General features: G+C 42.3%; 2 protein-coding genes across 3 annotated transcripts; one reads left to right on the forward strand and one right to left on the reverse strand.

The window, feature by feature from the left end:
• Positions 1-38735: 38735 nt before the first annotated feature.
• LOC143281749 (nuclear nucleic acid-binding protein C1D-like) lies at positions 38736-47171 on the reverse strand. The gene is made up of 5 exons (XM_076587027.1): positions 46914-47171; positions 45158-45224; positions 43472-43527; positions 42031-42211; positions 38736-38986 (listed from the first exon to the last, which is right to left on the reverse strand). Exons 1-5 carry the CDS (start codon positions 47058-47060, stop codon positions 38934-38936), a joined length of 504 nt encoding a protein of 167 aa, XP_076443142.1. The 5' UTR covers positions 47061-47171; the 3' UTR covers positions 38736-38933.
• Positions 47172-49103: 1932 nt separating this feature from the next.
• On the forward strand, positions 49104-60327 carry LOC143281750 (tRNA (guanine(37)-N(1))-methyltransferase-like). 2 transcript variants are annotated; one of them, XM_076587029.1, is made up of 5 exons: positions 49104-49281; positions 50830-51395; positions 52111-52299; positions 56492-57430; positions 58983-60327. In XM_076587029.1, exons 1-5 carry the CDS (start codon positions 49124-49126, stop codon positions 59027-59029), a joined length of 1899 nt encoding a protein of 632 aa, XP_076443144.1. In that variant the 5' UTR covers positions 49104-49123; the 3' UTR covers positions 59030-60327. The 2 variants fall into 2 exon arrangements, with proteins under 2 accessions (XP_076443144.1, XP_076443145.1); XM_076587030.1 differs by having other exon boundaries at positions 49254-49363.
• Positions 60328-62589: the final 2262 nt, after the last annotated feature.

Raw genomic sequence — 62589 nt, forward strand, 5'->3', positions numbered from 1 at the left:
CAACACTTGCAGAGAACAGTGAATAGTCATACCTTCTAGCCACATTCTTATCTGGTCTGGCTTCACGAAATAATCCTGCACTGTCACACATATCTTTCACATCAGAAAATGACTTTTCTTGTAAAAAGATACCCAGATCACGGGGCACGGAGTGTAATAACTGCTCACGTAACAGTGAGTCTCTCAGTCCGCCATAGTCTTTGGTGATACCAGACAAAGAAATCCATATGTCCAGGTAATGTTGTAATCTGGACAAGTAAGCATAAATAGACTCATCAGAATCAAGCTTAGCAGAACGAAACTTGTCCTTGAATCCAGTCGCACTACGCTGATACTTTTTCAGGAAATGCTGATTTAACTCATCATAGGGGACATGGCCCGAGACACAAAGAGAGTGCTAGAAAGTGAAGGCAGGGTCTTGGAGAGCTGAGGCAAAATGGATGGACCATTGCTCTCTGGGCCAGCGACAAAGTTCTGCATGGGCTTGAAAACGAAAAATAAATGCGTCAATTTCATCAGTCGCCTCTCTGAAAATGGGAAATCGGGGAGTGGTTTTGATACGTACACTGTCAGGAACAGTCGTATTAACAGTCCGCGTGGTTGTCGTGCTGGTCTGTAATTCCAACTTCCGCAGTTCAAACGCATGTGCTGCTTTCTGTTTTCTAAGCTCAAGGTATTGTGACTCTCTTTCCTTTTCCTGTTCTATCCTGAGTTTTTCATTTTCCTGAAGTTTTCTTTTTCCAGTTCTTTGTTAGCTGCCAGTTTTGCTGCTTTATCCTTCATTATCTGTTCACGTTCAATACAAGATTCAGTGTAATTCTGTAATTTTTCCGGATCTTCAAACCGTAGTTTCCTGGCTTGACTGGTCCACTGGTCAAACTTTTCTTCGCTTACATCCATGGTGAGGTAAGTTACTTTATGTACACACAAAGAAAAATAATTTAAGACTTTTAGACGAAGTGAAAATTAAACATAATCACTAAATATTACTATTAGTAAGCAAAAGTGATTAATCACAGAAAACCATAAATTATTAAGGAAGTTGTGGATTTGGTAGACAGTTTCAACAAAGGGAAACAAAATGGAATCTTCCTCAGCTAACTCAACATGAAGGTGTGAACTATATTTTTAGATGTAACTGAAAAAAATTATGACCAGCAAATTTAATCGAATATCATTGATGGTGATATCATACAAATCTAGGCCAGATGCCAAAATAACTGTCTTAATAGACAAACACAACTCGCATATTTGATATTTGCCGAGAAAACTGTACAAAAAAGATCTGACTAAAAAACACACATACGTGAGACAATGTTCAATCAAGACAGAGAGAAGGTCAAACAAACAATACAGTGCTGCTCTTTTTTTTTCTTTTTTTTTTTTAAAGAGTAGAGAATACTCGAAAGGGGAGACAGACGTAAATGAGAGAAAGTGAAGCCGAGGGTAAAGACAACAATTAAACAGAGGAGAAGATATTTGACTCTCGGCGACTGAGGAAAGATAGGTAAAAGAAAGCTATATACAACTAGTCATCTCCACGCACCCGGAGATGGGAATACACACCAAAAGAAAACACAAAGCGAGCATACAACCCAAGGAAACAAAAAGGGAAGGGGCCAATGTAATCACAGAAATTGTGAGGGGAGGGGCCCGAAAGGAAATCCAAATTGGAAAAGCTTGGTTTTTTGTTTTTTCGAGGTCGGTTCAAATATAAACGACAAACTTTTTTTTTCTAATCGAACTCTCTCAACAAACTAACACAAAATCTCGTGCAACTCACAAATTGTTCACTGCGTTGACACAGGAAAGAAGCGAAGGCCGCACACCAAAATCAAAACTTTCGAAAACATCGCATTTTGACAGCTGAACCATGTTGTTCTGTGCTGTACTGGACTTCGCTTTGCTGTGTATTGCACCACGTTTGCTCGATGAAAACAGCACTGCATAATAATAACAAGCTTTTGCCATGCTGAACTACTCGTATGCTGCTCATCCTTTTACACAACCCTGCACTCTGTTCCCCCACACGATATCATACTGCATTCGTTCGATCTGTCTTGCTGTATGGTGCAGCGTTGTGTTGTGTTCAGTACTGTGTCATGATGTACTTAACAGTACTGTTATACACAACATTGTGCTATTTTGTCCTGCGCAATATTAGACTGCACCGCTTTGTGTCATATTGCACTGTACTGCCTTTCACTGTACTGCACTGAACGTCACTGTATGGTGTTGTATCATACTTTACAATAGGGCCTACTGCATTGTATTGTGCTGCTCTGGACACTTTTTTAAAATTTTGTATTGTCTTGCGCGGCACTGCATTTCACTGTATTGCTCGACGCTGTAAGGTGATGTCATGTACTGTACTGTACAAAATTGAACTGCACTGCCTTGCACTGCGCAGCACTGTGATGTACTGTATTTTACTCTGTACTTTAGCACATGTATTGTTCTGCACTGTACTGCCCAGTATTGCACTGGTCTGTACCGTACCACTGCATTTGCACTGCATTGTGTTGTTCACTTCCAGAACTGTATTGTGCTGCCTTTTACTGTACTTTATTGTAGTGTACTGTTCTGCACCATATTTCTCCCGCGGTATCCTGTTGTGCAGACCAATCTAACGGTGACAGAGCTGTACATCCCCAACAACAAACTGGGCCCGGAAGGAATGCGCATTATGGCACGCCTCATCCAGGGCAATGAAGTCATCAAAGTGCTGGTGAGCTATGGCCAACTCAGATGCAGCAGTCTTTCTAAACAAGAGTTCACATGTCATCCATTTTCCCCATTCACTTCAAAACATTTACATCATTCATAATTCCCTTTCATTTTCATTTTGCGCCACATTTCTAGGATAGCAGACATAGCTGAATAATGGATGACAATTTTAGAAAAAAAAGAAGCGTGTTTGGAATTTTCAATATAATTTGCGATCGTAAATTTGCACCATTTCTTCTCAAACGCCTCGAGTTTGCCTTTGTGGTGCTGACCTTAAAAATGATGTATTTTGAAGCTTTTCAAACATGGTGAAAGGTGTCTGACCTCCCCCCCCCACCCCTCCACTTCCCCTCCCCCTCCCCCCGCCCCTCCATCGCCCACCAAGGTAGGATGAAGCACAGTCAGAGACCCGACACTTGTTTCTAACACCCTGATTCGGTCTGCTGTTGTCGGGTGTGCGTGCAGGACATCTCGGAGAACGATTTGGGCAGGGAGGGAGCCAAGATCTTGGCCGCGTCCATCAGGGACAACGACTCTCTCACTCAGATCAACGCTGCAGGTCATTAAGGGGGAGGGGGAGGGGTGGGGGATGGGGGGTTAGAGAGGGAAGGAGGGGTAAATAAATGGATAGATGGAGGTGGTTGAATGAATGGACTGTTTGGAAGGGTGAGGGATATGGAGGGCGCGTGCGAGGGGGAATGGGTTGTTCGAACACTGTATGGACAGGTAGATATAGGTATATTGGAGCTGAGCACTTGATCATTAGCTTTCATGATTTGGTGTCTGGTTTGTGAATTGATTGATGGAGGAACTGGCTGGCTGACAGATCGCTGCGTGGATGGTCTAACTGACTGATTTATTGGTTTGATTTATTGACTAATCAGGAATGGATTAATGAGTGGAATAGCTGACTGGTGCACGTGTGATAATGCTACAGAGACAAACTGAGCACGTTGAAACATGTATGAAAATAGAAAGAGAGCAGTCACATCTTACGACCTTGATCCAAATCGACAAAACGGTCCAAGACTGCTTTTTAAAATTTTTATTTATTTTATTATCATTATTTTTTTTTATTTTTTTTTTTACAGCAAACAAGTTTGATGACACAACAGGAGCGTACTTTCAAGAGGCCATCATAGTAAGTGTCATTACCAGCGAAAGCACCTGCTTTTATGCAAATAATCAGTCTTATGGTTTGCGAAAGAACTACGTTCATGGAGTGTACACGGCAACACGCAACACAGCGCATGCACATATGCGCATACACGGGCTTGCGCGCGCGCACACACAGCGCAAGCTTGTACACACACAAAACCACACACACACACACACACACACACACACACATTCGCGCGCGCTCTTACACACACAGAGACACACACGCACTCTCTCCCTCTCTCCCCGTTACTTAATAATTAAGAAAAAAAAATCAAACTTTTCTCTTGAGTACAACACCTTAAACTGGGGTTGCAGTTTGATATCTGCCCCCCGCCCCGCCCCCCTCTTCCCCCCTCCTCTCCCCATGAACGTGGCCATATTGTCTGTAATGATGATTGGTCGGATCTCCTCCTACTCTCCAGGAATGTGACGAAATTGACAGTAACTGTCGTTAGTTCTTTCAGATCCTCCACCCCCAACCCCCCAACCCCACCCCCTCCCTCTCTCCAACCCCCGTCCAGATATCGAAACAAGAACGTAACCAGCATGCACAGCCCCGAAAATGGAGTATGGCTGCCAACATGGCGGGGGTAATAAACAAAGGGTGGTACACGTAGCAAGTTACATATCTGTGTGTGTGTGTGTGTGTGTGTGTGTGTGTGTGCGTGCGTGTGTGTGTGTGCGTGCGTGTGTGTGTGTGTGTGTGTGAGTGTGTGTGTGTGTGTGTGTGTGTGTGTGTGTGTGTGTGTGTGTGTGTGTGTGTGAGTGTGTGTGTGTGTGTGTGTGTGTGTGTGTGTGTGTGTGAGTGTGTGTGTGCGTGTGTGTGTGTGTGTGTGACTGAAACCAGAGTGAAGAACACAGGACGTGAATGAATGATGAGCGCCCAAAGGCAGCTCTCAGTCGGCTGTACCCCAGGTATTTGTATTTGTATTTGTATTTCTTTTTATCACAGCAGATTTCTCTGTGTGAAATTCGGGCTGCTCTCCCCAGGGAGAGTGCGTCGCTATAATACAGCGCCACCCTTTTTTTTTTTTTTTTTTTTCCTGCCTGCAGTTTCATTTGTTTTCCCTATCGAAGTGGATTTTTTCTATACAATTTTGCCAGGAACGACACTCTTGTTGCCGTGGGTTCTTTTACGTGCGCTAAGTGCATGCTGCACACGGGACCTCGGTTTATCGTCTCATCCGAATGACTAGCGTCCAGACCACCACTCAAGGTCTAGTGGAGGGGGAGAAAATATCGGCGGCCGAGCCGTGATTCGAACCAGCGCGCTCAGATTTTCTCGCTTCCTAGGCGGACGCGTTACCTCTTGGCCATCACTCCACACAGGTAGGCAGCCTGTCGTGCAAATTACTCCGGTTTGAAAGCGATTAGAGCTTGGTATCTGACTGAGTATAGGCGTTGTATGAGTATCCATATCATCATTATCATCATCATCATCATCATCATCTGCAGCAGCAGCAACAGCAGCGTGATAGGTTCTTTTAGCTGTCGCTCTCGTTCCGTCAACCCAGTACACAGCGACATTATCCTGACTCCTTGCACACTGTTTGCTTTGCAGATCAACACCAACATCAAACAGATGGATTTGAGAGGCAATTACTTCAGTGAACTTGGAGCCATCTTAATCGCCAAAGGGTTTGGTCAGTGCGTGCGCCCACACTCCTCCATTCTCTGTATCTCTGTGTCTGTCACTGTCACTGTGTGTCTGTCTGTCTGTCTCTTTCTTTCTGTATGCATCTCTGTCTGCCTGTCTGTCTCTCTCTCTCGTCATTTGTCTGTTATTCATTTTCTTTTTTAATTGTTAACTCACTCAGTACGGCCAGTCCTCTCTTCTCCTCTACACAGACCCCTCGGATGTCCAGTGGGTGTCTGAATGACCCAACCTTTAGCTTCCGTCGTCAGAATTGTGGTATTCTTTGTCAACATTCACCTCTTCAGTGTAAGAGCCTTCCGCTTGCAATATTTTGATGATGGTAATTGGGCTGAAACGCGGTTAACGTCGTCTCTTTCGCCGTTCGAATGGAGAGAGTTAAACTGGTTCCTAAAAAGACATGTATATTTCTAGCGATACTCATGCTGTATAGATCAGACAAACGAATGAAATAAAGATTGTTTATAAAAACAGAGAAGAAGAAAAAAACCAGAAGAGAAAATTAAGAAGAAGAAGAAGAGATAGAGACAGCCAATAAAGAAACAAAAGAGAAAACCATTCAGTCTGGGGAGTATTTTAGACTGTGCGCACACATTGGGTGCAAAGGTTATCAAATGTATATCAAAGACAGTTTGTAGTTGTAATGATGAATGTAATCTCTGAACAGAGCTCTAGGCACTTCAGGCCAACAAAAGTCAAATACACACACGTGCGCGCGCGCGCTCGCGCATACGCATACGCATACATGCAAATTGTTGCACGAGTCAGAATTCCGTCGCAGAAAGCCACAGTTCTACACCACCATCACCAGCTCTCACATCTCTCAACACACACACACACACACACACACACACACACACACACACACACACACACACACACACACACACGCATGCACGCACGCACGCACTCACGCACACACAGACGCACACACACACACACACAAAAGCGTACATAACATGAACTACGAACAGAGTGTGGGCGGGGGTGGGGGGAGGGTGGTCGGCATAAGTTTGAAGAAATGTGTTCTTCTGGGGAGACGTGAATGGAGCAGAATACGAAGACTACCAGATGTGCATAGTGAGTTGTTTCCAGACGGCTGGGCTTTGAAAAGAGGAAACACGCTGGCCAAAAACTTTGACAGAAGAGATGCAAAGAAGATTAGTACCGGAAGAAGAACCGAGCTGTCGGGATGGAACGTAGATGTGGATGGTAGCTGTAGATGTGGATGTATCTATGATTGGTTGTGGTAAGGGGAGAGGACGGACACTGTCATTGCCGAGACATCTGAACAGTCTCCTTCAGGCGACGAAACTGAGAGTCATGTCACACATAAAAACACTGGCCAACTCCATTTGAGAGGGCAGAGTGGACCACACCTACTGCCATAATGTGCTTTGCTTGTTTTCGCTGTCCTCATTTCTTTATGCCCTTTAACTCTCTCCATACGAACGGCGAAAGAGACGACGTTAACAGCGCTTCACCCCAGTTACCATCATCAAAATATTGCAAGCGGAAGGCTCTTATACTGAAGAGGTGAATGTTGACAAAGAATACCACAATTCTGACGACGGAAGCCAAAGGTTGGGTCATTCAGACACCCACTGAACATCCGAGGGGTCTGTGTAGAGGAGAAGAGAGGAATGGCTGTACTGAGTGAGTTAACGTGATCATTCATTTTTTCAAAATGACAAAGGGTTTGTATTTGTTGCATTTGAATTTATCTACTACTTTGTCATTAAGTATGAATAACTAGTGATATTACAGTTGTCATAAAGACGCTTCAACAAACGCCACATATTCATTGCAGAGGATAATCACACTGTGACTCACTTGGATCTGAGTTATAACCATATTCGAAGGCTTGGAATCAAAGGCATCGCTAAAATGTTAGCTGTGAGTGTTAATCCTTTTCCTCCCTCTCTCCCTCTCTTGCTCTCTCTGTCTCTCTTTGTGGGTAGCTTCCTTTGCTTGGCAGCCATCGAGACGCTCAGAACTCCAAGGGCAAATTATTACAATGTGTGTGATGATTGTGAAGAAATTTAAGTCAGCATTTAAGGGACTCCTGTCGACATTAGAAAGCATGCTGAACACGATGCTGCAAGACATGACGCTGTCGTCTTTCAAAATAGAAGACAGAGACGATGGAACTGTCGTAGTTCTCAGACTTACAACTACCTGTCAGCCCCCTGTTGTGCAAGTTCAAAATGGCAGTGCTGCTGTGTACAGCAGAAAATGTCCGTCTCGGGTCAACAGAGACAAGAAAAGAGCTGAAAAACACAGACTGAAGCAAGACAGAAAGGCCAGTGAACATATATCGTCTTCTGATTTATTGTTGCCAATCCCTCGCATTCTGTTTTATGCCACTGACCACGCGGAGAACGAATCTGTTCACGCTGATATGTATATGTATGACAAAACACCCCACTCCATCTGCACCACTGTCACTGAGCGACGCATGGCGTGACGAACAGCGCACTGACATGACACCGTGTGATACACTTGCAGTGACAGTCCTTCATGACGAAGCCACGGGTACAGACATACCATGTGGTGCAGAAATGTGTGAGACAGAACAAAGTTGCACGGCCCATGTGCACCAAAACACGAACAAGTCTGATTCAGATGAGGACAGTTCTCAACGTGACAGTGAACTTCGTCAACAGAAACATGAATATGTACAGTGGGGAGATGTCTGCCGACAGATCGTGTAGTGCATTGAGGAGTCGACCGGGGAAGTGGACAATTTATCAAACAAGTTCAAAGGCGCGAACATTTGTGAAAAGGTCACAATTGGTAATCTTGATCTGGGTGTATCTTGACATTGCTGGGTGATCCTTTTTCAAGTTGTGTTTGAAAAAAACCCAAGCATATTTAGACAGACATAATCATCTGTTTACTTCTGTTTGTTTGTCAGTCACATGACATGGGTTCCCTGTCATGATCATTTCTACATTGTATCAGTTCTCTATGCCTTTCCTCGGCACGGTACGGAGACCTATCACTTCGCATTGTTCAAGCACATTTGGGTAGTGGGTTTATAAAGCTTCTCCCTCTGTCTCTTTTGAAATGATGTCTGTGCGCACTTGCGCGCTCTTAAGTATGCACCTGTTTCAGTTTTTGCTACACTGCATACAAGAACGTTATTACTGTATCAAATACTTTCGTTTTACGGAAACATTTGTTGATATGTTTATTTTCCAGATTATAAAGGTTATAAATGAAATCCAAATGAAAGTCATCCATTCGTCGCCCACTCTCTTCTTTCTTTTTTCTTCTCTGCCCCTCTCTCTTTCTTCTCCTTCACCCCTCCTCCCCCAACTCTCTGCCCCTCTCTCTTTCTTCTCCTTCACCCCTCCTCCCCCAACTCTCTGCCCCCCTCTCTCTTTCTTCTCCTTCACCCCTCCTCCCCCAACTCTCTGCCCCTCTCTCTTTCTTCTCCTCTTTCTTCTCCTTCACCCCTCCTCCCCCAACTCTCTGCCGCTCTCTCTCGCTCTTTCTCCCCCTCTCTGACTCCATTCCTCATCGCTCTTTCTTCTCCTCCACCCGGTCTCTCTCTTTCGGCCCTTTATCTCTTTAATCCACGGGACGTGTTGGGAAATATACATTGTGTGTACATGGGCGAGCGAAAATGAGTCGCGTACCCTTCAAAATGGGATTGAAGTCCCTTCCTTGACAAAGTTATAGGTATCACTGTCATACACAGATTGACATACACACACACACACACACTCTCTCTCTCTCTCTTTCTCTCTCTCTGTCTGTCCGTCCGTCTGTCTGTCTGTCTGTCTGTCCGTCTCTCTCTCTCTCTCTCTCTCTCTCTCTCCATTATTCTCTTTCTCATTCTCTCTCTCTCTCTTTCCTTCTGTCTCTCCTAGCACAACGACAGCCTGATGCAGCTGGACCTGTCGTGGAACGGCATTGACACAGATGGAGCCAAACAGCTGGGCGAGGGTTTGAACCAGAACAAAGCGCTGTGTGTCCTCAATATCACCGGCTGCCGCGTCAACGCAGAGTCGCTCCTGAAAATGCTGGGGCAGATGAAGGAAAATAAGAATCTCAAGACTTTTCAAGTGAGGAGCTACGGGTTTGAATCTGGGGGCATGGGGTGAAGAGGGGGGAGTTTGGGGGGGGGGGGGGGGAGAGAAAGAGGGGGGTTGTGAGAGCGAGAGGAGGGGAGGACTTCTACACTGTGAGAGAGAGCGCTTCTTCAGAACACCGAGCCAGGGATCTGGGTCAGTCAGTTCGTGCTTAACTCACTCAGTACGGCCAGTCCTCTCTTCTCCTCTACACAGACCCCTCGGATGTCCAGTGGGTGTCTGAATGACCCAACCTTTGGCTTCCGTCGTCAGAACTGTGGTATTCTTTGTCAACATTCACGTCTTCAGTATAAGAGCCTTCCGCTTGCAATATTTTGATGATGGTAATTGGGGTGAAACGCTGTTAACGTCGTCTCTTTCGCCGTTCGTATGAAAGAGTTAACCCCTTCAAGCCCACTGTTCCTTTTTAGGTGACAGTGAATAGTATTCACCCCTTCCAGTTAAATCTTGGGATAGTTCAGTTTCCCGTTTTTAGATGAACAGTGGAGTTCATTACTTTCATTCACAGCCAGTTGTTTTCAGTGAATGCCCCAGCAGTACATTGTGGAGGCTTGCAAAGTTTGGGGCTTTTCGGCTTGCAAAATGAGTCACCCTCAAAGGTAAGTCGATGACTTTTGTTTTGAAAGTTTTTATACATCATTATGAAGAGAAAGTGTTTATTAAATGACATCCCAGAAACGGTTTTTTTTGTTGTTTGGTTTTGTACCAGAAATTAATTATTGTTGATTTTGTGTGGGTTGAAACAAGCGTCCCTATTTAGGGACAGTGGTATCTAAAGGGGTGGGGGTTTTGTTCATTACTCTCAATGCAGTCTGTAATAGTTTTGTGCAGAAGTTATTTGTTTTTAGCCTATGCATGGTTCATGAAGTAGTTAGCATACTTGAAGATGATGCTGACTTTCAAGAAGCCTGGATTTACATTGATCCACCCGATGAGGGTGGCTTTGAAACTGACAAGGTCAGTGGTGACAAAGATGGAGGAGGCACAATATCTAACTAGAATAGCTGACCGTTGCAGCAAAAGCTGCATTACACAGGAATGTCATGTGAGAAAACCTTGATACAACGGAATTGTGAGTTTGCTAATACTTGAAAGTAGAAAAGTGAGTAATCGAGTCTGTGAAATCAAATACTTTTTTTTTTTTTTTTTTTACACGTGTTTATCTGTTTGTAAGGTGCTATAAATTCAGGTTAGTAGATTCAACTTCAGATTTTCTTTTCTTTATTTATTTTCTTCTTTTTATTTTATTTTATTTTATTTACCTATGGTTGATTTCAATTCGATTTGAAAAAAAAAATATATAACTTATTTCCCCACAGAAAAGCTAATAGTTAATCAAAGTATTGTTCACGTACAAAAATGAATACACCTCAGTGTACTGCAGTATAACTGAAAGATAAGGTAAAAAGACACAGTGTCATTTTCTGGGTGTACCAGATAAGAATGAGTCATTTTTGTGCAGCATCTAAGTGAATATGAGACAGACTGAACATGAACTGACTCTCCAGTACCATCAACCTCAGCATGGTCAGCTCTGCCAAGTCAACAGGCATCCACAAAACGGAGGGAAAGAAAACAGTCTACTGCAGTACCTACTGTCACCAAAAAGAGCCAAAAAGATGGTCCTAGAAGAGACTGGAGAAGAGTGTGTCTGTCAAAAAGGCAGAGAGAACGTTTCCCGTGGAAGGCTAAAGTTGTTGACCTCTCTCATCTACCAACTACACCAATTGAACACTTCGTTGTCAAAACCATGTCAATCAAGGTTGGAGTTGAACCAGTCCAGCCAGTAAAACGCTGGTTTAGAGCTGAAGGACATTGAGTGGACATCACACAACCACTCGTGGTAAAACACCACAATCACACAATGAATGGTGTGGATCGGATGGGCCAAAATGCAGACAAGGACATCTCCATTTGTTCCACGAACTGGTGGTGCCACCGTTTCCCTTCAGTGTTGATGCCAGCGTCTTGTACAGGGCAACACAAGCAGCTGCGAACAAGCCCCTAAATATACTGGACATCAGGCATTCCATAGCCAGGGTGTACCTTGTGCAAGCGTCATGGGCATCTTCTGTTGGTCGCCCAAGAGTACCCACGTTGGCTGTAAGCAAAAGTGTGCCTTCAAAGATACTCTATGACAGGATCGACCACATCATTTTGCTCTGGAAAACTCAAATGAGATGTGGAAAAGTGTATCGCAAATGCAAGAAATGCAAAGTTGGAGTGCTTGTCATGTGCTTTGATTTGTTTCACATGCCCCAGACACTTATGGAGTTGCCCACACTCTGAAGGAGCCGGAAGCTGCTCTTACCCTGTGTGTGTTTTATGGCCTTTTTTGTAGACATGAGTGACTTTTCTTGAATGAGTGGAAAACATTTAGTGTATTGAAACTATTTTCAAACAAAATAATCACATTATCTTTGAGTTCATCTTTTTATAGACTACTATGCAGGGGAAAACGCTGAAACCCTGTTCCGTTTCTTTCTTTCTTTATTATTTTCATTATTTTTTTTAATGTACAATGCATGTTATAACCATATATGATATTTCATATAAGTTTTATTTTAGATCTTGCTGTAAACAAACTGCAAAAAAGTTATTTATGATAGTTGCGGGCTCGTTTGACGAAACGGGTGATGTGCGCGTGTGAAGGGGGGAGGGGGAGGGGACGTGAACTTATCAACAAGTTAACTGAATTGTTGCTCGTAACTGATGTAATTTAAGTTCATTTCACATCAATGAAAGACAATCAGAGAAGGAAAAAAGGCTTGTGTTCTCGCTGTGTGATGACATTGAAAAACCCCATCCCACTGGATCCCACTGTCCCGAAAAATGACGCTTACATTTTATGCTCAAAATCAAATTTTACTAGCCTTTTGTCAAAAATAAATGCTAGATATGTTCAAAAGACATAAAAAAACAATCGTTTAGCACACATTTTGTGTATACATGTAGTAGTAGTAGTAGTAGTAATAGTAGTAGTTAGGGACAAAAACAAGCTTTGAAGCTTATTAACAGTCCCTTCTTTGATCTCATGACACAGTCTGTTACAGACTTTGGTCAAGGTTCAACGCTTCATTTACATTTTATTTATTCATCAAACTCTCTAAAAAATAGTTAAGAATTTTGTAGAATTGTCCAGTTGATTCTTGAATGAGTTAGTTGCTGGTGCTTGTTTTAAATGCAGTGGCAGTTGATTCCATTCATTCGTAACTCGGTCACTGAAGCAAAACTTTTCTTGTGTTAGTATTTGAACGTTGTACAAAAATATTTCCATCAGTATTTCTTGTGGAACTATACTGAGGTGCATAGAAGAACTGGTCCCAAGATACATCAACATAACCATTGAAAAGCTTGTATGTCTCAATGAGATCACCACGTATCCTTCTACCCTTAAGGGAAAATAATTTTCAATAAATTAATCGATCATTATAAGACATGAGCCTACATTCATGTACCAGCTTCATGGCAAAGAAGATGGCACCATTTATTATAAAACTTGGTTAATTATAATACTGATTATGTTTATAAAAAAAAAAAGAAAAAAAAGAAAAGAAAAAAGAGTGGAGCATGCACATCGAGCCTGCAAGGCGAATCGTGACAACGACTCATTGCAATGATCGGAGTTGAAGAACGCGGGCGATCCGCCGATATTTTATCGAAAGAACTGGACTTGTCCACAGCGATTGTCGTGTATATTACGCAAAAAAAACAACAAAAAACGAAACAAAAACAAACAAAAAAAGTCTTCGGCTATTCTATCACATGATCATCAAGCATTTGAAATGCTGATCGATGTGAGCCGGTTTAGATAGAATCATTCCTTTTCCAGCATACCATTGACGGTTCGACAAACATTCGTTTCTGGTGGTGATCAAAAGTATGATTTGGACTGGGATTTGGATCGTTAGATGTAAGTACTGGTAACCCCACCCCCAACAGTATTTTCGGTTTGGTTGTTCAGTAGGAATCCCTCCTGAGCCATGAAGGCTTTGCTTCTTGTTAAACGGTGGTTTAGTGGTGGTGTGTGTCCATCGAGATCGATGATGACCATCGTTGTCATCCAGCTGGGGGATGGGGGGGGGGGGGGGGGGGGGGGGGGGGGATGCTCATGAATCTATCTGTGAGTGCGCAGATGGCTGAATAGTCCAATCTGCGCACGAAATGTTCGCTGACAGTTGGGGCAGACAAAGACAGGCATATCGGTGGTTTAAGACATGGCGCAAAACACAAAGCAGACAAGGAGCAAGAAAAGAACACGTTCTTCATCTCTTGGTGGTTAGTTTCCAGATAACCCTCTGACCAACGCTGACCTGACCCTCTTCCTGAGAGCCTTGTCCTGTGTGCCAGAAATGGGGCTTAGCTTCATTGATGCTGGGGTAATCTTTCGTGTGTGTGTGTGTGTGTGTGTGTGTGTGTGTGTGTGTGTGTGTGTGTGCCTCTTACTCTTTCTGTTTCTTTCTCTTTGTGTCTCTTTCACTCTCTTTGCTCCCTCCCCCCACACCCCCACCCCCGCACCTCCAATCTTTCTTTGTCCCTAATCCAACCTATTTCCTCCTTTCACCCTCTCTCACCCACCCACCCACCCACCCACTTTCCCCCTCTCTAACTCTCGAACGCGCGCACAACCCAGTCACTACTCCCTTTCCCTCAGCGTCCCAACCCCCAATCCCTCACACACACACACACACACACACACACACACAACCCGCCCTCGCATCTTTCCCCGTGCCATCTCTTTCCCGTCCCTGCCCCCCTGACCTTGTCCTCTGGCACTACTCTACCGCACATGCTCACCTGATACCCGTACCCTTCTTGGTCCCCCCGCCCCCACCCACCCCTACACCCCCCTTCCCAGTCCATCACGGTGTCCCAGGAAACCCTGGACCTGCAGGAGAGCATCCGCAAGAACAACCCGGACTTCATGATCAACTACCGGGGCCTGCTGAACATCAAGGACTACTCCCGCAACATGCTGGAAGTCATGGACCTCGTGGGCGGCGACCCGCTGGAGGTCCTCCTCACCTACACCCGCGTCAAGAACCTGCGCCTCGTGGACCTCTTCACCCGCTTCGACACGGACAAGAGCGGCACCATGACCCGGCAAGAGCTCATCGTTGGGGTGGCGGTGAGGGTTTGTGTGTGTGTGTGTGTGTGTGTGTGTGTGTGTGTGTGGCGGAGGCAGGGGTTTTCCAGAGGTTGGAGAGGAGGGCATTGTGGAGAGGGATGTGATATGTGGTTTTCTTGAGGTTAGAGAGGGGGGCATTGGGGAGAGGGATGTGATAATGTGGTTTTCTTGGGGTTAGAGAGGGGGGCATTCGGGAGAGGGGTGTGATAATGTGGTTTTCTTGAGGTTAGAGAGGGGGGCATTGTGGAGAGGGATGTGATAATGTGGTTTTCTTGAGGTTGGAGAGGAGGGTATTGGGGAGAGGGATGTGATAATGTGGTTTTCTTCGGGTTACAGAGGGGGGCATTGTGGAGAGGGATGTGATAATGTGATTTTCTTGAGGTTAGAGAGGGGGGCATTGTGGAGAGGGATGTGATAATGTGATTTTCTTGAGGTTAGAGAGGGGGGCATTGTGGAGAGGGATGTGATAATGTGGTTTTCTTGAGGTTGGAGAGGGGGGCATTGGGGAGAAGGATGTGATAATGTGGTTTTCTTCGGGTTACAGAGGGGGGCATTGGGGAGAGGGATGTGATAATGTGGTTTTCTTCAGGTTGGAGAGGAGGGCATTGGGGAGAGGGATGTGATAATGTGGTTTTCTTCAGGTTAGGGAGGAGGGCATTGGGGAGAGGGATGTGATAATGTGGTTTTCTTGAGGTTGGAGAGGAGGGCATTGTGGAGAGGGATGTGATAATGTGGTTTTCTTCAGGTTGGAGAGGGGGGCATTGTGGAGAGGGATGTGATAATGTGGTTTTCTTCAGGTTGGAGAGGGGGGCATTGTGGAGAGGGATGTGATAATGTGGTTTTTTTTAGGTTAGAGAGGAGGGCATTGGGGAGAGGGATGTGATAATGTGGTTTTCTTGAGGTTAGAGAGGGGGGCATTGTGGAGAGGGATGTGATAATGTGGTTTTCTTGAGGATAGAGAGGGGGGCATTGTGGAGAGGGATGTGATAATGTGGTTTTCTTGGGGTTAGAGAGGAGGGCATTGTGGAGAGGGATGTGATAATGTGGTTTTCTTGAGGTTAGAGAGGGGGGCATTGTGGAGAGGGATGTGATAATGTGGTTTTCTTGAGGTTAGAGAGGGGGCATTGTGGAAAGGGATGTGACAATGTGGTTTTCATGGGGTTAGAGAGGAGGGCATTGTGGAGAGGGATGTGATAATGTGGTTTTCTTGGGGTTAGAGAGGGGGGCATTGTGGAGAGGGATGTGATTATGTGGTTTTCTTCAGGTTGGAGAGGGGGGCATTGGGGAGAGGGATGTGATAATGTGGTTTTCTTGAGGTTAGAGAGGGGGGCATTGTGGAGAGGGATGTGATAATGTGGTTTTCTTGAGGTTAGAGAGGGGGGCATTGGGAGGAGGGATGTGATAATGTGGTTTTCTTGGGGTTACAGAGGGGGGCATTGGGGAGAGGGATGTGATATGTGGTTTTCTTCAGGTTGGAGAGGGGGGCATTGTGGAGAGGGATGTGATATGTGCTTTTCCAGAGGTTGGAGAGGGGTTAGGGATGGATCTGGTGAGTGGTTTTCCATATTATTGAAGAGGAGGGGGTTTGGGAGGAATGGGCAATCGGATGGGGTCATTGATGAACAGGGTATTAGATGATCAGCTTGTGTTGTCCTTGTTTCGACGACGGAATCGGGGCTTATAGTTGTTCTAGTGCATTGAGATTCCACTGTGTGGGGGAGGGGGTGGGGGAGGAGGATAGGGTGTGGGGTAGGGGGGGTGGGGGGTGGAGTGTTGTCTCATCCAAGACGTTTGATTTTCCATTCAAATTTGGGAGAAAGAGCGAGGTCAGGATTCGAACCAAGACCCTCACGGACACTGAGTCGCGGGCGTCTGAACCGTTCTGCAACCTTCCTCTTAATAAAAGAACAGGGCTTGTACATGGTGTGTTTGCTTGCGCGCTCGCTCGCTCGCAGTCCAGCACTTTCTATCTAGCTCGAGCACCCATTCAGTCACTCGCCCACGCACTTTCTGTCAAGCTCGCACGCTCATTCAGTCACCCACCCACGCATTTTTATCTAGCTCGAGCACCCATTCAGTCACTCGCCCACGCACTTTCTGTCAAGCTCGCACGCTCATTCAGTTACCCACCCACGCATTTTTATCTAGCTCGAGCACCCATTCATTCACTCGCCCACGCACTTTCTGTCAAGCTCGCACGCTCATTCAGTTACCCACCCACGCATTTTTATCTAGCTCGAGCACCCATTCAGTCACTCGCCCACGCACTTTCTGTCAAGCTCGCACGCTCATTCAGTTACCCACCCACGCATTTTTATCTAGCTCGCGCACTCATTCAGTCACCCACCCACGCATTTTTATCTAGCTCGAGCACCCATTCAGTCACTCGCCCACGCACTTTCTGTCAAGCTCGCACGCTCATTCAGTCACCCACCCACGCATTTTTATCTAGCTCGCGCACTCATTCAGTCACTTCACCAACAAAACACTTTCGGTCTAGCTCCGCACACTCATTCCGTCAGTCGGTCACGCACTCAGTCGCCAACCCGATCAGTCGCTCAGTCCCTCACTCAGTCCCCCCACTCAGTCAGTCAGTCCCTCACTGACTGGGGGTGGGTGGGGGGGCGGGCCCTCACTGCACCAGCAGAGTTGTGCTGCCTGTATGTGTGCAGGACGCGGGCATTCCTCTCAGCATCAAACAGCTGGACAAACTGGTTGCTAAACTGGACAAAGATGGAGACGGGGAAATTGACTTCGCGTATGGTTTACTTACTTTGTGTCTTCTTTTTTTTTCCCCGCGTCTCTGACAGTCTGCTGTCAATCACACACACACACACACACACACACACACACATATATGTATGTATGCATGTATGTATGTGCGTGTGTGTGTGTGCGTGCGTGCGTGCGTGCGTGCGTGTGTGTGTGTGTGTGTGTCTTTGTCTGTGTGTGTGTGTGTGTCTTTGTCTGTGTGTCTGTGTGTGTGTGTGTGTGTGTGTGTGTCTTTGTCTGTGTCTGTGTGTGTCTGCCTATCCGTCTGACACTCTCTCTTTCTCCCACTTGAATAACAAGAAAACAGAAAAAGGCGGTTTCGACAGATTTTTATAGTTTATAAGAGAACCGGACGTCCAGTTCAAAACGCTTATATGGGACTAAGAAGAAAATACATCCAATTGAAGTATTCTAAAAACGTAATTATAGAAACGACCGTACAGTCTCTTTAATGGATGCCGATTCTCAGACATCGTTAAGTATTGCACTTAGCGAATGGCATCTTTCAGGACGAATTCACTAATTCGCTTTGAACATCATCTGGGTTCGGGTTTGGATGATAATTTGGAGCAGCTTGCACTAGGTGTCTCTTACACGGTGTTTGTTGGTCATTGGGGAGGCACATGGTCATGTTGTTAACGGTTAGAAAACCCTGGGAGCATGGAGAGTCAGTCCTATGTTGTGGCACATGGTTTGCTGTTCAGTTGACCAGAGACAGACTGGACTTGGCAGTTATGATTTCCACGTGATTGTGACAGTGAAAATGCTTCATGATGATAGGGGTTGTTAAGAACTGAAAGTTGTCAGTCATATGTTTGCATGGTATTTTATGTTACCAATTGTTTGTGTTGGATGAGCTGTCTAGCTGGAACTTAAAAAAAAAAAAAAATTTTTTTTCATTTGTTACGTAGATCTCTTTGAGAAAAAATGTATTGCTGGACATGTGATGCCAAGATAAGTGAGGTAATGCTTAGGCTGATGGCATATTGATGTTTGTATGGTGTATCTGCTTTCAGAGTAGTGATGTGCAGCACATGCTGTTCTATAATAAAACACCTCATAAAGCCACTCCATGTGGTTCTGTTTTGGTGTGAATAGAGTGTGAACCTTCCCTACTACCCCTACCACCTTCTGACAACTTCATGATTCCGACATAAACCACATCCAATTACAGCAAGAGATAAGAAAAATCAAAGCTATCAGAAATCTTAAGAATGGCGAAGCCGCTGGACTGTGGTCTCTTAAGTCAGATCTGGCTAGCTTCCGTTGATCCACTTCCCCCGTTTCGTGTTACTTACGCCTACTTCAACAAACTTTTCAATGACGGTATGTTCCCAAAGTAATAGGCGAAATGTATAATGATTATTTTTTTTCCATCATCTTTAAAATATCTTTTGATAATCAATCAGTCAATCAATCAACCAATCAGTCGATTAATTTCCTCAAGTCCTGACGAAGCGCGTTGGGTTATGCTGCTGGTCAGGCATCTGCTTAGCATATATGGTGTAGCGTATATGGGTTAGCCCTAACGCAGTGACGCCTCCTTGAGAAACTGGACTAAACTGACTATAATTATTCCCCATAATTTATTATACAAAAATAGATAACTAAATGAATAAACCATGGAATGCAAATGACACAAAATTATCACTCAAATGTTTTGATTGATTGATTTGTTTGGGTTTTTTTTTAATCGTTTCACATGCGTTTTGCCGGAATAAACAGCTCATTTTCATGGGCAGAAATGAAGGTAGAAACTTGGTTTGGAAAATCCTGTTCTTTTCCACGAAAAAAAAAGAAGAAATGAATAAAAAGAATATTTCTATAAGATGAAGAAGTCATTAAAGAGATATATGAATATATATATATATATATATATATATATATAAATATATATATATATATATATATATATATATAATGAGTTTCAGAAATAAATAAACTTCTTTCTTTCCCCGGACATGCTTGGTGGGCTAAGCCTCTGTGTTGTGTTAGCTGCATGTGTGTATTTGGCTTGGCTTTCTGTGTGTTGTATTTGATCGCTTGGTCCAATCTTTTTCATGTTTTGATGTGCGTCGGACTCAGGTGTGGGCTGAGATACTCTGTGTGTGTGTGTGGGGGGGGGGGGGAGTGACGAGCCTGTTGATGCACAATTAATTTCCTGTTGCATGACTAGAGATGACTTGTTTTCTGTTGTGATGTGTTGTATTGTATTGTGTATTGTATTGTATTGTATTGTTGCAGGGAACTGCTGGAGGGCCGCCGCAAGTTGATGCGGGAATTGCACAAAGCAGGCAAGGTGACTCGCTCCGCCCTGAAAGGAGAGATGGAAATGTTCCCCGGACTGAAGTCTGCGGCGTAAGTTGGGATATTTCAGTTTGGTTTTGCTTCAGTACTTGCGGGTCCAACCTACACGTCTCTGATCAGTGGTAAATCCTCGGAGACAAAGAAGACAAAAGAAGCACCAGTCGCCGTGGCGAAGTGGTTAGCGTCGCGGACTGACGGCTGGGAGGACGTGGGTTTGAATCCGTCCCAGCGGAGGTGCGTTTTTCGACCCTTGGCCGGCTCTTACCCAGAGTTGAGTGTGCTATGGGCTTAAATGGGAAGACTGGGGCCACACAGCCGAGTGTCATCGACTTCACGGATGCGTCTTTGAGTATGTTGCTCTAATTTCATGACCAACACTGCAAGTGTCTGTATCTCTCGAGCCTAGTTGACGCTGGGATATCATTATGACAGGAAGCGTCGAGTACACTGTACAGCCTTGTCACGCAGTCCCAAACCTAAACAGACCTTTACAGCAGCATCGTCATCATCATTATAATATCCATCCTCCTCCATCATAGAAAAGTCCCAAATTATGTGACCTTTCATGCCCTGCTTTCATGATGACCTCAGTGTTGATACTCCACTTCGTGCTTTAGATGAGTCCTGTCAGTGTCTTCATTGTCGGCAGATTCATAGGGGGCTGTTGTTGGAGGGACGTGGTGGTGGTTTCCACTCTGGGAGGGGCGCTCACTCAGTTGGCTCCGCCACTAAGCCATTATTGCCGTTAGGAAGGGGCTTAGTAGGTGGTGTCCTAAGTACGTTAAATCAGAACAAGCACCACTGAACACCACCGAAGTGACTCGGCAGCATTGCAAGGTCTCTTCTTGTGTGTGGTCTCCTGGCGACCAAACATCAATGATTCCCTGCGGACTGCCGACACTGGGATTGTGATTTACAAACCCGGGTGTGGCCATGTATTGGGGGACTCGGAATGGGCGGCGTGGGAGTAATGCCACTGAAACAGTACAAGATATGGGGCAGCAAAAAATAAAATAAAATAAATATAAAATGAAAAGCTCAAAGCAAACGTGCCATCGTCGCTGAAGTTTTCTGTTTTTCATCAGTGTCTCTAATCTTAACTGATGGAGTCTCCCGTCGGTCCGACGGATGAGTAGGCAGGCAGGCTTATCTGTCGGTGTGTGTCCTCATATGGGAGAAGAGGCCGATTCTGAATGCGCAGCACTTCCCACAAGTGTTGCATGGGAAAACGTCTCCAGAAGTTGAGCCCTGCTTCCTTCGCTCACGCTTCTCTTTAATGGCCAGCGTTCTCTTGTTTTCAAACGTCTTTATGCCACTAGAGCACAGCATCCTCCAGCGACAGCGGTCAAGGGCATCAGTTTCCCAGGATGCGATCTCTATGTCACAGGATTTGAGGTTTGTCTTCAAGGTGTCCTTGAAACAATTGCAGGGTCTTCCAAGTTCACGGTGGCCTTCCTTCAGCTGGCCATACAAAAGCATCTTCGGGATCCTGTTGTCTGTCATGCGGACACCGTGTCCTGTCCAGCGTAGCTAGCACTGGGTCAGCAGGCTTTCGATGCTGGGCAGGCCGCTCCTCTCTAGGACCTGGAGGTTGGAGACCCAGTCTTGCCACTTTATGCCGAAGATCTTTCGTAGGCATCTCTGGTGAAACTGCTCAAGTTGTTGAATGTGACAGCGATACGTCGTCCATGTTTCACAGCAGTGCAACAAGGTGGTCAGCACAACAGCTCTGTAGGTTTTCATCTTGGTGCTGAGCCTGATGCCTTTGTTGTTCCACAACCTGTTGTTGAGTCTGCCAAAGGCGGAACTGGCCTTGGCGATGCGCAGCGTCACTTCTGCATCAAGGGCTCCGTTGCTGCATATGGTGCTGCCCAGGTAGCAAAACTTGTCGACTGACTTGATCTCTGTGTCATTGATCTTGATTGCAGGTGGGGGGAGGCACTGGCGTTCTGTGAGCTAGCCGGTTGGTACATGGACTCGGTCTTGCTGAGGCTGATGGTGAGTCCAAAGCGCCTGCAGGAGGTTGAGAACCTGTCCATAATGAACTGCATGTCCTTATGGGTGTGTGCAGCAAGCGCGCAGTCATCGGCGAAGAGGAACTCTCTCATCAGTGCCTCAAACACCCTGGACCTGGCATGGAGTCGCCGCAAGTTGAAAAGTTTGCCATCTGTGCGAAACTGAATGTAGATGCCCCGGTCACAGTCTTGGAAGGCGTCAATCAGCATGGTAGAGAAGATAATGGAGAACAGTGTGGGTGTCAAGACGCAACCTTGCTTCACTGCATTTACCACAGGGAAGGGATCCGACATGTCAGTATTTTCCTGTACTCTTGCTTGCATGCCATCGTGGAAAGACGCAATCAGCTGGATTAGGCTCTCTGGGCAGCCGAACTTTAGGAGGATCTTCCACAGACCATGGCGGTTCACCGTGTCAAAGGCCTTAGTCAGGTCTACAAAGACCATGTGGAGCTCCTTGTTCTGCTCACGGCACTTCTCTTGCATCTCTCAGCAAACACCATGTCACATGTCCCCCTGCCTGAGCGGAAGCCGCACTGAGCCTCAGGAATGACTGTGTTGGAGACATGGTCAACCAGTCTGTTCAGTATGATGCGGGCGAAGATCTTGCCGGCGATGCAGAGGAGAGAGATTCCACGGTGGTTATCGCAGGATGTTTTGTCTCCCTTCCGTTTGTAAATGTGCACAATAGAAGCATATACTTGTAGATGTCAGCCTGGATTCCATCCGCTCCTGGTGCTTTTCATGACGTTGTCAGCTTCATGGCCTTCTGGGTCTCGACCTTGGTGGGAGGGGCAGCTAGCGAGTCATTGACTGGTAGCTGTGGGAGGGCTGCAATTGCCTCGTCAGATACGGACGAGTCCCTGTTGAGGAGGGTGTTGAAGTGCTCTGCCCAGCGGGCAAGGATGTCTTTCTTGTCTGTCAGGAGGGTGGTTTGGTCCGAGGCTCGGACATGAGTTGATCCTGTGACTCTCGGCCAATACACAGCTCGGAGACCATCATGGAAGGTCTTCATGTCGTGAGCATCAGCAGCGGACTGAAGCTCTTCGGACTTTCTATCCCACCAGGTGTTCTTCATCTCACGCAGCCTCTTCTGTACGAGTTGCTTGGTTTGCAAGAACTGGTTCTCCTTCCTCTGGCAGTCTTTATCGGAAATGTGATCCTGATGCCGTATATGCATTGTGTTCAGGAGCTTGGAGATTCCAGAGTCGTTGTCGTCAAACCAGTCTTTGTGGCTCCTCTGTACAAAGCCGAGTGTGTCAGCTGCTGCTGTGTACACAGCATCTCTAACGGTGCTCCATACCTCTTCTACATCAGTCGATGCAGGAATTTCTTGGAGAGCTACTTGGATTTGCTGCTGCAGCACGTCCTTGGTGATAGGGAGGCGGTGGATGTTCAACTTCCTAGGGGGTTTCTGCCTGGCTGGTTGAAGCTTGCATGCAAGTCTGATGTTCATCTTGCTGCGTACCAGGCGATGGTCCGACCAACAGACTGCTCCTCTCATGCAGCGTGTAATGGAAGCATCACCTCTGTCCCTCTGCCGGACAATCACATAGTCCAGCATGTGCCATTGCTTGGAGCGGGGGTGCATCCATGTGTTCTTGTACTTGTCCGCTTGTTGGAAGAGGGTGTTGGTGATGGTCAGTCCATGCTGTGCACAAAGCGAGAGCAAAAGCAGTCCGTTGGAGTTGCACTTGCCAGTGCCGTGCTGTCCTAGGAATTTTGGCCACGATGAGAAGTCCACGCCTACACGGGCATTGAAATCCCCAAGGATGATCAGCCTGTCCTTTCTGTCTACCGCTGAAATGGTGCGGCTGAGCTCCTCGTAGAAAGCTTCTTTGATGTCATCAGGGTTGGTCATCGTTGGGGCATAGCAGCTGATGACTGTGGCGAAGCGATCCTTGGACAGCTTCAGACGCAGGGTCATTAGTCTGTCGTTTATCCCACGTGGAAGGCTATCAAGCTGTCGTGCAAGTTTGGTTCATATGGCAAAGCCCACGCCTGAGGTTCTTGGGGTACCATCTGGCTTCACAATGCGGTAGGTGTAGCCCCCTCCAACTTCCTCCAGCTGGGTTTCACCGACAAATCTAGTTTCGCTCAGGGCTGCTATGTCCACCTGGTAGCGATAAAGCATTCTTGCAATGAGCGCTGTGCGCCTTTCTGGCCTGTCGTCTCTGTCTAAGAGGGTGCGAACATTCCAGGCACCCAGAGTCAGGGATAGACTCCTGGTTCTTTTCTTCTGTTGTTTTCGACCGCTAGTGTTGGATGTCCAAGCAGGTGCGGTTTCCTACTAGGTACTAGGTGAGGCAGGCTTTGTTAAGGGATCCTTTTATCTCCCCTTCCCCATGTGGGGAGAGCAGTGCTGTCCCCGAAAAGGGCTGCTCTGACACTGTGGGAGGATACGGGCGCCGCATCTGCCCCAGTCTACGGCGGACGACCATCACCCCACAGCCGCCTACGTGCAGAGTCGTGACTAGGAACTGCCAGCAGCATCCTCTGCCTGTCCCCGTTACCACTTCTCCATCGCCGCGGGGCTTGGGAAAGCTGGGTGTTGAAGGGCTGGCTCGTTGTTCCGACATTAGCCTGATTGCCTGACCAGCACAGGTGACTTTTTTTTTTAGTGAGGAGGAGTTGTGCAGTCCCTTCCCGGCTCTCTCGCCTACCGACGCTCACAGTCCCACAGGTGCAGATACTGCCACGTGTAGGACGGCCTCGGCAGGTGCAGGTTTTTTCTTCGGAGCTCCGTCTCCTAGGGGGACTTCCAGCCAAGGATAAGAGCTCCCCCTGCCCTTTGGTCATCCTCTTCTGCCTGGTCCGTCGTTGGGAGACTTCACATGCGGCAGGTAGTACTGGGTTACATGGTACCAGTAGCAAGGGCTATGCACCTGACCTGACATACAATCTTAGCTACAGGACAGTCAAAAGGATTTTATTTGGGGTGGGGGTGGGGGGTGCTTGTTTGAAGAGCTTGCATTAAAAAAAACAACCCAGTAAACAACAGTAGATGTATGTTGATAACGACTATTAGAATGCAAAAACTCAAGGTTTAAGACATCAGTTTTTTCATGATCACCACAACATTCGAGACATTAAAACACTGCCTCTCTCCCCCCATCTCCCTCTCAATGATTCGATGAAACATGCACACATGCAACAACATTTAAACAGAAATCAAATCAAATTAATCAAAGGCTGCTTTTGCCACTTGATTTTGACTGTCACCCGTTGACATTGTTTTGACTGCTGTGCGCATGTTATAGTCATGGTTGGATGTTGTCTCAGTTTAAAGAAAAACTCGACTAAAATAAGGGCCAGCGTGAACCAATTTCTTCTCGCCTTAACGGGTTGTCATCCATGGCTGTGATTATGCTAATCAACCTGTGTTTACTCTCAGGCTGAACGGATCAGTGTGTAGTTTTTATTTCCGGCTCAACGCTCGGCTTTTATCGAAGACTGACACCAGCTTGCATTCGGCCTAACAGCAAAGTGAGAGCCGTATGATCAATGCTTTTTGAACTGCAAGTGCAAGTCTTCTACAGCTTAGTCTTTTGTGAAGGAATATGACTCCAAAATAAGAAGGCAAGATTGCACTGGCTTCTAGTGCTGCAGTTTTGAGGGCTAGTTGCCCTTTGGGAACCATCCCAACGCCGACTGTCCTAAAACCCTCTTGGCCGAGAGAGTGGGGATGTAACTTGAGCGAGACACTCTCCACTATAATCTAATTCTCGCTCAGATAGACGGGATGGCTGTTGCCTTCTTGGATGTTCAGGATGGTCTTAGTCGGACTCGACCGACGATCATACATACATACATGCAGACAAACATTTGAACGTAGCATCTTCTAAACTTAGCTTTGGATATAAGTCAGATTTATATCCACATAAGGATAACGCCCAGACACACGCATCTCTCGTGAGCAAGCCCTAGGATCGTGATGACGAGGGGTCACTTGTATGGGTAACAACCGTCTCTTCCTTCTCACAGCTTGACCCTTACCCCTCTGACATCACTTGAATGGGTAACAATCCTCTTTTCCTTCTCACAGCTTGACCCTTTCCCCTCTGACATCACTTGAATGGGTAACAATCCTCTTTTCCTCCTCTCAGCTTGACCCTTTCCCCTCTGACATCACTTGAATGGGTAACAATCCTCTTTTCCTCCTCTCAGCTTGACCCTTCCCCTCTAACCCGACTTGTAGAAGGTCGAGGTCGGTGAGGAAGCTGGGTTGTTGTTTTTTTTTTTCTTTTATACCATGTTTCACCACTTGGACCTCACAAGGAGGAAGGGACAGAAGAGGGTGGGAGTTGGGGGTGGTGGAAGCGGTGGGGGCGGGGGGCGGCCGGGGAAGAGGGGCGCGCGGGGGGGCATAATCCATTAACAGGCAGTGGGATCTCGTTGGCTGTGGGTGAGTCAAACGCCTTGTCTGTTTTCTGACGCAGGGGTAAAGATGCAGCAGGAGCCCAGCCTCAAGACTCCAAGAAAAAGGATACCAAAACGTCCGAAAAACCTACAGCACTTGAACTTTTGGAACAGTGAGTATGGGTCCGGGGGCTTGAGGGAAGAGGTGGAGGGGGGGGAGAGGGGCGGGGGGGGTGAGCAGAGGAGAGTAGGTAAGAGTGAGGAGGTAAGAGACGGATCTGGGGTGTGTGTGTGTGTGTGTGTGTGTGGGAGGGGGGGCGGTTAGGAATAGAAGGGGAAGAGAAAGAAAGGGAAGACAGGTTTATGGATAAAGATGGGAGATCATACAGAGAGAGAGTTGGGGGTGGTGTATCGTGCACCTCAATGTTTTTGTGTTTCATGGCCTCGATTAAAAAAAAGAATTTAAGTATGTTTGTTTGCGCGAACAGCACAGAATATATGTGCGCGCGCGCACACACACACACACAAACTGATCAAACTAAAATCTAATACTTTGACAGATAATGACTATAAAAATTTAGACATTCTTCCGCTCAAAAGTCGACTGTTACTTAACAAATGTATGTGTATGCACAGTATAGCGAATGGAACGGCACCAAAGAAGATAACCCAGAATTTTATTACTAATGAAAATAGACACACTCACAAACTATCTTTTCCACGACCCCGAAACAATTTATATAAATCTAGTTTAACATATTCTGGGGGAACGATATGGAATGGTTTACCTCCTTCTTTAAAGTCATGTCGTCTAAAGCAACCATTCAAAAAAGCACTTAAGAAATATTTGATGGAAAAAATATGATCCCTTGATCCTTCGATTTGACTATCATTGTATCTGCTGTCTATATACTTGTCTGTCTATTTTTCTAACTTTAAACCTTCTCTGTCCTTCTGACTTTCTGTCTCCTTTCCATCTCTCGACTGTTACCTTTACCCGTCTGTCTGTTTCTCTCTCTCTCTCTCTCTCTCTCTCTCTCTCTCTCTCTATATATATATATATATATATATATGTGTGTGTGTGTGTGTGTGTGTGTGTGTGTGTGTGTGCATGTATATATATGTAGCTTTCTCTCTCGTTTTTCCTCTCTCTCTTTTCTTCCTGAATTAAGTTAATGATGTAAGAGTGTCGCATTGCATGTTGTAATCGTGTCAGTATCATATGTAAATTTATTGCTTTTTACGCTTGTATTATTTCTGTTGTTGTTGTTGTTGTTCTCGGTAGAATTTTTGTGTATTTCTTGTAATTGTTTATTTCCATATATCTTTTCCAGACCCCCACTTCCCCCATTTCTTCCTTTTGAAATTAAAAAAAAATAATAATAATTTTCTTCTCTTTTTTATGAGGGCAGGATGTAAAAAAGCTGTATAAGCTTATTCTTTTACCCTCAATAAAGATCATTTTGACTTGACTTGACTTGACTTGACACACACACACACACATGCGCGCGCGCGCGCGCACCTACCTGAACACACATAGTTATTACGTAGACTCACGTTGTGTAAACACACGTGAACCAAAAAAAGGTAGGGTTCAATGTGTGCCAAGTGAACATGCTTCAAGCGGCATCTGGTTGCTGTGGTTAAATAACAGTTTTTTGTTTGTTTGTTTTTAAGTGTGAATGCGGTTGTTCTTTTCTTCTTCTTCTTCTTTTATTCAGTGGGAATCAATGTAAGTCAGGAAGAAGGCTTTACCTCTTTTGTTACGATTTTTCCCTCCTAGCTAAAGCTGAAATTTAGAGATAACATGCTGGCAAAGTTGTGTCCTTGACTCTGATTCTTTCTTCAAAATACTGTCTGTCTGTCTTTCCTGTGTCTCTCTGTCAAAAACTGTACATCGCCAGCAAATAGTGGAGTGTTGCCGTAGAGGTAACGCGTCCGCAAAGACCACGAGAGAATCTGAGCGCACTGGTTCGAATCACACCGGCAGTCGCCAGTATTTTCTCCCCATCTACTAGACCTTGAGTGGTGGTCTGAATGCTAGTCATTCGGATGAGACGATGAACCGAGGTCCCGTGTGCAGCATGCATTTAGCGCACATAAAAGAACCCACGGCAACAAAAAGGTTGTCCCTGGCAAAATTATGTAGAAAAATCCACCTCGATAGGAAAACAAATAGAATTGCAGGCAGAAAAAAAAAGAAAGGAAAAAAACATGGGTGGCGCTGTAGTGTAGCGACGCACTCTCCCTGGGGAGAGCAGCCCGAATTTCACATAAAGAAATCTGTTGTGACAATAAAAGAGTAATACAAATACAATACTAATAGTACTATTTTGTATTGACCTGGTTAAATACATAATTACGGTAGTTTTATTTCGTTTTATGATAGTTGCCAAAATTTCCTCACACCAGATGACTAATAGATAAGGTGAGATAGTATCGCCTTGTCCACAGCCTCTATTACTTAAAAACATAATTGTACACTTCCACTGCGTGTAGCAGTTTCATGTTTGTTTGTTTGGTGTTAAGTTTCAATCTAATTACAACACCCAAACCTGTAAAATCCAGCATATTATCAGACAGCCCATTAAGTGATGTATCAGTCTCTTATCACACTCGATATATTTTCCAAAAACAAGACTCCGTTTGGTTTACTCTGAGTAAATTAGACAGCGCATAGTTTCTTCTAGCTGCTATTCACCCTGTTAAGTCATATATTAGTCTGTTATCATCCCCAGGATGTTTCCAGCTACAAAATTTCGTTTTTGTCTTCTCTGATAAGACTGGAGAGTGCACATTTTCTTCAGGCTGATATTATACCAAGATTCAGTTTTGTGTACAACATTCAATTAGTGTGATGGACCTCTACGTTTAGAAATTATCTCTGGGTTCTTTTCCATTTGGAATACAAAAAGTAATTCTTCTATTATGAGTAAATCACACTTCTGTTCTTTTTCACTATTTTTTTGTGAGTGACTTGGATGCAAATTGCCCCAAGTTGTCTAGAATAAATAAATAGTTACAGCAAATTCACAGATTACATTGTCTCCCCATAACTTTTGTTATTTGTCTATATTTTGAAATATAGTGATCACCCCGTTTAACATATTTTTCTTCGTTATATTCTAGGGCCGAAATGGAAGCTATGGTAAGTTTGAGAAGATCTACTGTATGTTATACACTTCCGATATTTCACATTGCTGTTGATAACTTTATTTACTTCACGTATAATGTCATTGTAATTGTTGAATTGTTCTCATATGTAACTTGCTAAATGGTTTGCTGTTTATCTTGCATTTGCTACATAAATTACTGTTTATCTTGCATACTGATAATTTGTTTACTAACCATAATTCCATTTCTCTGGTTGTTTGCCTGCAGCCGTTTTTCCGTCCGTACCTGTGTGACTAAAGCAATATTTTAGTCGGCGAAAAAGTAAACTCCGATCGGTAAAGCCATTAATGCTCTAAGAACTTTCACATGTCCTGAAATGAGAATTAGAGAGAGAGAGAGAGAAGGGGGGGGGGGTACCTTGTACTTGGCAGCATGAAGTGCAAACACTGCTCTGTTGAAAACTAAAAAAAAGTGAAACAATGAAAAAGGATCAATGAAGCAATGTGAGAAGATGCTAGGGAAGCGACAGAGAGAGGGGGCGGGGGAGAGAGAGAGGGAGAGAGACAGAGAGGGTTAAAAGAAAAGGAAGAAAAAGGAGAAAAAAAAGGAAGATAGATAAGATAACGAGATATCATACCCAAGCTATAGTGGAATCACCATAACCCGCATGCATGCAAGCTACTCATGAACTATATGTAAACCGATAAATGAATCTAGTAACTTGTAATACGGATCGTGTACCAGTAAAATGTACCGTTACAAGCCAGTAATGGTGAAATTTATCCGGCACATTCCTATCATAATTTATTAAATAACCAGTCGGTAGTCTTACTGTTTGGGGAAGAAAGGGCGATCGACTTTTCATACCTTGGTTATTATTAAGTCAACCATCTGCGAAATAAGGTCAGCTGAACAACACCTCGGATTAGTCTAGCTTATTGGAGAAAAAGGCACATATCCATACCTTGAACGAACCTTGGATATTTGAACTCGAGCCCCTTCGAATCCCCCCCCCCCAAACTCCCGCCCCCCCCCCCCCACTCCCCCTAAAAAAAAAAAAAAAAAAAAAAAAAAAAAAACAATTACAAAAAAATCCCACTTTTTTTGGGTCCCTGGGGGTAGACCCATTTAACTGTGATTATTACTGATGTGTGACTGTAATTACTGTGTGGTTTATTTCAAGCTGGTTGTTAAACAATGTTCAAGAATACATGCTGAACGGCTGTGATTTTCTTGCACCGCTTTTATTTGTTTAACATCAGTGGATTTCTTTCATTAGAAGATGATAAAAATATACTGTATTCCAATGCATGCATGCAAGTGAATGGGATTTTTTTTTAGTGTTTTTTGGTTCGTTTGTTTGTTGTTGTTGTTTTTTGGTGTGTGTGTGTGTGTGTGTGTGTGTGTGTGTGTGTGTGTGTGTGGTATTTACAGTCAGAGGAAGATGAGGAGAACGGTACTGGCAATGTAAATCTCTGTCTCTCTCTGTCATTCTTCCATCCCCACCCTCTCTCTCTCTCTCTCTCTCTCTCTCTCTCTCTCTAGTCAAAATACTGTTGACTTTTCTATAGTTAAGAATGATTTGATTATAGTATGACACTTTGGTTATCCTGCTGCTACATATGATTATGTTTAATTGTAGAGTGACATTTCACCTCCCCATTCAACTGTGATTATTGTGTGTGTGTGATTGCAGTGTGGTTACTGTGTACTTTATTTCGAATTAGATTTCAAGCAGGAAATATAGTTTATGAATACATATTGAATCAATGTGGCTTTTGTGCATCGATTTCATGTTTTACATCAAAAATGGATTTTTTAAAAATTGGAGACGATAAAGTAGTATGAAGTCTGGAATGCATATAACGCTGTAACATACACACGCGCGCGCGCGCGTGCGTGCGTGCGTGCGTGTGTTCTCTCTCTCTCTCTCTCTCTCTCCCTCCCCCTCTCTCTCTCTTATTCCTCCCCCCTCTTTTTTTATAATAATTTTTATCATCATACTATAATTCAAATGCTGTCGATTATCCTTATGTCAAGAATTGTGTAATTATTCTATAATTTGACACCTTTATCATCCTGCTTTTAAATATGATTGTTTGGGCTATTTGTAGATTAACATTGCGCTTACCCATTTTACTGTGATTTTTGCATGCATATGACTGTAATTACTGAGTACTTTTTTTAGCATTTAAGCAAAATGTGTCGTTTCTGAATACATATCAAATGAATGCGATTTTCGTGCATCGGTTTTATATGTTTTACATCACAAATGGATTTCATTTATTGGAGATGATAAAGTATTTGGTATTCTCTTATGCATATAACGTTATAACGTATGCATACGCGCGTGTGTGTGTGTGTGTGTGTGTGTGTGTGTGTGTGTGTGTGTGTGTGTGCACGCGCGCGCGCGTGTGTTTGGTGTTTACAGACAGAAGAAACCAACAACCTTATTGGCACGGTAAATCTCTCTCTTTCTTATGCCCACCTCCCCCTCCCTCTTCTTTATCATCGCACTTAAAATCAAAATACTGTCCATTATTCTTTAGCTAAGATTTTTTTAGATTATTCTATAATTTGACACTTTCATTGTCCAGCTTTTAAATACGATTGTTTAGGCTAATTGTAGATTAACGTTTTGCTTACCCATTTAACAACAATGTTGTTTTTGCGTGTGTATGACTGTGACTGCAGTGTACTTTTTTTTCAGGTTAGTATTTAAGCAAAATGTGTTGTTTCTGAATACATTTTTCGTGCATCGGTTTTATATGTTTTCAGTGCATCACAAATGGGTGTCATTTATTGGAGATGATAAAGTATTCAATATTCTCTGATGCATATAGCGTTCTAACGTATGCATACGTGTGTGTGTGTGTGTGTGTGTGTGTGTGTGTGTGTGTGTGCGTGCGCACACGCTCGTTTGGTATTTTCAGACAGAAGAAAACGAGGACGTTACTGCCACGGTAAATCTCTATCTCTCTTTCATATCCCTACCTCCTCGTTCCTTTCTTTATCATCGTACTTTAATTCAAATACTGTCCAGAGTACTACTCAACCGTCTCATAGCGCACCTTGAGCAAGGTCTCCTACCAGAGAGCCAGTGTGGCTTCCGGAAAGAACGCAGGACTATCGACATGGTGTTTGCTGCCATGCAGCTCCAGGAGAAGTGTCAGGAACAGAACGCCGACCTTTACTCCACGTATGTCGACCTGACCAAGGCCTTCGATACTGTTAACAGAGATGGCCTTTGGAGAATCATGGCGAAGTACGGGTGTCCCAGAAAGTTCATCACCATCATACGGCAACTACACGATGGGATGCTGGCCCGAGTCCAAGACAACGGAGAGACTTCAGAACCATTCCCTGTCTCCAACGGAGTCAAGCAAGGGTGTGTTCTTGCCCCCACCCTGTTCAGTCTCATGTTTTCAGCCATGCTGACAGATGCCTTCAGAGACGCTGACGTAGGCATTGGCATCAGGTACCGCACAGATGGCTCACTCTTTAACCTCAGGAGGCTTCAAGCAAAAACCAAGGTGAGGACAGACACCGTCAACGACTTCCTGTTTGCTGATGACTGCGCTCTCCACGCTGCCTCCAAAGCTGACATGCAACACAGTGTCGACAAGTTCTCTGCTGCCTGTGACAACTTTGGCCTCACAATCAGCACAAAGAAGACTGAGGTGATGCACCAGCCAGCTCCAGGAAAGCCTTACGTTGAACCAAACATCTTCATCAACGGGCAACGACTGAACGCGGTGCACAAGTTCACATACCTGGGCAGTACACTCTCTCGCACAGTTGTCATCGACGACGAGGTGAATGCCAGATTCGCCAAAGCCAGCGCTGCCTTCGGCAGGCTCCATAAGAACGTTTGGAACAGGAGAGGCATCACCCTGGAGACGAAGCTCAAAGTATACAAGGCCATAGTTCTCACCACACTGCTCTATGGATGTGAATCGTGGACGGCTACAAACGCCACGCCAAAAAGCTGAACCACTTCCACACCACCAGCCTCAGAAAACTTCTCGGCATAAAGTGGCAAGAGAAGATCCCTGACACAGAGGTGCTCACTTGTGCAAACTTGCCTAGCATCTACACCATCTTGATGCAGGCCCAGATGCGCTGGGCAGGCCATATAGTTCGCACGCCAGACCACCGGCTCCCCAAGAAACTGCTGTACGGCGAACTCCAACATGGCAAGCGCTCCCATGGAGGCCAAAAGAAGCGCTTCAAAGACACTCTAAAAGCTTCTCTGAAGGCCTTCAACATCAGCCACGACATATGGGAGCTGAATGCAATGTACAGACCAAAGTGGCGTTCAGCTGTCCACAAAGGCGCCAAATCCTGTGAGGCCAACAGAATCGCTGCAGCAGAGCAACGCAGACAGGCCAGGAAAAGCAGCGCCAGCAAGTCCCCGACAGCCGCCACCATCCCCTGTCCACACTGCGTCAGAACCTTCCAGGCCTTCCGGATTGGCCTGATCAGTCATCTGCGCACCCACAGAGCCCAACCCACCCACCCACCCCCAGGATGACTAGATGGTCCTCGTCGATCCCGACGGACGAACCACACTCACCCATTTAACTGTTGTTTTTGCGTGTGTATGACTGTGACTGCAGTGTACTTTCTTTCAGGTTAGTATTTAAGCAAAATGTGTTGTTTCTGAATACATATCAAATGAATGCGATTTTTCGTGCATCGGTTTTATATGTTTTGCATCACAAATGGATGTCATTTATTGGAGATGATAAAGTATTTAGTATTATCCGATGCATATAGCGTTATAACGTATGCATACGTGTGTGTGTGTGTGTGTGTGTGTGTGTGTGTGTGTGTGTGTGCGCACGCTCGTTTGGTATTTTCAGACAGAAGAAAACGAGAACATTACTGCCACGGTAAATCTCTATCTCTCTTTCATATCCCTACCTCCTCGTTCCTTTCTTTATCATCGTACTTTAATTCAAAATACTGTCCATTATCCTGCAGTTGAGGATTCTTTAATCATATTAAATCAAAATACTGTCCATTATCCTGCAGTTGAGGATTCTTTAATCATATTAATTCAAAATACTGTCCATTATCCTGCAGTTGAGGATTCTTTAATCATATTAATTCAAAATACTGTCCATTATCCTGCAGTTGAGGATTCTTTAATCATATTAATTCAAAATACTGTCCATTATCCTGCAGTTGAGAATTGTTTAATCATAGTTTGACACTTTGATTACCCTGTTGTGAAATATAATCATAGTTTGACACTTTGATTACCCTGTTGTGAAATATGTTGTTTGATTGTAGAATGACATTTCACGTACCTATTTAACTGTTGTCATTGCATGTGAATGACTGTAATTACTTGTGTACTCTATTTCAAGTTAGTACTCAAGCAAAATAAGTCATTTCTGAATACACATAAAATAATTTGATTTTCGTGCATCTTTTCTGTACTGATGTTTTACATTACAAATGGATTTTTTTTTTAATTGGAGATGATAAACTATCGTGTATTATGGGATGCATATAACGTTGTTATGTATGCATACATGTGTGTGTGTGTGTGTGTGTGTGTGTGTGTTTGGTATTTACAGACAGAAGACGACGAGTACGTTACTGGCACGGTAATCATTTTTTTTTTTGTTTTTATAATCATGCTTTAATTCAGATACTGTAGTTAAGAATTGTTTGATTATAATTTGACACTCACGCTTGTGTGTGCTTCATACAGATAGAAGAAGTGATCATTACTGGCACAGTAAATTTCTCTCTCTCTTCCTCTCTCCTCTTTTCTTCTTCTTCCCTCTTCTTGTTCTTCATATAATCATTATTATTGTTGCTGTGTTGTTGCTGTTCTTCTTCTCACTTATTTTTTATTACTAATATACTATTACTAATATTACTAATCAGAAAAAAAATTTCGTTTCATCGAGTTCCAGTCATGGATGAGGACATTAATGTTTACTGTTGTTCTTCACTGTGGTGTCGATTCAAAAAAAAAAAAAATTTCCTTTGCAGTCGTTGTTCAGACTTGAAATATACAACGTATTCGTGTTTCCATGTGATGTTTACCGTTTCAGATTTTCAGTATTTGTATTTCTTTTTATCACAACAGATTTCTCTGTGTGAAATTCGGGCTGCTCTCTCCAGGAAGAGCTACACTACAGTGCCACCCACATTTTTTTTTTGTATTTTTTCCTACGTGCTGTTTTATTTGTTTTTCCTATCAAAGTGGATTTTTCTACAGAATTTTGCCAGGAACTATCCTTTTGTTGCCGTGGGTTCTTTTACGTGCGCTAAGTGCATACTGCACACGGGACCTCGGTTTATCGTCTCATCCGAATGACTAGCGTCCAGACCACCACTCAAGGTCTAGTGGAGGGGGAGAAAACAGTGGCGGCTGAGCCATGATTCGAACCAGCGCACTCAGATTCTCTCGCTTCCTAGGCAGACGCGTTACCTCTAGGCCATCACTCCACTACAGTAGTCTGTAAGGATAAATTTGTTTCAACGTGAGATTTGTAGTAATCATAGATACATAATTTCTGTTCAAATTTAATTGGTCCTGGTTGTTTTTTTTTATATATACTTATGGAGGAGATGGGGCAGGTGGGTGGGGGTTCCAAACTTTTGTTGACGCTTATTCACATAGACCTGTTCTTTCAGGTGTCTTAGTCTTTGTCATGAAAGTCCTGCTGACAGTTGAGGTCTTAACACGTTAATTGATTAAAAACAAATCGAGAAATCCATGATAATCTCATTACTGCCTCTGCTGATGTGTATGTGGTGCTTTGTGCCCGGGTAAAGACCCAAGAGCTGTCCGACCACGGGAAAAGTAATGATGTCGAGATCAGTCAAGATGATATCGAGATCTCTGGAGGTGAGGCCGGGGTCACTGGAAGTGAGGTCCAGGTCACTGGGGATGAGGACGGAGTCACTGGAGGTGAGGCCGAGGTTGCTGGAGGTGAGGCCGGGGTCGCTGGAAGTGAGGCCGGGGTCACTGGAGGTGAGGCCGGGGTCGCTGGAAGTGAGGCCGGGGTCACTGGAGGTGAGGCCGGGGTCGCTGGAAGTGAGGCCGGGGTTGCTGGAGATGAGGCCGGGGTCCACGGAGATCAAGTCATGGAGGTGTCCACGGAGGAACATCACTGAAGGGGACCTGCTGAAAGTCCTGCCCGACTTGGCAGGGCTGCTCCGGAGGAGGTGGACATGTCCAACACCACTCTGGCCGCAACTGACTCCCTGGACATCTAACAGGAAGGAGTGTGTGTGAGTGTGTGTGTGTGTGTATTTGACAGTTAAGTGAGGAATGAAGGGTGCAGAGAGAGGGGGAAGGTGGAGAGAGAGAGAGAGAGAGAGAGAGAAGCAGCAGCAGCAGGACTGAGGAGGAGACAGGAAGGAAGAGGGTGGTGCAGGGAAAGAGGAGTGTAATGGGCAGAGGCACAGTAAGGAAGGAAGGGTGGGGGTTGGAGGCAGGTAGGTCAACACAAAAGACAAGATGAGAGAAAAAAGAAAGACAACTATATTTCTGCAGTTAATAGACAGCAACACAGCAAGTCCGAAGGAACTGAGAAGCAAAAGCTTCATATTTTTTAGTTACAGGGACTGTGAGTCTGTGTGCATAATACCTCTGTGCATAGGAGTGTGTGTGTAATTGCATGTGTTTATGAGTATGTATGTGTGTATGTATGAACGTGTGTCTGTGAGCATGTGTGTGTGTGTGTGGCGTGCACACGAATGTAAATAAAGAAGTTATCCAGAAGAAAAGTACTCCTGATATCTTCATACCTTTAATTGAATATTACTTGATAATCTTAAAGACCATGTAAGTAATGTGTTCAGTGAAATAGGGATTAAAAAAAAGAAAGAAAAAAAAGAGGACGATTAACCTATGTGGAGGTGGAATAGAATCTATATAAAATCATTAATTTATCTGTGCTCACCCCTTCCCTCCCCACCCTCAAACCACTCTTTTCAGGTTTTTGAGATTTTTCTTTATCACTTATTTCATTATCCTGAAAATCTTCATGCATGTAAGAGCCTTATTTTTAAAAAAATGAAGAAAAAAAAGAATGAAATAGCATTATTCTGCTTATATGGGCTTTTCTTCTGAAAAAAATTACGTTTTTTCTTTGTTTTTGTTTGATTTACTATCTCAGTATATGTCATTCATTGTCACTTTTTGTGCATTCAAAATTTTATATATATATGAATTATGTGAGTCTTGTGTGTTCTTGTATGGAGGAAGAAGGATGACGCGCTAGCATGGTTTTACGTTCATGTGCGTTTGTTTGTATACAGACATGCCTACCTCAGAATGTATCACTGTATCAGTACTTCAGCCTTCAGAATTCCAAACAAACAGAAATTATCTGTAACACCACTTCAAATTTTCTCACAGCCATACAACAGCACACACACACACACACATATATATATATATACATATAGACAAAAATATAACAAAATCACTTTGTTTACACATGTGAGTCACCAAACAAAATCAGAGAGGTTATAACAACTATTTGTTTGCTGTGTATTTGGATGATTCTTATACTTTGGGCATATCACGATAGATCTCTCTCACTCTCTCACACAATGAGAGAGTGACAGACATAGACTGACACTCACACACATATATACTATAAAGAGAACCCTGCTAGGTTTAAAAACAGAAGGAGCATTTGGGTGAATATGCATGCATATTTGCATGATGCATATGTGCATGTCATCTTTTACCACTGAAACATCAACAGATATATTTGAAAATTATATTTCCTTCCATTTTTTTCTTTGTTTTGGAAACTATTGGTCCAGTAAGCTGTTATCTTGTACAAACCCAACATGCCAATAATCAGTTCTTAAAGTTTCATTTCTTACTTTTGTGAATTGTATTTTTTGTAGGTTTTTTCCCCCATAACCAAGACAAATGGGTTGTCTGTGGGAGACAGAAAACTGGACATCCAGGTTAAGTTAAACTATAAAAAAAAAAAAAAAAAAAAAATCATAAGGCAACCAAACAAATGACAATAACAAAATATGGCAACTTCATAGTTTGGAAAAGTGTATTGTTCACAACCAGTTCCTTTTCTTGGGAAGAAAAAGTTGATGTATTATTGTTTCGTTGACTTTGCTTTTGCACTTTATGGGTTGAAAAATTGTGTTGAAACAAGGAGTGACACCAAGACTCCAGCCCAAACAACTTGACATTCGTTACAGCAAATTGATCTACAAGATGACATTTCATTAAGAGACCAGAGCATACTGCTATGTAAATACACATCCATTTTCTACACATGCCACTCACACATATACACAAGTAATTAACTCCAAATACTGCACACACAGAAATCAAACACTTGGTTTTATACGGTTCATTAATTTTATTATCTTCCTCTCTCTCTCTCTTCTCTCTCTGCCTTATAGTGGGGAAAAGAAGTAAGTATGGAAGAAAACACAAAAAATTTTTTTTTTAAAAAGCATCTTTAAAACAGCATCACCATTCACTCTTCAATAAGTTGAGAGATGTATACATGAATATTCCCTCAGTGTCAACTAGATCTGCTCTCAATATCGCTTGTCATCTCATGATTCCTGCATATCCTTCAGTCCCTGTGTTTTCTCTTTCTGCTGCCAGGACTGACTTTGTCTTCAGGATCTGTAACATGCAACACACACACTAATGTATTATTATCTGAAACATCCTTTCTTCTGAATTTCTCTGTGTGAGTGTGTGTGTCTATATATATATATATATATATATATATATATATATTGTGTGTGCGTGTGTGTGTGTGTGAATGTGTGTGTGTGCATTCACTCATGTGTGTTTACATTTATTTGCTTATTTCTTTATTTATTTATTAACTAGTATCTATCAATATTATCATTCAACCTGAATATGCTTGGTTCGAACCTGCTAATGCCTTTGCTTTTTTCCCCAGGAGCTTTTTAAAATTAGATACATAAACACATTTTGACGATTTTTTTTTATTCATTTTTGACTCACTTGTGTAAACAAAGTGAGTCTATGTTTTAACCCGGTGTTCGGTTGTCTGTGTGTGTGTGTGTCTGTGTGTCCGTGGTAAACTTTAACATTGACATTTTCTCTGCAAATACTTTGTCAGTTGACACCACATTAGGCATAAAAATAGGAAAAATTCAGTTCTTTCCAGTCATCTTGTTTAAAACAATATTGCACCTCTGGGATGGGCAAAAAAAAAAAAAAAAAAAAAAAAAAAAAGAAGCCTAATTATATGCAAACTGCATTTACTGCTATATTTATATTTTTTGTATTCTCTAAACTTGGCACTTTGATCTGATATTCTGACCCAACAACAAGAGCAGTCATTATTATCATTTTTTGTTCAAACAGGAACTTCTTTTGCTAAGCATGGAAGTTTTATTTATTTTTGCAAACGTTTTGGTGCGGATAGTAAAAAAAGGGAAATTACTCTGTAATTAATGCTAGGGGACTTAATTTGCTTTAAACTGATCTCTCTCATCTTAAACATTACATTTTGAAATTATACACAATACATGAAAAGCTTGGATTTTTTTTTTTCAGTGTATCACAAGTGAGTCTTGAAGGCCTTGCCTCTCTTGTTCTTTTTCTTTTTTTACTGGATAAATTATGTTTCACAACTAATCTTGAAGGCCTTGCCTCTCTTGTTTTAGTTATTACCTCACTTAGTACTGCCAGTTTGCTCCCCTAATTTTCCTCACAGACGGCCTATTTGTATGGATTATTAAAAAAAATCACCAAAAAACAAATGTCTGAAGTTATCATTTAAAATTTTCCAGACTGATCAGTAACACAGTGAGTTAGTAGGGAACAAAATATGAAACGTCCTTCATTCTTATGCTATCTTCCAGTGAGATGATGAAAGTATCCACAATTCTTGTTCAAAATTTGCATACACTGATGAATTAAAAATGAATCCAGGAAAGCACAATGAGTTTGAAACAGCTTGAATTCAGAACTTTATAAAGCCCTGATGGGCTGCTTCGTCTGAAATGTTGTGACTGGGAAGAAACTGGGTCAGACACTACTGTTGACAAGCACTGTTCATGTAAACCAGTAATCTCCAAAAATTACTGCTCACGACCACAGCAACACACTCGGACTCAGCATACATTGGTCGGAGTGGAAAGCGGTAAAAGTCAGTTAAGGTATTTTCAGCTTACAACGTCATTATGCAAATTAGGTGCCACTCTAAAAATTCAAAATGTTATAAAGTTCCGATCGGGCTCCTAAGTCTGAAACTGTTGTAAACACTTGGGCCTCTCTTGGGCCCATTGTCCAGAGAGAGTTTATTCAATAATCTTAATTATCTATCTTTTCATCTACTTATTTATTCGTTTTCTTATCTTACTTCATTTTATGTTATCATATTTTCCTCTAAGGAAGTTGAACATACCAAAATGATCACAAAAAGACATGTCTAAAAAGCATTGTTATATTTGTATTTGTATTTCTTTTTATCACAACAGACTTCTTTGTGTGAAATTCGGGCTGCTCTCCCCAGGAAGAGCGCATTGTTACACTACAGCACCACCCTTTTTTTTTGTATTTTTTCCTGCATGCAGTTTTATTTGTTTTTCTTATCTTTTTCTACAGAATTTTGCCAGGAAAAACCCTTTTGTTGCCGTGGGTTCTTTTATGTGCACTAAGTGCATGCTGCACACGGGACTTCAGTTTATCATCTTATCTGAATGACAAGCATCCAGACCACCACTCAAGGTCTAGTGGAGGGGGAGAAAATATCGGCGGCTGAGCTGAGATTCGAACCAGCGCACTAAGATTCTCTCGATTCCCAGGCGGACACGTTACCTTTAGGCCATCACTTATGACATACGCAATGAGACAAGCATTTGTATTACTCTTTTTTGTCACAACAAATTTCTCTGTGTAGAACTGGGGCTACTCTCCCCAGGGAGAATGTGTCACAACAATAAGAGCCTCACCCCTGCCCTCCAGTATATTTGCTTTCCTATCTAAGTGGATTTTTTCCATGGAAATTTGCAAGGGACAACCCTTTTGTTGTTCTGGGTTATTTCATGTGCGTTTAGTGCATGCTGCAAACGGGACCTCCATTTATCATCTCATCAAGTGACTAAAAAACATTTGGGGCAATTAAAATTTTACCTCTCGATATAAACTTTTTTTTTTCTTTTTCCAGAAACATAAAGTGCAAAGCGAAATTTTGAGAACGAACCAACCATCCATTTTCCTGATTTTCAGGAACAAATACTGAGAGTCAACAATAAATAGAAAGAATGTCCAGTTTTAACAAGGCCATATTATGTTTTTTTTTAAAGGCATAAGTGTAGAAGGAGAGACAAGGACACTGAAAATATATTTCAGGTTAATACCAGGACCCAATTTCCTGAATATTCAGTTTTCATATTTATGGAACCTTAGCTGAAAGTATGTAACATTGAAACCAGCGCAAGAAATGGACATGAATGCATGCAATCACACAAACAAACGTAAGCACACATACTTGACACATGTATGCTTATTCTTTGTTAAACTACTTTGCAGTCTGTTACTTTTGTCAGTAAAAAAAAAACAAACAAAAAAAACCCCAACCAAACAAACAAAAAAACCTGTGAAACAATGTTCAATGTACAGTCTAAAAACAAAAAGTTGACCATTATTAACATTTATAATCACATCTCAAGAAGTAAAATCCTTACTCTGTGATTTACTGCCTGACGGTGTCTGTGTGGCTGAAGCCGAGGACTCCTCCTTTCTGGCAACCTCTTTCTGCCACAGGGAGTGCTTCACGAAGCGCTTGGCTGCAGCCTTGTCCAGCTTGGGTTTGTTCATGGCGTCCTGGGCCTCTTTTATTCGGCTCATGTAGGAACGGATTCTTTCCTGTGGAAAGAGGGGAAAAAAATGTTAATGTTCTTCATCTAATGATCTACTCTTGTGTAATACAAAATCAAAGATCAGATCAGTACAAGAGATCATCAGTGACTGCAGAAGAAAATGTTAGCACCAGTGTAAAACATTACTAATATTGGTGACTAAGAGTAAGAAATGGTGATAAATCCACTCCAACAAACTTTCCCTCAGACGCCGTAAATCATTATGAGATGACTATAATCCATAGCAGACTTAACCCTTTGAGCCCTGAGTTCTTGAGCAATTTTAATCCTTCTGCCTGAGCTCCAGAGCCAAAATTTGCAAATAATTGGTATTAAACCCTTTGAGCCCTGACCACCGCTTTACCGGTGGTAGAGAAAAATGACATAATGCCTCGGTGCGTAAACACTTGAAGCGTGCAGAGTCTCAACCTGGCCCCATCAGGGCAAAAATCAGGGACAAAACGTGCGAGAAAACAACTGTACACAACGCAGCAAGTAATTGATATGCTTGATGATTTATCGGAAGTAGAGTATGACAATGATTACTCTGATAGTGAGGTGGAATTTGAATCGGATGATTTTGCTACAGATAGTGATGTTGAAAATGAATCTGAGCATGCAGAATCAGTTGATCAAAGGAGGTGTGTCAGGTTGAGACTCTGCATGCTTCATGGTAGAAATCGATCTTTTTTATCCAAAGCACATGCACAAACCACAGTGAAAAGGCGCGGCCATGTTGGTACTACGTTCGCTGACGTCAGAATATTACGGTTTTTCTGACTGGCTCTTCAATATAAGTCAACCAATAGTAAAACACGACACAAGTGTTTACGCACCGCTCAACCAGTGGCTAGGCATAATGTCATTTTTCTCTACCACCGGTAAAGCGGTGGTCAGGTCTCAAAGGGTTAAAACAACAACAAACAATAGTTATTCATACAGACTTTTTTTTTATGATTTCCAATATTACTGATAATAATATGGGTACAGCATTCTACATCTGTCTGGTAATATACATACTTTCTTCTATTTCAAGAGACTGTTTCACAGTCAAAGAATTTCATAAATTATCAATTCTATCTTAAATAATACTGAAAAGTGCTTGGTCAACAATTCCATCAATCATTGAATGTTGACAAGGTGAAGGATACTAGGATCTTCAACATAAGTATTATTTTCTGTGCATACTCAAAAATGGCTAAGACAGATGTAGGTCTGTGTGTTTGTTTGGCTCAAGTTTTGCATCAAAAAACAAACTGCAGTTTACCAGTTCATTCTTCACAGGATGATCCTTTGGGTTGACACCACACACATTGAGGTACACTGAAAACCATAAATGACATTAGTACTAGTAAATCATTGACTTAATTAAACAAATTTTATACTTTAAAAAATTAAACTGCCACCATGATAATGAACACAACATTTAACAAATGAGAAGAAAAAGTGATGTATTCAGTGAGAAGCTTGAAAATTAAACAATTTAATCTGTCCTAACATTTTTCTAGAAATTCTAGGATGAAACATGAACAATCTCATTCTTTCAATAGTTTCATCAGTTTCACACACTTTTTTTTGACTCACTTGTGTAAACAAAGTGAGTCTATATTTTAACCGGGTGTTTGGTTGTCTGTGTGTGTGTGTGTGGTAAACTTTAACATTGCCATTTTCTCTGGAAATACGTTGTCTGCCAATACCAAAATTGGCTTAAAGTTCAACATAGGGTGAAATCACACTAATCACAGTCATACCAATAACAGGTTGTAAGTCTCCCAAACCATTAACGGTTTATTTCGTTGAGATGTTCCGAAATCCGAAAATTCTAAAAACCGCTTTCCACTGAGTTTGGCCGACAAGAAGGAAAGCTGTGTTCAAAGACAACATGACCTAGTCTTTCTTGTTCACAATCAAAAGGAAAGAAACACAAATTCTGGACAGAACACTTACAGTGATACTAACTACACCATTAACGTGTTTACTGCATATATAAATATTCTAAAGTGGACACTGAATTAACTGGAATGAACATAAAAGAAAAATTGAATCGATCGTTTCTCTCAGCTTGTTGTAGACAGGTTTGTGCAGATCTAGAGATCTACAATGTGTTGTGATGTGCTTGAAGGAGATGGCAATGTCTCCTTTACTGTCGAAATAAAAGAATAATCGAGATATAATAAAACACACAAAAATCATTATTTAAACAGTGTTATTACGTCCACTACAATCACATCTATTTATCTCATGAAGAAGAAGATGTCAACACTGCTTTCAGTTTTAAATATAGTCATTTGATGTCAGATGTGCCACAGCCTTGGGGATTAGTCTGCTTGCATCGAAACTGAACTGAGCTGAGCGTGGTTCAATCCCACTTGCAAGGCTTTTTTTTTTTCTTTTTTTTTCCAAACTTCTCCCAAGTTTATTTTATTTATCATATCTAATACAGAGAACTTTTCAACAATTTTTTTAATATCTTTTTTTTTCTCCTCATGATTCCTTTACTGGATAAAGCGTGAAGCACAAGTGAGTCCTGAAAGCTTTGGCTCTTGTTTTTCATGATTCACTAATTCAATCAAGTTGCAATCCGCAGTGTCATCAAGTAGTAATGAAGTACAAAGACAGCTAGCAGTAACACAATTTACAGTGATCTAGAGATCATTGTGTAGAGCTACACTACAATTTAATGACAAATGCACTGCCATTCTCTTCAATATCATATTTGGAGCATAACTTAGCCACTTTATTTCTTTATAATAGAAAGCACCAGGTTTTCAAACTAAATTTATTATTAAAATGACAATAACAAAAAAACAACAAAAAACAAAACAAAAAAACAACAAACAAATAACAATAAACAACAAGAAGCACAGCAACATCAGAGCATGTATCCATGAGTATATATAGTAATATACCACTCAATGATACAAAAATAGTTTCTTATTAATATCATACTCACTCCAGAATAGAGAGTTGATACTGTAAACTGCAACCAGATCAAGCTTAGCAGCATCCAGGGGCCCCAACTAAAAGACAGACAAATTCAAATTTTAATTCTTAATATCATAATAAAAAAAGCAACAACAACAAAAACAAACAAACACCCAACAACAGGAAAACACTGATCCAGTTACAATACACAAATGTTATATGCAATTTTCTCCAATATTCAATTTTATACGAATAACAAAAAGTAATATGACTGCGATAAAACCAAATAAGTAAACAATCATAAAAACAGTATAAAAAAAAGAGAGAAAAAAAGTGCTTTCCTCAATTACATCTTTTAGTTTTACATAAACTGACAAAGGCTTTCAATCATTGAAACACTCGTAAATCATTAAATGATTAATACTTTAATAGTGGTATTAAATCCCAAGCATTTACTTTGGTTTTGCTCATTCTTAGTAAATCTTACTATATTTAAAGCATCACAAAATGCACAAAATTACATTTCTCTCTGCCTAACACTTACAGTTACACTAGTCACAGTCACACACAAACACACACATGATGTCTAGATATATATGGTAATAATAAAAACAATCCTTCATTATAATAAGTGGATTCTGGTTCAGTCATGTTATGATCCAAGGTCTTTTACTATCTTATTCTCCTTTTAATATACCCACCAACGGGACCTACACAATTCACTTTTGGAATATATATTTTGTATTCCACTTGGCGCAACTGAAAATTCACATTTCAATTATTTTCATTCTTTCTAAAATCTTGACAACTCAGGATATTCATATGCCCTCACTGTACGTATTTAGTTATTACAGATTAATGATCATGCTTGGGGTGGATCTGTTGCTCACCACGCAGTTCAGTCTCTCAGTATCATACTTTTTTCAAACTTAAAAAAATTTCAATCAGCAAAGGTTGAGTTTAAGCCATTTAGGGGCCCCTTATTATAATTCTTAATCTTATTATCATTTTATTTGTTCATTTATTTATTTATAAATATAACTAAGGCCACCACATCACATAAAATATTCAGCCAGCACAAATGCTGATGGTTTTCTATCACCTATTAAGATAACTTAATCAAAAGGCATAGAATCATATTGTACAGACTGAAGTTAGATGTCTTCTTCTCAGTTCGTGTTACCCCACTTGCCAACATAACATGGGAGTTGAACTCGGCTTTGCAAATTATTAATCTGGTGTTGAACATCACAGTTCACACAAATGCAGATCTACAGAAGTGTACAGCTCTGCTTGTCAAGCCTCTATGCTACCGTGATCCTGTAACTTATCAAATCTATAAATTAAAGTTAACCTATATATATATAAAACATTCATGTGAGCAGAGCAAAATTTTAATGTATATATATATATATATATATATATATAGGCCTATATATATAAAACATTCATGTGAGCAGAGCAAAATTTTAATGTACCTCACAATGCACCTAAATATGGAAGTACCTTAAAGTACAAGTTGTACGTGTAATAGGAAAGAGAAATGAAATATACTAAATACTATGATTACAAGTTTATACTTTCAGTTTCAGGCTCCCTGAAAAAAAAGTGAAAGTTGAAACGAAGTACGACTTGTTATCGCCATTGTTTGAGTATTAGTACTGTTCGATATTGAATCCAATATCAGTTAACTGATGATAATCGCCACATTGGGTGCCCAAGAAAAGGCAGAAAAAAATTCCTAACAAATATGAGCGAACATGTGCACACAGTCACAGACGTACCTTGTCGATCAAGTCAGTGTACGACGTCGAGAGAAGAGGCTGCAATGTGGATTCCAACTGTGACACCGCCGAATCAAAACTACCCAGTCGTTCTTTCAACTCAGTTGGAATGCCATCTGTTTCGTTAATATCCATCTCTACAATCATTCACTGCAACCAATAATTCAATTAACAGCAGAGTTGTTTGTTTTTCACCTCGGTCCCCTTAATATTAAGAACACGCATCCATGTGACGACCGGAAGCTCACTGATTCGTCTTTTCACAAGACTCCAGCTAAACATAATCTTTTTGCGATGCAAAATTATACACCACTGTTCAAATCTTGAAATGTGACCCATGAGCAAAAAGCTATCGAGGATAGCAATGATAGCATACATGCATTCGCAAAAACTGCCTACAGATGTTACATTTGAAAGAAATTGCAGTAATCTGTTGAAGTTGTTTGTTTTTCAGCCTCCAAGCTCCAGAAAAACCGACACAGGCTCAACCTTACAGCCGGAATTTTTTTTTTTTTTTTTTTTTTCAAACGGGGTTGTTTCCCTCTGGAACAGTTTTCCCAACAGCGTTGTAACTGCACCTTCCATCAACTCTTTTAAAAATCGACTCGATTGCCTCTGGAAAGATTTGCCCACTTCAAGTTGTACTCACGGCACCAAATTGTTATCAGGTGGTCGTTTTAACTATTGCCCCATACGCCAGCCACTCATCATGTGCTGCAAAGTATATAGTTGATATCCAGAGAACGACGAACACTGAGGCCTTTAACGGGGTCTCAAACGTCGGACAAGTGAAGTCAAGTCAAGGCGTTTCCAGTCAAGCAGGCGGCGGTTTCTCAAGTAGTCAGTGAAGCACACGTCCGTGAGTGAAGCGGTATTTAAGTGACATCAGTCACTACTCTTCCCCCCCCCCCCCCCCCCCCTCCGAACCATCCGTGACTGGAATGCCCTCCCCGGTGAGACCGCCCAGTCCCCCTTCTTGGACACCTCAGTTCATCCCGATGGTGTCCACTGAGATAACAGTAAACACTAAACCGTCAGCTCCTCTTGTGCCTTTTTTCCCCCAGGTGGTGTGGCCATTTGCGGGCCTCAGTGCAGCTTCACGTCTTAGGTTGCTGCAGGGCCTTGGGCCTGACGGCCTGAGTGCAGCTCCGCGTGCAGCTGCACCTCAGTTAACCGTCAGTCAGGGCCAAAATCCTTACCCCCCTTTTTTCTGTCATATTCGCTGCGTCTTAACCGCTAGGGCCGACGTAAACCTTTTTTCTTTTTTTCCTTTTTTTTTTTCCATCCTCTTTTCTCTCTCCCTCTCCGCCCACGCTTTGCACCTCCCACATCAGTGTCAATAATAGCCGGACGAACGGCTGATGGACAGGCTGACTGACGGATCAGCCGGGAAGAAGAAGAACGAAAAGCACGGCCATAGGCGACTGATGGGGCGCCCGGGCCGGGAATTCGACTCACCCCAGACCCTCACGAGCACTGTATTCAGCAGATGAGTGTCTTAACCATTTTGCCACCATGCTCCTGTCAGGCATGCTGTCACTGATGCTGCTGTTAGGCATCCGTCTGCCTAGCATATGTGGTGTAGCGTATATGGATTTGTCCGAACGCAGTGCCACTTCTTTAAGAAACAGAGAGACGGAGAGAGAGCCGGAGAGAGAGAGAGAGAGAGAGAGAGAGAGAGAGACAAGACAAGACAAGACAAGACTAAGACAACTGAGACACTGAAGACAAGACAAATTCTTTATTTTCGAGGATAATAGATAAGCACTGTCGCGCTTTTTTTTCATCCAATTCCCGCCCTGAAACAGGGTCTACTCTACATAAACTACATTATATGTCATTGCATGCACTGAGAGAGAGAGAGAGAGAGAGAGAGAGAGAGAGAGAGAGAGACGAGCCCCTTCACAGCCCAGCCTTTTTTCTTTTCTTTTTTTAAATTTGTTTGTATCTGTTTGTTTGTTTGTTTGTTTTTTTGTTTTTATTTTTTATTTTTTATTGATTCTAATCTCTCAAATGTGATTCCGTATCACAATGTCGTTGTTTACAAACAGATAACTTGTTAGTTGACATTCAGAAAATTGGTGATGGTGCTCCTGCGGTCAACGGGACATAACTCAATTAAACCTCGCATCTCAAAGGGTGATATTCTCAAAGGGTATAGTGTTCAAAAGGTTATTCGGGTAGCTTTGACGAAAACACCAACATGTGCGATGTCGAATCGCTTGATTGCTCTGTTTCGTCGGTTTAATCTGTCAGTTTACTCGTCAATCCTAACACGAAGTGCTCGAAGAAACCTAGTGCCAGACAGATTCGTGGGGCCTAAAGCAATTTCCGTTTGTTACCGAGTGGATGACAACTCCAATTCCAAGTAAGTTCGTGATTTCATGGAATCATCATCATGCAACCTTCGACGATCAAAATACAATGCAATGGTTACCGAGTCACTGGAAGTACGTTCAAACTTGATGAATGAGAGACTCATTATATTCAAACAGAGCACTTCTTTTTAAAATATGTTGTTTGTATTTTTTATCCAGCAGCTGTTCATTTTAAACGCACCATATGTTACTAACTGAATGGTGTGCTCCAATGAAGACAATGAATGAATGATACGTGTGTGTGTGTGTGTGTGTGTGTGTGTGTGTGTGTACATACATGTGTGTGTACATACGTGTATGTGTGTGTGTGTGTGTGTGTGTGTGTGTGAATGATGCAATATTCACACACTGTCAATATCACGGAGGCATCAAAGTGTGTGTGGACTGGTGCACACACACACACACACACACACACACACACACACACACACACTACACCTCACTTGTCATCTTTAAAAAAAAATTAATCCAGCTGCATAAAACCAGTATGCTGGTCACACCCTGTGAGTCTACAACAAAATGCAGTGTTGGATTCCAGTGTATGTGTTTCACCAAACAACCACCATTCCATTAATGAACAGTCTTAGATAAGGTGATAAACTGAGGTGTCATGTGCACGTAGTGTGCATTAGACTTAAGAATCTGTGGAAACAAAAAGGTTGTCCTGGCACAATGATATGGATGGCACTGTACTGTATAATAGAATAGAATAGAATAGAATATGTCTTTATTACCAAGTGTACCGGGGTCACAAGGAATATTGGGGGGGATAGTACATAACAAGACACGAAGATAAATCGAAAATCATACACAAACACAGATATAGTAGAAATTAGGATACATACAAGTGCATATCAATATAAAAACTTGTGTATACTCACACATGCATGCACTGTACACACACACTCACACACACACACATACACACACATATGCAAGCACACACACACACACACACACACACACACACACACACACACACACACACACACACAAACTCTCTCTCACACACACACATACACACACACACATGTTTGAACAGAAGCTGCATATTACATGTGATGTGTTATCCCTGGAAATGCAGACAGAATTTCACACAGAGAAATTTGCTGTGATGAAAAGAAATACAATCATACACAATATGATACAACATAAATTCTAATTTTCTTATATTATATTCAAAATGATGATGGTGGATGTTTAAAGAAAGAAGAAGAGAAGAAGAATACAAATTTATTATACAAAACCTACTCAGGCTACTGAATGATGAAATGATGTGAAAAAAAGAAAAAAAAAAAGAAAAAAGAAAAAAAAAGGGAAATGGTTTGCTGGCAATTTATTCAAATGAAGTGTTTATCTTTTATTTTAAGACGAATTTGTTTCAAGATGAAATAAAAAGAGATTAGATTGGGGAAGTATAGGTTTAATTAAGGAAGAAACAGCTGTGCAAGTACATGCACATGTTGAAATATTTTAATATAATTATGAATCTGAAGAAAACATCCTTATTAATTGCATGACGGCATTTCTGATTTCAGGGTCTCTAGTTTTAAGCAGTATTTTCAAGTCTACTACGGATACTTCACACGTTGGCTGCTGAAGACAACAGTGATGTCTGACAAAGAGGAAGGCGGTGTGATTACACCTCCAGCGGCTGTTCGTGGGATGAAGACCCTTGACAAATCTCTGTTCTCCCGCACTGTCAGCATACCTGCTCTCAAGGTGCCTTCCAAACATGTCAGTGCTTTCACAAAATCACTCAAAATGGCTCTTTTCAAAATGCAGAGAGTGAAACCTGTGGCTGATCTTGCCAAGGATGATCCGCTCCACAGCTCACACAAACTCTTCTTGCTGGATCCTAGAAAATTCAAAACAAGCCAGGACTTTTCTGTGGAGGAGAAACAGAAGCTGGCAGAGTTTGGTGTCAGTGTGGAGGAGTTGTCGTACTTTGACTTGGAGGTGGGATATGAGAACTGGAACGCTGCAGAGATACTGCGAGCAGTGCTGCCGGAAACCTCAGATGGGGTGTCTGGGTACAGCATCATTGGCCATATTGCTCACCTCAACCTGAAGGCTGAAGTTTTGGACTACAAACATCTTATAGGTACGATATGTAGTTATTTGTATCTTCTGCTTCTTTATTATTTTTAAAATATTTAAAATATTTTTTTATCTATTCACTACAAGGTGAATTATACCTGTTCACATTAATTCATTTCAGCACATACGCACGTGTGTGTGCGCGCACACACACACAAATGATGGGTGTTTAGATTGGGTGAGCGTTTGTGTTCTGAAATTGCACATTAGAATAAAAAACATAAAAATGATATGCAGAATCTTATCATTTATCTGTTTGCTCACCAGATCATCAGTTTTCATGTTGTTTTTTTTCTTTGCCTATGAGCTGTCTTTTTTTCTTTTTTTCTATATACTAATTTCTTGAATATTTATTACATGACCATGAAGTGTGAGACAGGTTTGAGTAAAAGTTCTTGAATCTGAATAAAAAAGTTTTTTTTGGTTTTATTTTATATATATATATATATATATATAATCAGATTTAAATGAACTGTACATGCAGAAGATTTTGTGATTCTCCCACTACCCTCACTCTTCACTTTTTTTTTCTTGCTCCCATCTAACGTCATTCAAAATGGAAAGATGTAGCATTGAATACTACAACTACTACTAACACACACACACACACACACATACATACACACTCATACATTCATACTATGTAACCTCTCATTCTGCAAACACATGCATCAGAAGTTACCAGCATTGTAGAGCTTTATTTTTACCTGTCTGTACAGGAGAGGTCATCCTTGACAAGAACTCCAGTGTGAAAACAGTGGTCAACAAAGTCAACGTTATCGATAACACCTTCCGCAACTTCCAGATGGAGTTGTTGACAGGGGAAGACAACCTCGTTACTCGTGCCAAAGAGAACGGCTGTGTTTTTCAGATGGACTTTTCCAAAGTGTATTGGAATCCCCGTCTTTGTAAGTGTGTGTGTGTGTGTGTGTTTTCATTTCTTTTTTTTTCCTTTTCTATGTATTTTCACATATGATGATATATAATGTTTTTGTTTAATTTTGATTTGAGATGGTGTGTGTTTTTGGCTTCTTTTCACTTTTTAAAATTTTTTATTTTTATTATTATTATTTTTTTAAGCTGATGTGGTGTAGTGGAAAAGAAATGTTAAGAAGAGGAATGAATGATTAAAGAAATCAGACAATGAATAAAGGAGTATTGTTTTTAACATCAAGAAATAAAAGCATCCCGACATAGGTAAAGAGAAACAACCCAAGTTGGTGTACTATGTTCTCTGGAAGGGTTGAAGTTGGGTTGCTTCCCTTGCATTGGCTTTTCTCATCTGCACATGAGTGAAAAGAAGGCTGTTTAACTTTGATGACAGCAACTGACATGGATTATGCTGTCCCCCGTATACATCAGTGATTACAATTTACATTATCAAGTTTGTCTATGAGTAATGGATAAGCGATTTTCTGTTGTGAGTAATGTCATTTCATTTTGAAGTGTCATCAACTCATCATCATGTTGTTCTTTGTTAAACACAATTTTGTGTCATATTTATAACATGTTTGTTGGAAGTGTGTTGTTTTGTTCTTCAGATGTCATTATTTACAAGAATTATGATCCACTAAACAGTAATCGTGTAACTGCATAGAATTCAGCTGACGTTTTCTTCTGAATCACGAATCACTGTGCAAACTCTCTAATTGTTTATCATGTTTTATTTTATTCATTATATTTTCCCACAAGACCTAATGAAATGTGTTGGGTTATGCTTCTGGTCAGGCATCTGCTTTGCAGATATGGTGTGGCTTATATATATATGGATTTATCCGAATGCAGTGTTGCCTTCTTGAGTAACTGAACTGAGCTGATGAATGATTCTGCACAGAATTGCTGATTTTTTTTGGGGGGGCGGAGGAGGGGGGGGGGGGTATATTGGAATATAAAAAAAAAAAAAATTCTTTAAGGGGAAGAAAAAATAAATGATGAATTTGCCATTCAAGGGGTTAAGTATGTTTGAGTATTTTGTTTTACAAACTATTTTTTCTGTATTTGCCATATCTCACTTTGTACAAGTGATAGTGCAGCCTGCCAATGTGTTGTGCTGTGCTTATTGATTCACTGACTGTTTAAATTCAGATAGTGAAACAGCCGGCCAGTTCTGTTCTTGCAGATTAACGACAAAGCTAAAGCCTATTCAGTTCTGTTCTTGCAAATTACCAACAAAGCTAAAGCCTATTCAGTTCTGTTCTTGCAGATTACCAACAAAGCTAAAGCCTATTCAGTTCTGTTCTTGCAAATTACCAACAAAGCTAAAGCCTATTCAGTTCTGTTCTTGCAGATTACCAACAAAGCTAAAGCCTATTCAGTTCTGTTCTTGCAAATTACCAACAAAGCTAAAGCCTATTCAGTTCTGTTCTTGAAAATTAACAACAAAGCTAAAGCCTATTCAGTTCTGTTCTTGCAAATTACCAACAAAGCTAAAGCCTGTTCAGTTCTGTTCTTGCAAATTACCAACAAAGCTAAAGCCTGTTCAGTTCTGTTCTTGCAAATTACCAACAAAGCTAAAGCCTATTGCTCAGTGGTTGTCCCAGCTCCTCTGTCCTCTTCTGCCTTAAAATCATCACTGAACTCAAGAGTTTGGACAGTTGGGAGCGATCTTTCTGTGTTCGTGGTGTTTTGTGTGTGTATGTGTTTTGGGAGCAGGGTGTCAATGGTGCTACCCGGCGACAGCCCAGGTGTGAGGACCAATATTGACCCATCGTGTCAGACAAAACACAGCTCACACCCCCTTTTGGCCGACACACCTCCCGCCCTTCACTCACCCACCCCACTCTGCTTTGCCCACTGTTTGTTTTTCTCCACCGCTATCACAACAGCTTTGCTGTCTATCGGGAGCTGGTGTTGTTTGAGTATCCAGCCCGAGCCATTGTGGCCCAGGCATGCCTTCTTGGGATCAGGCACGCACATCCGGACACCCTCACATCGGGGGAAGGGGTGCGGGTGGATGGAACAAGCGTGCTCAGAGCGGCGACGGGTAAATAAAGTACCCTTGGAAGTTTCGGGTGGCGAGTGGGGCAGGCCGGCTTCGTGCCTGGGTCTGGGTGGTGACACACGTCCAGCCCAGCTCCCCCCCTCTCTCCCAACTTGTTACTTTTTTGTTTCTACCCGACCCCTCTCCTGACCCTGGCCACCAGAGGTCTCTGCCCTCGCCATCTGGGGTACACACCCGACAGTGCTCGCCGCTGCTCCACGCAGATTTGGTTACATCAACAGCGGCCAACAAAACGGACCCACAATGCCCTGTTTGCCCAGGAAAATTAGTGCGAGGTGGCTAGGATTCCCTGCGCTTTTGTCTGGTCATGTTTGGGTGGGGCTGGCCCCATGAATGGTGTGTAGCCCTTACAGTTGCCGTTTGAGTGGAAACACTTTCACTGTGCAAGCTGATAGGCTTGAGGGGGGCTGAAGAAGGCCTGCCTGTCACTCAGGGCTACAGACTGCACCCCATCGTGCTGCCAGACTTCTCCCACTGGGACAGAAGTGGGTGAAAGGAAGTGAGGGAGGGGGTGAGGTGGGGAATTCCCTAGGGAATGGACATGATGAAGGGGAAGAACAGAGGATGAGATTGAGATGGGAATTGCAATTAAAGCAGCAATTTTCCCAAGACAAAAGTGGCTAGTTGTCATGTTGCTTTGTTTAATGATACTGCTGCTAATAACATGGGGTCTTTGCTGAACATGGTATCATGCTTTAGGAACGGGTTCACAGTGCTTTACAGTAAAACATAAGGGAAGTAAGAAATGAAAATAAAAATGCACAGAGATGAGGTAGTCGATCTTACACACAGTATACACACACCAAGCGGACCACATAAATCTGAAAAAACAAAACAAAAAAAAACACACCAAAAAACTGAAGAAAACCCAGTCAGTCCAAGAAGATACATTCAGTCTGTGACTTATAATGCAGGACTGTCATCAGAAGAGAAATCTGAATTATGCATATTCAAGTCTGATATTTACTTGATGTGATAGAAGAAGTAAAATTTGATTTCCAAATTTTAAAAAAGTACATCATTGTAGGAAAGTATAAAGTTTAAAGTCTTTTTATTATAGTATTTTTAAAAATCTAAATGATTGTGCAAAAGTCAAATGCCCTTAAGCATCAATATAAGTATCTTACAGCATGTGTTTATGACTATGTCCAATGTTTAGATTGTATCCAATAGAGCACATGCATCTTTTCTTCTTATCTTCTTATTTTTAATGTTCATGTCATTTGTTGTGCTCATTAGATTACAGATCTCTTGTATTGGCTCTTGGTTAATGACTGTAGAATGATCTGGAATCTGAATTATTATTTTATATTTAGCTATTAGTAGCTGTAAGTCTAATAAGTATATAATGTATTGCTGTTGGTTTCCTCTCCCTTCCCCATGATGATGTTCCACAGGTCTCTAATCCCTTCTGTAAGGCTGGAAGTCTTTATTATTGTGTGTGTGTGTGTGTGTGTGTGTGTGTGTGTGTGTGTGTGTGCATACATGGGTGTGCACATTTGTGTGTATGTGTGCGTGTGTATACATTTTGTATTTTTGTATTTTGTATTTCTTTTTATCACAACAGATTTCTCTGTGTGAAATTCGGGCTGCTCTCCCCAGGGAGAGCGCGTAGCTATACTACAGCGCCACCCATTTTTTTTTAATTTTTCCTGCGTGCAGTTTTATTTGTTTTTCCTATGGACGTGGATTTTTCTACAGAATTTTGCCAGGAACAACCCTTTTGTTGCCGTGGGTCTTTTACGTGTGCTAAGTCCGTGCTGCACATGGGACCTCGGTTTATCGTCTCATCCGAATCACTAGCGTCCAGACCACCACTCAAGGTCTAGTGGAGGGGGAGAAAATACCGGCGGCTGAGCCGTGATTCAAACCAGCGCGCTCAGATTCTCTCGCTTCCTAGGCAGACGTGTTACCTCTAGGCCATCACTCCACATGTATGTGTGCACATTCACCAATATAAGATCTGTGAGGCTAAATAAACAGTGGATATATATATGGTTTAATTTCCTACAATCATGAATAAGTTCCATGGTCAGTATATATACTGATCACAGTATCATGTTTCCCAAGTTGTGTTACATTCTCCTTTCCACGTGCAGCCACAGAACACGCACGCATCGTGGAGCTGCTGAAACCCGGAGATGTGCTGTACGACGTGTTTGCCGGCGTGGGCCCCTTCGCCATCCCCGCTGCCCGGAGGGGTGTCCTGGTGCTGGCCAACGACCTCAACCCCCACTCCCACAGCGCCCTCACCACCAACATTAAGCTGAACAAGGTGAAGGCCGACAAACTGCAGGCCTACAACCTGGACGGAAGGGATTTCATCCTCACCGTGCTCAAGCCAGACCTGACCGCAAGGCTGCTGGCCAGGGCAAAGTCTGGCACAAACATTGATGATAATGCAACTAAGTGTGACACAAATTTTGATGATAATGGAGCTAAATCTGACACAAATGTTAACGATAATACAGACTGCAGTTCACAGCCAGAAGCCAACATAACTGCTGAAGTTGATGGTGACTTGGCAATGCAGCCTGTGAAAGGAGACAGTCCAGCTGAAGCTGTGGCTGAAGATAGCAGCAAGACAAACTCAGTGGAACTCGGCAGGTCAGAGCATCAGGACACACCCGCTGGACGTCCCAGTTCAGTCACGTCCACCTCAGATGCTGACAAGACTCAGAAACTCCTCATCACAATGAACCTTCCTGCTCTTGCCCTGGAGTTCCTGGATGCTTTTTGTGGCCTGCTGTCTGATTTCCCCCAAGAGCTGAGGTCCGATCCATGTGTCACTGAGGGTTTGCCCACCGTGATGTGCTATTGCTTTGAACAGAAAAACGATGACACGGAAGGTGGTGTAAGAAGCAGAGCAGAGAAAATAGTAGGACGCAGACTGCCAGAAGATGCCAGAGTCAGGTCTGTGCGCAATGTCGCTCCTGGAAAAGAGATGATGTGCCTACAGTTTCAACTGACCCCAGAAATTGTGTTTGGTGTGCAGAACAAAGGTGCAGCTGTCTGCATCAAGAGCCAGCAAGCAGAAGGTGAGCTGCAAACTGTGAATGATGAGGAGGCAACAGTTTACATCATGCATTGCTACTTAGGTTTTTCTTTTTCTTTTTTCCTCTTCAGAGAGAGCAGGCATGTGCATAGGTAGTTGTCTGTGATTAGAGGTATATTGATATTGCTAACACTAGCTACATTAAACTTGTCATATCAGACATTGAAAAGCTTTTAAAAAAATCTCTTTTTTTGTATGAATTTGATTAGGATTATTTGGCAGTAATTCAGATTAAAAAGTTTCAAGCACACTTAAATAAATTTGCTGTGAATTGGTGTATTATATTGACAATGTTTACATTTTTATTACCAGGAATGTCTTGATTGTTTAATACCATATTATTATTACTTTACAGCCCACTTTTTCCTCTTACCGATGTGAAAGGAAATTAACACATTTTAATCCTGATCAAGGACACCTTAGATTGATTAGTGATGGAGTGGAACAGGAGAGTAATTTTCACGTATGTTCCTCAGCAAAGCTCTGAGTGTGAAAAGTAGATTTTTGTTACAGCAGTTTAGCAGTTAGGTTATTTAAAAAAAATTGATAAAAAAGAAAAAAAAAAAAAGAAATGAAATAAAGCAATAACAACAGAAAAAACTTTGCTCATGTAGTGGTAGTCTCTGCTATATTGGAGACTCTGGCTCCATGAGTAATGTGTGAAATGAATACTGTTGGTGATGAATCTCTTTATATCATGAACTAATGAAGTGTCCAAATATTTATGATTTTCATAAAAGATTGTCACCTTGTCAGTGATGAATGTGCAAATCTGTATTCTTATTTTGTAAATCATTTTCTGCAGGCTAACTGGTTCTGTTGAAACTTAGTAAATTAATTGAAACTTGCAATGGTGTATAGTCCTGACACTTGAATGCCAATTAAGGATTATTAACTGTTACTGTTATAACCCGTTTGTGTTCTTGATTATGTTGTTTTCTGAAATTTTCCATGACCTAAAAGGATCAAAAGTTTTATATATATATATATATATATTCAAATCTTGAATTGGGACAGGTACAGCTAATGAGCTGTACAGCACTAAAATGACTGCAGTCACTGCAGGTTCTCCTCTGTCAGGTAGCCTCATGGCACTCTGACATTGATAGCTCCCTGCAGCCTGTTGGCATTGGTAGTGAAAATGTACATTTGAAATTCAGCAAGTTTATAAAAGAGTGGGGAATTTGTTAAATTTTGTTCAGCGACTTTTTCTTTCTGCGCTATTTGCATATTTTCACAAGTTGGGCATGTTGTTGGGCAACGTTTATTAAAAATGTTGTTGGGCAAGGTTTATTCAAACTTAAAACTTGACATAACGAGACATGGTGTGACTGTGTATTGGGGAGTTTGGACAAGCAGTGGGACCAGTGTCTTAGAGTTAGACTAAGTTAGAGTGAGCACAGCAGATTGGATAGTCAAGAAAGAAAAAGAACAAAAAAAGAACAAAGCAGTGTTTGTGCATGTGTTTTGCATTTTGCATGAAATTTGCCGGATTCCCATGATTGATCGTGTCCATTATATGTGTGTTGATGCAGAGGAAGCTCCACCAAGGAAGAGGCAGAAGATGTCTGAGGTGGTGTGAGGGGATGGCAGCCGGTGGCAGCAGGGTGGTGGTTTGTGTTGATGGCAGATGGCTCGGTACCCAGGATCGGATCATTGTCCTCACTCACACTGTAACTGTTCTGTGTTCTAACTGACCATTTCTGAGACTGTCAGACCGTTGTTTTTCTTGTATTGTTCTCAATACTATTCTTATTCATTATCATTAGTAGTAATGTTCTTGACTGATGTCCTCATTGTCCAAGATCATAGAAGCTGGGACTTACTGAAGTATTTTAAGATGAGAAAAAAAAAAAATTTGCAGAGCCACCCCCTATACACAATCAAAAACAAATCTCTCTTGAAATTTATTTGTTTCATTATCAAAGTGGATTTTCCTACATAATTTTTGCCAGAGGGAACCGTTTAGTTGCTTTGGGTTCTCTTACATAAACTAAGTGCATGCTGCTCATGGGACCTCAGTTTATCAGCTGAAGACTAGCACCCAAAGCCTGACAGAGGGGGGAAATAAAAATCCTGGTCTGTATATTCTCTGTTTCTTCTGGTATATTTTGAGAGTGGCTTTGCCAGTTTTTGTTCTGTCATTTTATCATTTTGTGTCATTATGCAGTGTTAACAACTTTTAGATCATTATGAGTTGAATAGGATTGTTTGTCAAATTACTCTCACTGTGTTAAATTAGTGTCATTTTAGCTCCTTTGGAATATTTGGAATGTATGAAAATGGTATGAGTGGAATTTGTTCAGATTTTCACCTTAAAAACTCTGTGGAGAATTTATTATAACCACTCTTAAAGATTTAAAAGTGTGTGTGTGTGTGTGTGTGTGTGTGTGAGCGCACATGCATATCTGTGCATGTGTGGTTGCCTGTATTTTTGCATATCTGTATGCATGGTTGCCAGTAATTTTTAGTTACGTAATTGGAATTTTAATGCATTGTTAAAGTACTGGGCATCCAAGTGTTGTATTATTTGTAGCTCCTCTTTCTTATGCAGCAGTCAGTGACCAAGCGCTGTGAGTATGATGGAACAGAGTCCTGGTTTTGTTTTCTGTGCTTTTAGTTCTGAAATGTGTCAGTTGTAGTTAAACAAGTTGTAGTTATGATGGTGATGGAATGATTTTCCAGTTTTTGTCTTGCTGATGTGGCATGTTGCACATGGAATCATGTCATTCAATGTGTGTGTGTGTGTGTGTGTGTTATCAGAAATGTAAGAAATGTTGTTGCAGCTTAGCATACATCATTACATGTGAGTTGATGTATATTTGTACACACATCTGTGTATGTGTGCAAGAAAGCTGATTTGTTTGTAGAATAAACAGAAAAAAACATGATGAATTGTTTATGACAGTATGTATGAAAGGAATGTATTTAAACAAAATCAGTTGACTGTGTATGAGTCTGTCTGTCGTCTCTTTGATTCTGTCTGGCCTCTCCCCTCTAATGTCTTAACCTTTAGTCTCTTTGCCGACGGGCGCAATAGCCGAGTGGTTAAAGCGTTGGACTTTCAATCTGAGGGTCCCGGGTTCGAATCACGGTGACGGCGCCTGGTGGGTAAAGGGTGAAGATTTTTACGATAGTGCCTGAACCCCCTTCGTGTGTATATGCAAGCAGAAGATCAAATACACACGTTAAACATCCTGTAATCCATGTCAGCGTTTGGTGGGTTATGGAAACAAGAACATACCCAGCATGCACACCCCCGAAAACGGAGTATGGCTGCCTACATGGCGGGGTAAAAACGGTCATACACGTAAAAGCCCACTCGTGTGCATACGAGTGAACGCAGAAGAAGAAGAAGTCTCTTTGCAGTCTGTTGTCTCATTGATTCTGTCTGGCCTCTCCCCTCTAATGTCTTAGCCTTTAGTCTCTTTGCATCCTTTCTTTCCTGCATGAACTGGACACATTTTCTCCATGTACAACTGGCATTGCAACCAAGCTGTTAAAGTGTTGGTCTGTGGAATTCGTGTTTCCACTCCAACAACATGTTCAAAACCTACTAGTATCCTCTTCATGTGCAACCCATACATGCATGCAGAAGATAGACATTCGCACATTGAAGACCCTGTAATCTGCACCATCACATGGAAACATAAATAGAACTCGCTTGCCACCCTGGAAGAATGAAGTATAACTACCTTCCTCTGCTGAGAAAAATTGTTAAAGTGTCTTCATGTCGACCTCGTGTTCTACCGACTGGTTGTGATAGCCCCCTAAAGACTTCGCTATTTACCTCCTGTTAACCCCACGTACTGGATGATTCCAAGTCCTCTCATCTCTAAACTTTCCTTGCCGGCCTTCGGCTGAATGATTCCAAAAATCTTATGTGCATTCGCCTCTTGTCCTCCATACTAGTTGGACGAATCCACGAGCTTCTGTCATTCGTCTGTCTATCCCATTGATTGGATGAACCTCAAAGCCTCAACGCACTAATATCTCCCATTGTCTCAACAACTTTTGTTAATCCAAAAGCCTATTTTACCCCTTTCACCCCTTTTCAGACAGCCAGAACTTCCACCCTCGGAAAGTCAGAAGAACAACCAGGGCTCCACCCCTTTTCAGACAGCCAGGACTTCACCCCTCTTCAGAAAGCCAGGACTCCCCCCTTAGTGGAACGCAAAACGGACCGCCTACCCAGACAGACAACCAGGACTCGCCCCCACGAACAACACAACTTTCACCGAAACAAGACCCAAGCCCTGAAAAGTTTGACTTTAAATTAAGGGCGCCAGTTATAACTCAACTCTTACCTACAAAGCGCTCTGTGCATTAACTCGTCTTCCCCTTTGTTGGATGAATCCAAAAGCGTAGATCATCCTGTTCTCCCCACCGGTTGGAATAACCCAAAGGCCTCTGTGTACCAATATATCCTCGCTTCTGCTTGGATCCCTACACCCCTCCACCCCCAACCCCCACACCCAGTCTCCTCACTTCCCGCCTCACCTGTCTGCATTGACTGACCTAGTTTATCTTCTGAAAAAGAAAAAAGAAAAAAGAAAAAAAAGAAAAAGAATCTGGTCCCCAAGCACTGTGTACCAACTCGTACTCTCTCCAGTGAGCAGGTTTTCAAACCAGCTTTTCTGCCGATCTGTCTTTCCCGGTGAAAAAGAAAACAAGCAGAACTAATCCCTACGCCCAACTGAAAGGAAGAATCCTATGGTGGATTACAGCCTTCAAAGGAATCCCGGATACGTTGGATTAGTTCACAGTCCGCTTTGTAATTTTCGTCGTGAAGAGCTCAGTTCCCATCACGAAAGGTAAATATGAATCACATTTGTAACTGTGTGGTGAAAATATTTATTTTCCTTGAGAATCATAGTTGTCTTGCTTTAAATTCCGATACAACGCCTATCTGTAAGAAAGAAAATAAGTGTAATTCTGACTTGTTCTATACGTATGCACACGAAGAAGTTTTGTAAAAAGCCTGTTCTTTAAGCTTTATCTTTTTATTTCATCATCATCACCATCATCGACATCATCATCATCATCGTCGTCGTCGACGTCTTTTCCTTCTTTTTTCTTTTTCTTCCATATTTTAAGGATTTCATATGATGACATCGACGAGTGTGGGAGACTGACAGACGT

The sequence above is a fragment of the Babylonia areolata genome, chromosome 4 (genome assembly GCF_041734735.1).
Source record: "Babylonia areolata isolate BAREFJ2019XMU chromosome 4, ASM4173473v1, whole genome shotgun sequence".
Taxonomy (NCBI): domain Eukaryota; kingdom Metazoa; phylum Mollusca; class Gastropoda; order Neogastropoda; family Buccinidae; genus Babylonia; species Babylonia areolata.

What these genes read in the sequence shown, in the direction of transcription:
- LOC143281750 (XM_076587029.1), top strand. Translation starts at nt 49,124, where the DNA reads ATGTCGAATCGCTTGATTGCTCTGTTTCGTCGGTTTAATCTGTCAGTT. An exon ending in GGACTACAAACATCTTATAG is followed by an intron (nt 51,396 to 52,110) that starts GTACGATATGTA and finishes CTGTCTGTACAG; the next exon opens with GAGAGGTCATCCTTGACAAG. An exon ending in GTATTGGAATCCCCGTCTTT is followed by an intron (nt 52,300 to 56,491) that starts GTAAGTGTGTGT and finishes TTCCACGTGCAG; the next exon opens with CCACAGAACACGCACGCATC.
- LOC143281749 (XM_076587027.1), bottom strand. Translation starts at nt 47,060, where the DNA reads ATGATTGTAGAGATGGATATTAACGAAACAGATGGCATTCCAACTGAG. An exon ending in TATCAACTCTCTATTCTGGA is followed by an intron (nt 43,528 to 45,157) that starts GTGAGTATGATA and finishes TATGGTTTTCAG; the next exon opens with TGTACCTCAATGTGTGTGGT. An exon ending in ATCCTGTGAAGAATGAACTG is followed by an intron (nt 42,212 to 43,471) that starts GTAAACTGCAGT and finishes CTCTTTCCACAG; the next exon opens with GAAAGAATCCGTTCCTACAT.